We start from the raw sequence: 72,089 nt of genomic DNA, 5'->3' as shown, positions 1-72,089 counted from the left end.
CATACATTATTCTTTTAATCCTCAGAAGCTCTGAGAGTTTAACAAACTTCTCCAAGTTCACCAAGTTGACAAATGGTTGAGTTGGAATTCAAACCTAGGCTTTTTTAAGAAAAAAATTTTTAATATTTATTTATTTGGCTGCACCGGGTCTTTGTTGCAGGATTTTTTTTTTAAGTCACAGCATGAGGGATCTTTTAGCTGTAGCATGTAGGATCTAGTTCCCTGCTGCTACTGCTGCTGCTGCTGCTAAGTAGCCTCAGTCATGTCTGACTTTGTGCGACCCCAGAGTTGGCAGCCCACTGGGCTCCCCCGTCCCTGGGATTCTCCAGGCAAAAACACTGGAGTGGGTTGCCATTTCCTTCTCCAATGCATGAAAGTGAAAAGTGAAAGTGAAGTCTCTCAGTCGTGTCCGACTCCCAGTGACCTGATGGACTGCAGCCCACCAGGCTCCCCTGTCCACGGGATTTGCCAGGCAAGAGTACTGGAGTGGTGCCATTGCCTTTTCCCTGACCAGGCCTCAAACTCAGGCCCCCTGCATTGGGAGTGTGGAGTCTTAGCCACTGGACTACCAGTGTGTAATACCTGTGTGCATGCTCAGTCATGCCTGATTCTTTGTGACCTCATGAACTATAGCCCATCAGGCCCATCAGGTCCATGGGATTCTCTGAGCAAGAATTCTGAAGTGGGTTGCCATTTCCTCCTCCAGGGGATCTTCCCAACCCAGGGATTGAACCCGTGTCTCCTGTATCTCCTGCCTTGCAGGTGGATTCTTTATCATTGAGCTCCCATCGAAACCCCGCTGGACCACCAAAGAAGTCCCCAAATCCAGACTTTTAACAACACACATGGGGATCCCCCTTCCAGAGAAGATCCACCACCAGGAGAAGAGTCAAAGGGAAGAGCAGACAGAGATCTTTCACCCAGTGTCTTCACCCATCATCTCTCTTTGGTCCTCACCCCTAGAACAGGGACCCTGGGGCCTCTAGGACAGAGATCCTGAGTCCTGGGTCCTCTACTCACCACCAGGTGCCTTCTTCAGCTCCTCCTCCTCCACTCTCCTCTGGCTCCTGGGCGGAGCGAGCCTTAACCTCCAGTCTGCTCCCTGAGCCCCAGCCCAGCACCCTCTCTTCTCTTTCACATCCTCCCTCTAAAGCAAAAGCAGCCTCCAGCCCTCTCCCCACCCCCAGCAGAGCAAGAATAGCTCGAGGCTGGATAAGAGCTCTGAGTTCTGAGCCACAAGCCTCATTTCACTTTAACTCATCGTGTTCTTTCTTTCCAACGACCCGCATTCATCACTCTCTACAGCCTGCCCCGCAGCCCTCAGCAGTTCTCTTTGGATGGCTTCTTCTTGGGCATCTTCAGAGACGGACTTGCTTCCCAAGCCATCCTTAGAAGGCCCCTCCCAGCCAGCCCCTAGCCTTCGGATCACAGGGTTCATTACCGAGCTCGCTGCAACTCTCAACAACCAGACACCTGGTGGAGACGCATCTGTCCCCCGGGATGGCTGTAAAAGCAGCATGCTAATTTGGTGGTTGCTTCCTGATGCTTTTTCCAAGGCAGGGCTTGAACTGATGAAAGGGAGAGGAAATAATCTCCACCTTATGTCTTAAGAAAATAAATCCTTGCCCTAATAAAATCAGCAGTCCTGAAATAGGCAGGAAGGGAGATGGAAGGTCCTCCATTCCTAATTAAGTTTCCATCCTGACATGGGAGCTGAGTAGGATGGGGGATTGGAAAGGCATTAGGGCCCTAGCACTTGGAAGAAACAGTCTTACTTCGTTATAAGACGTTAGCATGAGCGGTCCCTCTGCTTTCTGTTTAAGTGATGTGCATATTCCCTTGCACAAGCATCTGAATTAGTTTGGACCTTTCTCTTAGGCCAAATGCCATTTCATTCTCCTTTTGATGACTGAGTGCTTAGTCTCTCAGTCGTGTCCAGCTCTTTGTGACCCCATGGACTGTAGCCCACCAGGCTCCTCTGTCCATGAGGTTTTTCAGGCAAGAGTACTGGAATACGTTGCCATTTCCTTCTCCAGGATATCTTCCTGACCCAGGGATTGAACATGTGTCTCCTGTGTTTCCTGCATTGCAGGCAGATTCCTTACCTGCTGAGCCACTGATGACTGAGGTTGCCTTATTTATTCCTCTAAATTATTTAGTCCAGTGTAACCCACCCATCTCCTGTGTATCACTCCTGAGTCAGCCCCTATTAATCCTCCATGAGGGGAAGTAGTGTGGGTGTCGGGGAGCGGTCTGAGGATGGGAAAGGGGGCAAGTCATTGAAGAAGTAGCAGCAAAGGAAGCCGAAGAAGCCTAGGGACTCTGATGCCATCAGAGCAGACAGGAAGAAGCATCTCCTGGCAGACAGCATCTCTGTCCTAAGGGTGCCAAGGCTAATGCAGTTTTCCTTTGAAGGATGTTTTACTGCTGCTAATGGACTGTTTCTTACTGAATCTTGTTTCCTGGTACATTTAAAGCAACCATGAAGGAGGAGAGCTCTCACAACCCACAGTTTACATTTCCTTCCTGGGGTGTTTGTTTTCTTCAGAGACACACTCTTCTGGGCACAAAAACCACATTCAGAAAAACAAATAGCATACATTAACAAATATATGTGGAATCTAGAAAAATGGTACAGGTGATCTTATTTGCAAAGCAAAAATAGAGACACAGACGTAGAGAACAAACGTATGGACAGCCAGGAGGTAACAGTGTGAAGGAGTAGGATGACTTGGGAGATTGGGATTGACATATATACACTATTCATGCATGCGTGCATGCTAAGTCGCTTCAGTTGTGTCTGACTCTGTGCAACCCTGTGGATTGTAGCCCACCAGGCTCCTCTGTCCATGGGTTTCCCAGGCAAGAATACCGAAGTGGGTTGCCATTTCCTTCTCCAGGGGAGCTTCCTGACCCAAGAATTGAACCTGTGTCTTCTGCATTGGCAGGTGGATTCTTGACCACTGAGCCACCAGGGAAGCCCCAATGTATGTATGTGAAAGTGAAGTCGCTCAGTCGTGTCCGTCTCTTTTGCGACCCCGTGGACTGTAGACCACCAGACTCCTCCGTCCATGGGATTCTCCAGGCAAGAATACTGGAGTGGGTTGCCATTGCATTCTCCAGGGGATCTTCCCAACCCAGGGATCAAACCCAGGTCTCCCATGTTGCAGGCAGACTCTCTAACCTCTGAGCCACCAGGGAAGCCCACATCTATGTATACACAGAGCTAATTTGCTATACAGTAGTGTATACTATAGCACAAACTAACACAACATTGTAAAACAATGAGACTCCAATAAAAATTCATGGGGGAAAACCCCACATTCAACCCTTACCTGCCCAAGGCACTGCTAGAGGCACTGATCTATCAACAATTTAGCTCTAAAACATTTGCCCATATAGTCAGATGGGGGAAAGACTGACCCAGCGTGCGGTGAACCATTTTCTTCTCATCCTAGGTTCACGACTGGACTACATTTCCCAGCTTCCCTTACAATTATGTGGATACAGCCATGTGACTGGGTTCGGCCCAGTGGAATGTGGATAAAAAGGATGTGGGTCACTTCCCAGGCTGGCCCATGGAACCACACAAACCTGAACACTCTCTTGCCTTCCAGTATCTGTCGACCAGATAAGGAGGATGCCAAGGACTGCAGGGTGGAGGGGTTGAGGGAGCCATAATGTAGAGGCTGGCTGAGTCCCTGAGTCACAAGGTGGAGGAGAGCTAAGCAGAACACCTGTGTGGCTGTTGTATGAGTAATTCATAAACTTTTATCGAGTTAAACTACTAGGTAAATGTTGGTTACCACAGTTAGCCTACTCTGGCTAACACAGGGCTTCGCTGGTGGCTCAGACAGTAAAGAGTCTGCCTGCAATGCAGGAGGTGTGGGTTCGATCCCTGGGTCCGGAAGATCCCCTGGAGAAGGAAATGGCTACCCACTCCAGTATTCTTGCCTGGAGAATTCCATTAACAGAGGGGCCTGAGGGGCTAATACATCCCCCATTCTAAAGATTATGCAATTGAATTACAGCTGAATTTCTGTGACTTGCTCACTGTCAGATGCTGTTCAGTGGCAGAGCTGGGATTCACAGGCAGATTTTCTGACTAACACTGGTGCTTTCACCCCATCCCACAGCTGCTCCATCATCGCTTCTGCTCCTGCTCTCAGAGAAACAACAAATCTGCTGAGACAAGCGATCATCTCCCACAGCTGCATTTACAGCTCATTGATGCTGTCCTAATTAGGACCTTAATGAAGATGGCCCCTTGGGGTGGGGGGAGGTGGGGAAGACACTGGAAGCAGGGAGGTAATCAGAGCCTCGTCCTGGACATAATATGGGAAGAGATTCTGCAGAGTCACCTTTGAGGACCTTGTGGCAGCCTTAGCAACAGCAGGCACCAGGGTTAACCCAGAGGGTGGGTTGTGCTCAATCCCTCATTCATGTCCAACTCTTTGCAGCCCCATGGACCGTAGCTTTCCAGGCTCCTCTGTCCATGTGATTTTCCATGCAAGGGTACTGGAGTGGGTTGCCATTTCCTTCTCCAGGCAATCTTCCCAATTTAGGGATCGAACCCACATCTAGTCTGTTTCCTGCATTGGCAGGCAAGTTCTTTACCACTAGCACCACCTGGGATGCCCCAGAAGGTAGGTTAAGAGGGTCCTAAAGGGCTGCACTGGGCTCATTTTAGAAACAGGTACAGTGTGTGTGGTCCCCAGGAGGAACCCAAGGAAGCCCCAAGCACACACAGAAGAATCCCTGGAATGTAGTGATACCCAGCCAGGACATCAGCACCACTGCTCCTCTGTTCAGAAACCCTTCAGTGGCTTACTCGTGGCTACAGCATGAAGTCCACACCTTAACTGCACCCAAGGTCCCCTGAGATCTGCCCGTTCTCACCTGTCCATCTCAGGCCCCCTCCTCAAGGACAACACAGGCAGAGCATGGAGAAGTACCTTATGCTCCAGCAATGTAGACGGTCTTAACTACCATCCCACCCAGGTCTTTGCAAACTCTGTTTGCTTTGCATGGACCCCCAGCCCCGTCCCACCCCCTTAAATCTCAGGCCAGCTGCCTTCTCTTTCTCCAGTCTGGGGGGATGCTCCTGTTTTGTGCTTCACAGCAGCCTTTGCACACCCACATGTCAGATTGTAGTAAATGGCTGAATAAGCAGAATCCTGACATAAATCCACTTGGCACAGTAGTAGGTAGAATAACGGCCCCTCCAGTGGTCTCCACATCCTGATGCCTGTAACCAGTCACTAAGATATGTTACTCAGCACAGTACAATTAAGGTGATCAATTGACCTTAAGACAAATAATCCTGGCGACTTCCCTGGTGTTCCAGTGGTTAAAAACCCACCTTCCAATGCAGGGGACACAAGTTTGATTCCTGGCCAGGGCACTAAGATCCCACATACTTCATAGCCAGAAAAACAAAACCTTAATCAGAAGCAGCATTGTAACAAATTCAATAGAGACTTTAAAAATGGTACACATCAAAATAAAAAATCTTCCAAAAAAAAAAAAAATCCCAGAAAGGAAAATCAGATAAGCAGAGACTTTCCAAACCGAGGGACCAAAGAAAAGAAAGAGATTGGTAGCAATGTTTCTTCAATAAATACATATCATTTATAGAGTCTGGAGGAAAGGTGTGTTTTAACAAAAGTGATTTGAAGTTATGTTTTTTGTTTATTTCAAAGGCTATAGTTTTCAATCCTGGTACACCCTGGAAACTCAGTTATGGTCCTCATCTGACCATTCACCAGTTGTGTGATCGTGAACTGGTATATTAATCTCTGAGAGACTTACTTTCTGCCTTTGTAGAGTGTGGGCATAATGCTTACGTGGTCAGGTTGTTTGGAGGATGATGAACAGCATTTGCACAGCCCCCAGAGCCCAGCACCTAGTAAGTGATCAATAAATGTCATCTCGGTTGAGGAGCATATTCCAAGGTGGGGGGCTCCTTTTGCTCTCAGCTGGGAGGTGAAAAGAAAGGCAATGCCAAAGAATGCTCAAACTACCTCACAATTGCACTCATCTCACATGCTATAATGCTCAAAATTCTCCAAGCCAGGCTTCAGCAATACGTGAACTGTGAACTTCCAGATGTTCAAGCTGGTTTTAGAAAAGGCAGAGGAACCAGAGATCAAATTGCCAACATCTGCTGGATCATCGAAAAAGCAAGAGAGTTCCAGAAAAACGTCTATTTCTGCTTTATTGACTATGCCAAAGCCTTTGACTGTGTGGATCACAATAAACTGTGGAAAATTCTGAAAGAGATGGGAATACCAGACCACCTGACCTGCCTCTTGAGAAATCTGTATGCAGGTCAGAAAGCAACAGTTAGAACTGGACATGGAACAACAGACTGGTTCCAAATAGGAAAAGGAGTACGTCAAGGCTGTATATTGTCACCCTGCTTATTTAACTTCTATGCAGAGTACATCATGAGAAACACTGGGCTGGAAGAAGCACAAGCTGGAATCAAGATTGCCAGGAGAAATATCAATAACCTCTGATATGCAGATGACACCACCCTTATGGCAGAAAGTAAAGAGGAATGAAAAAGCCTCTTGATGAAAGCGAGAGAGGAGAGTGAAAAAGTTGGCTTAAAGCTCAACATTCAGAAAATGAAGATCATGGCATCTGGTCCCATCACTTCATGGGAAATAGGTGAGGAAACAGTGGAAACAGTGTCAGACTTTATTTTTTGGGGCTCCAAAATCACTGCAGATGGTGATTGCAGCCATGAAATTAAAAGATGCTTACTCCTTGGAAGGAAAGTTATGACCAACCTAGACAGCATATTCAAAAGCAGAGACATTTGTCAACAAAGGTCCATCTAGTCAAAGCTATGGTTTTTCCAGTAGTCACGTATGGATGTGAGAGTTGGACTGTGAAGAAAGCTGAGAGCCGAAGAATTGATACTTTTGAACTGTGGTGTTGGAAAAGACTCTTGAGAGTCCCTTGGACTGCGAGGAAATCCAACCAGTCCATTCTAAAGGAGATCAGCCCTGGGTGTTCTTTGGAAGGAATGATGCTAAAGCTGAAACTCCAGTACTTTGGCCACCTCATGCGAAGAGTTGACTCATTGGAAAGGACCCTGATGCTGGGAGGGATTGGGGGCAGGAGGAAAAGGCGATGACAGAGGATGAGATGGCTGGATGGCATCACCAACTCAATGGACGTGAGTTTGAGTAAACTGCGGGAGTTGGTGATGGACAGGGAGGCCTGGCGTGCTGGGATTCATGGGGTCGAAAAGAGTCGGACACAACTGAGCGACTGAACTGAACTGAACTGGGAGGTGCTGACTCCATCATTACAGATCAGACTTAGTCCTGTGGGTCTATAGTCACTCGAGAACAGTCCTAGGAGAACACATACCTAGGAGAACAGAACTCTTTCTTTCTAACGCACCTGCCTCTGCCTTCTTCCTCTTGGAGCAGCAGCCCCGGTGCTGGCCTGGTTGACGGAGGAAGTGCTCTGTCCCACCTACAACTTGTGCCTGAAAGATTCGCCCACACCATCATCCCACAGAGTCACCTTCTAAAGCCTGTACTAGAAACGTCTGTCTTTCAGCAGATGTCTCCTCTATATTCAGAAATAATGAACTAGTGAAAAAGGCTGGATTTCTTTAAAGTATTAAATTTTAAAATTCAAGCTACACCTGTGTATAAAGTATGATCGTAATTTTAGAAAATGTATATCTTCAGACACACAGATTCAAAGAAAAAAGACAAGAAGGAAATAAGGAGAAATGTATAATCATTACCTGAAAGTGGTTGAATGATGTAGGCTTTTTTGTTTGTTTGTTTTTCTTTTATGTGTTTTGGAAATATTTACAATGAAAAATAAGACCTGAGTATTATTTATCCCTCGGAGAAGGCAATGGCAACCCACTCCAGTGTTCTTGCCTGGAGAATCCCAGGGACGGGTGAGTCTGGTGGGCTGCCGTCTATGGGGTCGCACAGAGTCAGACACGACTGAAGCAACTTAGAAGCAGCAGCAGCATTATTTATCCTTTTGCTTTTCTATGCATTCCTGAAGGAGAAGGCAGGATGGAGGATGTTTCTTTTCTTTTTCTTTTTTATATACATTCTTTTTCATCAATATTCTTTTCCACTATGGCTTACCCCAGGAGGTTGGAATATAGTTCCCTGTGCTATACGGTAGGACCCTGTCCGTCCATCCTGAATGCGATACTTTGCATCTGCTAATTACAAACCCCCAGTCCAGCCCTCTTCCTGCTCCCCTCCCCCTTGACAGCCAGGAGTCTGTTCTCTCTGTCTGCGAATCTGTTTCTGTTTCATAGATAGGTTTATTTGTGTCATATTTTAGATTCCACGTATAAGTGTTATCATATGGTATTTGTCTCTCCCTTTCTGACTTACTGCAGTGGGTTGCCATTTCCTCCTCCTGGGGATCTTCCCTACCCAGGGATCGAACCTGCATCTCCTGCATTGGCAGGCGGGTTCTTTGCCACTGAGCCACTGGGGAAGCCTTGTAAAAGGACTTTTAATACACTGTTTTCTTTTATTCCAGCTGTGGCTTCAGAGCTGATTTGCATTCCTAGTCTAGAAGTCATTTTTGATCACAAATATCAGGAGTGATGACAAAGTTGAAAGTCTTACTTATCAGAATAAGAGTCCCAGAGAACCCCTGATTGACTCCAAAGCTTCCCCCTTTTAAACTTGGGATGTTTGTCTCTCTTCGTGCTGCTATGTCACGGGAAAGCACTGCCAAATGGAGTTTTTCCATATTTGACTCAAAGCGGGTGGAGGGTTGAAGTTGATCCTTGTTATAACGTGGGTGCCAACAGTTGGCCAGGAATAGGCATTCACAGCCAGATTTTTGAATTCCTGTAACCAGGAGCCCATAATAAAAAAAAACTCCTACAAACCCCTACCTCTCTCTCTCTCTCTCTCTCTGAGGCCTCTGGCCAAGAAAAGCAGGAACCTCTGGAGCCAAAAGGATCCAAGGATGGAGTGGAGAGAGACGAGAGTCCTGGCAAAGAACTCGACTGGGTGCACTTATTCCAAGCATGTCTGAGACAAAGTCTCTCCATTGCTGGACCGGCCAGGCCACTCCCACCTCAGGCCCGGGCAAGCTGGACTTCAGAACGGTTGCTGTTTCTACCACATCGCACTCAGTTGGTGACCAGCCAGCTGGTCTATTTGCCCAAAGAGGCCCAACCCAACCACAGCCACCACCCCACGGAGAACTTGGCTGATTCTTTAAGAACCTCCCTTCCTTGCCTTCTGGATAGAACAGATCCTGGACTGTTTTTATTTTTTCAACACCCCTGCCCTCCCTCCAGACATAAGCGGTTCAGAAAAGCTCAAGATGGCCAGGGGTCTGCTGTGTTGGCCATTGGTCCCCACTTGGAAAGTACTTCTGATCAATATCAGTGGAACTACTTCTGCTAAGGCTTTGGATATAGCCCAGGACTCCTGAACCTCTCTCTCTCTTTCTCTCTCTCTCTGTCTCTCTATGTCTCTCTCTTTCTCTCTCTCCCTGAAAGAACTTGGCTACAGGGAGTTCTACAGGGTGAGGTAGAAGAAGACATGCCTCCCCTTTTTAAGGAGTTTTCTTATTAGACTTTTAAGAAATCTTCCCCAATCCCAAAAAGTTCAAGGGAGAAATTAAGTCTCATTTTGCTGTTGTTTGTTCACTAAGTCCTGTCCAGCTCATTGCAGCTTCATGGATTGCAGCACACCAGGTCCTCTGTCCTTGATTATCTCCCAGAGTTTTCGCAGATTCGTGTCCATTGAGCTGATGATGCCATCCAACCATCCCATCCTCTGTTGCCACTTTCTCAATCGTTCCCAGCATCAGGGTCTTTTCTAATGAGTCAGTTCCTCACATCAGGTGGCCAAAGTATTGGAGCTTCAACTTCAGCATCAGTCCTTCCAATGAATATTCTGGCTTGATTTCCTTTAGGATTTCCTTTAGGACTTTGCTCTCTTTGCAGTTCAGGGGACTTTGAAAAGTCTTCTCTAGCACCATAATTTGAAAGCATCAGTTTTTCGGTGCTCAGCCTTCTTTATGGACCAACTCTCACATCCATACGTGACTACTGGAAAAACCATAGTTTTGACTATAGGGACTTTTGTCAGCAAAATGATATCTCTGCTTTTTACCATGCTGTCTAGGTATGTCATAGCTTTCCTTCCAAGGAACAGGCATCTTTTAATTTCATGGCTGCAGTCACCGTCTGCAGTGATTCTGGAGCCCAAGAAAATAAAATCTGTCACTGCTTCCATTTTTCCCCCATCTATTTGCCATAAAGTCTTGAGTCTCATAGCCGGGGGTCTTACCCCTTTGCAGAGCTCTTCTCAGTCTCCTAAGGGCTGGGGTAGGATCCGAAGGGAAAAAAAAAAAAAACTCCTCTACAGAAAACAACCTGTCTGATTAAAGGTCTGTTGGGCAAAGTGTCCATGAGTAAAGACCCCCTCTTGCTCCCTCCAGACTGAACAGAAAGATGCACAAGGGCAAATTCACCACTGGTGAATTGAGCCAGTGCCTGCTCCTCTAGAACTGAGTTCATCCCAGAAGCAAAGGTCCTAAGATTTGAGGATGGAGATTGGGAAACCTCAGGCACAGTGAGAATCCCCTGCAGGGAATGGACCAGGAGCAGCTGCAGCCACACAGAGGCCCCCTTCTTCCAGCGCTTTCACACGTGCCTGCTTGGCCAATCCCCAGGCTTAGCTATCAGGGTTTTACTACCTGCCACTGCCAGAGCTCCCTGGGGGCTGTTCAGCACCGTGGGGGCTCCTGCAGCAGCTACTAGAGGCAAGACTAGTCCCTGGCCACCCTGCACCTTCCATCACCCCACAGGATCCACTGCCCTAGGACGTGCAGGTACCATTGATGCCCACACAGCCACATCCATCCCGCAGGTCCTCCATCACCCAAACTGGCTTTGCAGTGGCCATGCCTTTTGCCCCCAAGTCAATTCTTTTCTTCCCCCTCAGTCCATCCCCCCTGTTCCCTAAGCTATGCTGGACAATTCCCAGTGATGCAGTGTTCCAGTCCAGCAGAGTAAGGCAGGCTTGGCAGGTAGCCAGTCGCCAGAGCAGCAGCCCTCCCAGGACCAGCAACTGGTTACAGTTGTGGAAGATAAGCCATCATCAGGATGGCAGGACCCATGCTTAGAGTGGGCTTCCTTGGTGGCTAAGATGGTAAAGAATCTGCCTGCAATTCGGGAAACTTGGGTTCGATCTCTGGGTCAGGAAGATCCCCTGGAGAAGGGGATGGCTACCCACTCCAGTATTCTTGACTGGAGAATGCCACGGACAGAGGAGCCTGGCAGACTACAGTCCATGGGATCTCAAAGAGTTGGACATGACTAAGTGACTAACACTTATGGCTTAGAGTGTGGAGCATCCATCCTGAGGCATCGTCACAGAATCCATAACATCTCCCCTGCACCTTCTACCAGTCAGTGACAAAAAAACTCCAGCAGCCATTGAAGGCATCCCTCCATAAGGCTGGGGCTGGGACTTTTGGAAGAAAGGGGTTCCCCAAATTATGATTCTAGAGCTTTATGTAGAGTCCCCTTTTTTGCCACTCTCGTTGTAACCCATATTTCTAAATTTTCCACTTTCCCGCATGAATCAGAGGACACTGGGGAAGTATAAATACATTTGACTTTATTCAGCCTTCAGCAAAACTCTCCTGCCCTGGAGAGAAGCCCTGGAAGATTAAAAAGTCACAGGGAACCAATTGCTGAAGATGGCTACAATCGTGAGAACCGCTGTGCGCCCGTGGGAAGCCACCAGACACCATATCCAGGCTGCTCCCCGTGGGGCCACGGCTCCGCTGGCCACCCACAGCACAGGGACACAAGGACATGAGGAGAAAAGGCTTCTGGGAAAGTAGCTTTGTCAAAGGCATTTTGAAAAGTTTGGCAAACGTGTCACAACATGGCTAGACCTAGAGGACATGATGCCAGCTGAGATAAGCCAGACACAAAAAGACAAATACTGTATCGTCTCATTTATATGTAGAATCTGCTGCTGCTGTTAGGTCATCAGCCGTGTCCGACTCTCTGCGACCCCATGGACGGCAGCACACCAGGCTTCCCTGTCCATCACCAGCTTCCAGAGCTTGTTCAGACTCAAGTCCATCAAGTCGGTGATGCCATCCAACCACTTCAACCTCTGTCATAGAAGGTTAGTTAGTTTCAGATGTCATAGGTTAGTTTTCTAAAACTAACTAAATTTATAGAGGTAGAGAGTAGAATGGTGGGTGCCATGGGTCAGGGAAGGGGGACACAGGGAGAGGATGGTCAATGGGTATAAAGATGCAAGATGAGTGAGCTCTGGGGATCTCCTGTACAGTCTAGTGTCTATGGCCAATCATTCTGCATTTTTAAAAACTCTGGGGGGCATGTGGGATCTTAGTTCCTCCACGAGGGATTAAACCCAGTCCTAACTGCTGGACCACCAGTGAAGTACCAATAATTCTATATTTTACACTTAAAATGTTCCTGAGAGGATAACACTTATGGTGTGTGTGCTACTAATGATAATAATGGCCAAAGGAAACTTTAGGAGGTGATGGATATCTGTGCTCTTGATAGTAAGGAGGGGTTCCTGGCTGACACTTGTCCCCAGACTTGTTAAACTGTGTGCATTAAATGTGTACATATCAGTCACTCCTCAGTGAAGTGGCTTTTTAAAAAATGTGGCCAAAAAATTTGGTGAAAAAGAAAAAAGACAATTTATTAAGAGGAAATCCTGAGAAACGTGATTTGATTGACTATTTAATGGAAACCCTGGACAATAAATTAGGGGCAACCACCTGGCAGGCTCCAGCGCTGTTAAGGTATTATTCCCAATAGTTTATCAACAGGTGTTACCTTTAGGGTTCAGGAACAAAAATTAGAATTTGGGGGAATTTTCAGTAACACCCCAAATCTTAAGTTATTCTTTGTTAGTGCCTCAGTCATGTTAGTTGCTCTTTGCGACCCCATGGGCTGCAGCCCACCAGGTTCCTCTGTCCGCGGAATTCTCCAGACAAGAATACTGGAGTGGTTTGCCATCCCTTTCTCTGAGGGATCTTCCTGACCCGGGGATGGAACCTGGGTCTCCCGTACTGCAGGCAGATTCTTTACCATCTGTGCCACCAGGGAAGCCCAAGTTATTCTTTAATTATTTCTAAAATTAATTATATTATTTACTCATGGATATCTAAAAAATTGTATACAAAGAAATATTAATTTCAGTTGCATTTATGAAAACTATAGTCTATAGCAAATATTCAAACACTAGAAAACACCAGCAGGATGCCCTGGTGGTCCAGGGGTTGGAACTTCTCCTTCCAATGCAGGGGGTGCAGGTTTGATCCCTGATTGGGGAGCTAAGAGCCCACATGCCTCTGGCCAAAACACATAAAACAGAAGCAGTATTGTAACAAATTCAATGAAGACTTTAAAAATGGTCCAATATAAAAAAAATTCTTTAAAATAAACACCAGCAAACATCACGGTGTATTATAATGTAACATTCAGATCTCCCAGTGAGACATTAATAGTTAACAGCACCAGTCAGAATCATACATTGAAATTGCTCTTTTAAAAACATGTTTTGCTTCCAAAATTTATTATTTCTTGGAACGCCATTCATAAGATTTGTGGAAAGCATACAATGCACAAAATGTATTAATAAATTAATAAAATGTATTAGTTATTATTTTATTTGCAACAATCACTCACCGTTAGAGACAGGCAGGTCACAGACACACACTTACAACATGGCTATAGCTATATCTTAGAAGATCGACTGGTTAATCATCACTGCTCTTCTTCTGGGTGTTCCTGTCTGGTTTCCAAAACTATCACCCTTGACCCTGGACTCTGTGTGTCAGCGAATCCTGAACTCATGTTCCACTGCACTTCAGTGGATTCCTTCAGATCAGTAACATCTCTGTGTTACTTGCAAAGCTTTCATTCTTGAAGGAGAATAATAGAGTTTTTTCTTGTTTTCCTGACTTCTCCACTGGTTTTCCTCGAAATTTGAAATTTGGAAAAACACAGAAATTTCCCAAGCAATTCTTTCAAGTAAAGAATTCTCACATGCAGCTCAAAATAAGCTGCAGGTCTGGTGGGGATGGGCCATCAGCAAGGCCCTGGAAGGGAAGTAGGTAGCTTGATGGGGTGGGGGAGGAACTGGGACTTGGGGCTGCAGTCCAACCTCAGGACAAATCACCTGTGAAAACAGGAGCCCATAAGCCTGTCTTCTTCAATTTAGCCTTGGCTAGAAAACATATTGGCTTTCCTGGTGGCTCAGTGGTAAAGAATCTGCCTGCCAATGCAGGAGACCCAGGTTCAATCCCTGGGTCAGGAAGATCCTCTGAGAAGGAAATGGCAACCGACTCCAGTATTCTTGCCTGGAGAATCCCATGGACAGAGGAGCCTGGTGGGCTGTAGTTCATGGGGCCACATAGAGTCAGACACAACTTAGCGACTAAACAATAGAAAACACATTGGAAACAGCAGCCCCCAGCCTCATTTAGTAGCCAGTGAAGAAACTTTAATGAAGAAGACTGACAAGGTGCTTGGAAAAGACAAGTCCTGACTTAACTGTGATGACTTGTCAAAGAAAGAAGGAAAATATTAGGGAAATACTGACTTAACAGTTTATATCAATTAAAATGAAAACTACACCTATTTCTTCCTTGTCATAAAGCTGAGTTTCTGCCTAAGGCTCTTTGTTTGGAAGGCCAAACAACTTTCTGGTAATATTGAGAGATTTGATTTTTATAGTTTCGAGGACAGTAGACTTGAAATCCTGACACAGGTTTGCTCTTTGAAACTACACTTGTCAAAATGTTTGTGGCGGGGGGAGGGGGGGGACCGTGTTTGTTAAATTATAGCAACTTAAAGTCAAGAGAAGTTGATTTATTCACAAGTTCTAGTGATAATTTTTCACCAGAACGTTACTCAGTTCAGTTCAGTTGCTCAGTTGTATCTGACTCTTTGTGACCCCATGGACTGCAGCCCACCAGGCCTCCCTGTCCATCACCGACTCCCGGAGCTTACTCAAACTCATGTCCATTGAGTCGGTAATGCCATCTAACCATCTCATCCTCTGTCATCCCCTTCTCCTCCTGCCTTCAGTCTTTGCCAGGACGTTACTGGCCTAACTCTATTCCACTTAATCTTTATAAAAGGACTTTATGGGGCTTCCCTGGTGGTCTAATGGTTAAGAATCTGCCTTGCAATGCAGGGAACACCGGTTCAATCCCTGGGTCGGGAAGATCCCATATGTCACAGGGCAACGAAGCCTGTACACCACAGCTACTGAGCCTGCCCTCTGGAGACCACGAACTGCAAAAAGAGAAGCCTCTGCAACGAGAGGCATATGCACAGCAAGTAGAGAGCAAAGCCCACAGGCAGCAGGAGGACCCAGCACACCAAAGATAAATACACTTTTTTAAAGTAAAGGACTTTACAAATTTCCTTAAAATTAGGAAATTAGCTAAAAGCACATTTCCTATTGTAAAAATGGATTGCAAGGAAAATAAAGGGACTGTGGAGGAGATTAACTTTGGAACTGCTAGAATCTCAGTTTGTTATGACCCAGCCCTCGGCCCTTTATCTCAGATTTTGCACAGATGAGGAAGGTGCTTGTCCTAAAGACCACTGGGATGCTCAAGGCTGCTGTGGATGACACCTGGGGCCTGGAGAAAAGGGACCACCAGGCCCGGACACCTGACCACAGTCTCAGGCCCGTCTCTCTTTGGAAAGTGTCAGAATCCAAGAGCAGCAGGAGGTGCAAACAAGAGAGGCCTGTCCTGTCTCTTTAATCTCCTTTACTCTAGGGCAGTTCCTCAGTCGGTCTTTGTTTTTTATGACTGACGCACGAAGTATAAAGACCATTTATTTTGAAGAATGTCCCTCGGCTTGGGTTTAAGCGATATTCCCTCAAGATTATAGAATCAGGCTCTGTGTTTTGGGAAGAAGACCAAGGCCCTGATACTGCAAAAGACTGAGGGCAGGAGAAGAAGGGGGCAACAGAGAATGAAATGTTTGGATGGCACCATTAACTCAATGGGCATGAGTTTGAGCAAACTCTGGGAGTTAATGAAGGACAGGAAAGCTTGACCTAAAAGGCACATAACTTTAGAGGCTGAATTCCATGGACTGTATAGTCCATGGGGTTGCAAAGAGTTGGACACGACTGAGTTACTTTCACTTTCACTTTTTCCCCTTTTGCAGTGGAAATCACTATCCATTCAAAAACTGGTCCTCACTCTTTTTTATAGCTGCACCCCAGTGGGTGGACCACTCTCCAATGTTTGAGTATATGGGTTTTTTCCCCCAACATTTTGTGATTTCAATTAACACTGCAAGGAATTATTTTGTATGTAAATATTTTCTTGCTTTTGGAGCTATGAATTTCTAGAGGTGGAATTAGTGGCACAAATAGAAAATACACGTATAGTATTTTTAGATAATGCCAATGCTTCTTCACTCAGTCGTGTCCGACTCTTTGCGACCCCATGGACTGTAGCCTATCAGGCTCCTCTGTCCATGGGATTTTCCAGGCAAGAGTGCTGGAGTGGATTTCCATTTCCTTCTCCAGGGGATCTTCCCGACCCAGGAATCGAACCCGGGTCTCCTGCATTGCAGGCAGACACTTTACCGTCTGAGCCACCAGGGAAGCCTCCCCAAAAGCATTGTACCAGTTTTCATCCCTACCATCAAAACATGAGATTGCCTGCTTCTCCAGTCCCACTAACCAGAATGTGCCATTATACTTCAAAATTTTCACCATTAAGTGAAAAATGATTTCAGTACAGTTTTAAGTTGCATTGCCCTATGCGTGAGGTTAAACAGTTTTTCTTTTAAGAATATTGTGAATTTTGCCCATTTTTCTATTGGGCACATGCTTTAAAAAAAAAGAAAAAGATTGGCTATGAATTGCATTTTCCTTTCAAAGTGCTGGGCAGAAGCTAAAAGTTATACATTTGCTTAACATTTATCCTCTTCGTATTTCTCATCATAAAATCTCTAATTGCAGTAACATTTTAGTCCTCGATATGGGTACGGTCACTGAAAACACTTTATCAAGCTGTACATGTATGACTTGTACATTTCTAAAAAGTTACTTGAAAAACCCTGAGCTGACTTAATTCTGCGCTAAATTATCAGTGTCTCGTCTGCCTGATGCTTAAAGGAAGCCTGATGATTCCCAGAATCACACCCAAGTAACCCTGATGTGAAAAGATGAAAGGATGTCCTCAAAAGGCAAACCCAGCAACACAGCACACACACGTTCTGCTTCCTCTCCCACCCCGACGCCCACTCCTATCAGCTTCTAAGACCTCATGGAAGCTGACACCCCTAGACGGATCCGCCTAACTCACCACCTATAGGAAAGGATTTATCCAAAGGGCAGCAGGAAGGACCCACTGGTCTTAGTTATTTACCTACAATCCCTTCTTTGTGTCCCAATAAGTGATGCCCCTCTGTTTCAAGCCTCATTTCTCCATAATTTTCAGGGATAGTAGCAGGAAGCAGGTAATCAAGCCTATTAAATGTGATAAGCTCCTTAGAGAAAGACCCTTAAGGGCTTAGATTTTTTTCCACTATTTTCACGCACTGAGCAGAGTGGGACTGACTAGTTATATGTGTCCCCTCATACCCTCAGCCCCTGTGGCAGAGACAGGGTAATCCAAAGAAACCTGCTGTGGGGTGCGGGGCTGGCTGGATGGAGGGCTTTTTTAAAAAAAATTACTGGTCGATTTGCACCTTTCAGGACAGTCCTAGCTGAAATTACAGTAAACACACACACACACACTTTCTCTCCCCCTTCTCTGTTTTGAGCAGCATTGGGAGCTGTGGCAAGAACCCACGCTCTCTGAGCATCACTGGACCTCAGTCTGACCCCCAGTTTCGGACAGCATACTGGATTGTCCACACTTGCGTGGTGCAGGCCTGGAGAACAAGCGTATAGCCACCCCAGATGTCTTTCTTCATCTCCAGACATCGCTTGGTGACTCTGTTGATAACGGCTCTTCCCTGGATGGAAGGAGAAAGAATGAAATTACGAACACACCCTGGAAGAACATCCCTTCGCCTGCTCCCAGTCTGCCTGCCGTGCTCCGATACAAGTCCGAGGGCTCCCTCAGTCCTCGGCAAGTCATCCAGAGGAAACAGGAAGCCGAGCACAGAGTTAGATCACCCAGAACCTTCTCTCCTCCCCCTACAGCGAGCTAATCCCAGACCCGGGAGTGAACAGTGCTGGGCTGGTTCCTCTGTTCTCCTCCACCCCTCCTGATCTGGAAGCATCAGGTCAGCATGGCTGGCAAGGCAGCCTGCAGCCTGGAGAACCGCGGTCCTCTACTTGGTCTCCTTTCTACAACTTCACCACCGAGCTGATGAAAGTCATCCGGACCCTCCCTCCCACCAGCAAGGCGCTCTGGTGAGACAGGAGCAAAAGCCCCATTCAAGAATCTCAGCCTGTTTTCTCCACCTGCTTTCTCTGAGGGGCAGTTTCTGCCCCCTTGTTGTGGGGGCTTCACCAAGGTTTACTGCTGGAAACACTGAGGGCTTTAAAGTCAAAGAGTCTGGGTTGAACGCTTGCTCCGTTAACGGAGAGAGGGATGTGGGCAGATGACCATTCCAGGGTTAATACTGACTGAGCTCTGCCTGACATGGAAGACGTGCAACAGATCTTAGCTCGTCTCTGCCTTTCCCCATCCTCACGGGGCCGAGGGAGGGACGGCGTCCTACTCTGTGCCCCCTTGTGCCACCTTCATCACCCCTGACCTCTTTGCTCCTTACCTGCTCACCTTGACACTGAGGGTCATGCCATCTGTCCTGGCCCTGTCCCCCTTTCCTAGCTTTTCTACTCCCCACCCCACTCTCCACCGCTTTGCAGGAATCTGCCTCAGTGCCCGGGTGAAATAGTTCCCTATATCCTCAGAGTTCACAGCATCCAGGCAGATGTCTGGTGAGAAGTTCACCGCTCCCCATCCATGACCTACCCCTCCCCATTTCCTTGACACCAAGTAGAGCTGCTGCTGTTTAGTCGCTCAGTCATGTCTGACTCTTCGCAACCCTATGGACTATAGCCCGCTAGGCTCCTCTGTCCATAGGATTCTCCAGGCAAGAATACTGGAGTGGGTTGCTGCTCTCTACAATGCCAAGAGCTGACTCATTGAAAAAGACCCTTATGCTGGGAAAGATTGAGGGCAGGAGGAGAAGGGGACGGCAGAGGATAAGATGGTTGGATGGCATCACCAACTCAATGTATATGGGTTTGGGTGGACTCTGGCAGTTGGTGATGGACAGGGAGGTCTGGTGTGCTGCAGTTCATGGGGTCGCAAAGAGTCGGACATGACTGAGCTACTGAACTGAACTGAACTGAACTGAAAGTCCAAATCTCTGCTCCCTCTCTGACCCCCGCATCCCTGCCTCTCATCTCTTCCAACCACAGACTGCCCCCAATGACCCTGCTCCCCCAGTTTCACCTGACTCCTCCCTTGCCACCTGGGTCTCCCTCTGCCGGCCACCTCCACACCTCCCTGGATGTATCCATCCAGCATCGGTCATTCAGGGCTGCCCTCCTGTTCTTCAACTGCTTCCATCACTCCCATGGCTCCATTCTCTGGGCCCATTCCTGGACCACAGAGTGCTCCTGGAGAGGGTCCATTAACTGAGTAGCCTGTCCCCAGAAGTGCCTGGAGCAGCCTGGCCTCAGAGCTTGGCTGACTCCTGCAGGCTCCTTGCCCAGGCCTCCTCAGTACACTTTTACCCCTCAACCACCTTCACTAAATGCCTTTATTTGTTCCTTTGTCAAAAGACCTTGCTTCCAGCCAATCTATCCCTGCCCCAAGGGCCATGAGCAATCTCAGGGGTGGTCTCAGAGGACTGCCCTGTCTGTCTCTGCTGTCAGCCTCCCTGTGCTCGGAGCCCAGCCATCCCTGATGCTGAAGAAACACCCTTCCTGTCTAACATCCTTCTCTTATTTCTCCCTCTTGGCAGATTCCTTTCCTGCTGACTTTAAATATATCCAAATGTTCTAATATTCGAGAAGGGAAAAAAAGCTCCTAACTCTACCATCTTTTTCAACCAACATTCAGTATTTTTCTCCCTTTAAGAATCAAACTTCCCAAGCAATGAGGCAAAAACAATGGATATGATTCTGTGTTTGAATCCTGGATATGCTGTGTGACCTAGGGGATGTTGTTTGACTTCTTTGTGCTTTAGTTACTTCACAGATAAAGTTGAGCTATGGTAATACATCTCTTATAAGATTTGGATAAGGATTAAATTAGGTAGTGTTTATTCCAATGTTTGGTACTTAAATATATACTCAATAAATCTTGGTTATTACAATGTATAGGCTTCCCTGGAGGCTCAGTGTGTAAGAAACCATCTGCCAATGCAAGAGGTGTGGATTTGAACCCTGGATTGGGAAGATCGCTTAGAGAAGGAAATGGCAACCCACTCCAGTATTCTTGCCTGGGAAATTCCAAGGGCAGAGGAGCCTGACGGGCTACATTCCATGGGGGTCTCAAAAGAGTGGGACATGACTTTGTGACCAAACAACAACAAAAATCACCCTGATACAGACCATTATCTCTAATGAACTCAGACCAAAAAAAAGTCTTCAACAAAATACTTGAAAAACTGTGCACCTTCAGTTCAGTTCAGTTGCTCAGTTGTGTCCGACTCTTTGTGACTCCATGGATTGCAGCCCACCAGGCTTCCCTGTCCATCACCAACTTCCAGAGCTTGCTCAAACTCGTGTCCATCACATCGGTGATGCCATCATCCATCTCATCCTCCATGCTCCCCTTCTCCTCCTGCCTTCAATCTTTCAAAGCATCAGGGTCTTTTCCAATGAGTCAGCTCTTCACATCAGGTGGCCAAAGTATTGGAGCTTCAGCTTCATCATCATTCAGAATTTCCTTTAGGATGGCCTGGTTGGATCTCCTCGCAGTCCAAGGGACTCTCAAGAGTCTTCTCCAACACTACAGTTCAAAAGCATCAATTCTTCGTTGCTCAGCTTTCTTTATGGTCAACTCTCACATCCATACGTGACTACTGGAAAAACCATAGCTTTGACTATATGGACCTTTGTCGGCGAAGTAATGTCTCTGCTTTAGGTATATATGTATGTTTTCCTGGAGACAGTTCATAGCATTCCTCAAGGGGTTATTAGCTTTAAGACTTATTGTTAGATAAGTCCATGTCTCTTGAAATGTGAACCTAACACAGCACCAAGATGCTCAAAGATACTCTCACAGACAAAACATTGCCTACCCTCCTCCCTCAGGACATCCCATTCCTGCCAATGTGGCTTAAGAACGTAGCTTCAGCACATAGTAGATTCACACATAGGTTGTAGTCAGCCTCATCCCTCAAGCCACTGCCACATGACTCCTGCCAGATTCCCTCTACCCTGTTCTTAGTCAACTGATGATGATGTTAAATCAGAGCTTTTACATCAGTTCCTGTTGATTTTCAGCCCAATGCTCCAGACTCTCTGATGATCACAAAAGCTAATATTGTTGAACCCTTTATATGGGCCACACACCATGATAATTGCTTTACACACATCATCTCATTAAGTCATCTCCACAGGTTTGTAAAGTAGAAATTATAAATTATCATCAAGATGAAGAAACTGAGTCTCAAAAAAGGATAGGAGAATAGCTAAAGAAGACCGAATTAGGATTAGAAGGCAAACTCTGAATTGAGTTACAACAGATTCCAATATTTTTTACCTTGGCCACCCCACTTGGGTAAACACAGTCAGTATTTTATGCCCAGTGTTTCATGCTCAGACTAGAAAAATTTCTAGGCTTTTCCCTACACACTGCCACAAAATTAATCTTTCAAAAACACTACCAGATCAAATCTGAACTTCTCAGACTATATTGTTGTTTGTCCTTCTCATTGTTGCGACTACAGAATGAAATACATCAGGCTCCTCTGTCCTCCACTATCTCCCAGAGTTTGCTCAAATTCACATTCACTGAGTCAGTGATGCTATTTAACCATCTCATCCTCTGCTGCCCTCCTCTCTTAACCTCAATCTTTCTTAGCTTCAAGGTCTTTCCTGATGAGTCAGCTCTTTGTTTACATCAGGTGGCCAAAGTATTGAAGCTTCAGCTTCAGCATCAGTCTTTCCAATGAATATTCAGGGTTGATTTCCTTTAGGATTGACTGATTTGGTCTCCTTGCAGTCCAAGAGACTCTCAGGAGTCTTCTCCAGCATCACAATTCCAAAGTACCTATTCTTCAGCACTCAGCCTTCTTTATGGTCCAACTCTCAGACTATACATTAATATATTTATCTTAAAAAGAAACAAAAACATGTGACTCACTGGTTTAAAATCCCAATGTATGTTCAGTCTATCTTTGACTGCCTTGGAACATGGCTCTAAAGTGGGCTTCTCCCCTTTGCCAGGGTCTGTCAGACAGCGATCATCAGCGTCTCTCTGTGCAATCAGTGGTCCCACATAGAATTCCCCAGTTAGGTGATAGTAGACATTCTGCAAGAGAACAAAGGGATCTGCCATGGACCCTCAATCAGGGATGCCCTTGACCTCACAGAGGACATAAAGACTGCCTTGGGTCCCTTAGACACCCAGTCACCATGGAGGAATCCTTGAGCATTCCTGGGTAATCAGGAGTCTCCTCTGTTCTCTTCCCCATCCCCAGCTGATTCAAGAAAGAAGATCAGGCATGACAAAAAGACACTAGCCTGCTTCCTTCCACATGAGGGCTCCAATAGAATCATTTCCTACTGGATGAGGGAGCTTAACTGGGAAAACAGAAACAACACAACTCAACTTCAGAAGCTGTCATTATAAACCCCAGCTAAGGACTTGTTGTCAGAAAACCTTTCAAATGCTCAATCACTCCCTACCTTGCTCTGTGAACTTGGACAAATTGGTTGTTTTCGTGTCTCTGGTTTTTTGGGTTTTTTTTTTTATCAATGCTATCTACCCTGCAGACCTCAAAAGGTTCCCATGAGGGCAACATGCAAAGTAACATGAGAGCTGGAAAAAGTCCCCTGGGTGCGCCCTCCACGTGGTCCCCAATCTCTCCTACCCCATGGAGGGGCTTCCATTCAGCTTCTCTCTTCCCTAACCCTCTGTTTCCTTCTCTATGGAAGAAGCCACAGGGAGCATCACCTCTCCACCTTCCAAGGCACACAAGGGGCAGCAAGAGGATGGAAGGGGGCAGGGGAGGAGGAGGAAAGGAAGGGATTGGAGGTTGTTTTCAATGAAGGTATTACCATAGAGAGTGCAGTCTTTCTACGCACCCTTCCTGTACCTGAGATGGAATGACCTCTCAGGTGAGCTTGGAAGGGCTGAGTTACAAAGCACAAGTTTGGGCTTCTCCTTGACCGATTACCCAGGCTGCTCAGCTCCTGTCTCCACATCACCTAACACCAAGTCCAAACCTGCCAGGGGCTGAGCCACAACAGACTGACCAGGGGGCCGGAGCAGGACGATACCTGGGGACTGTATTGATGGCAGTAATGCATGATGGGGGTGTCGCCTGGGACAGCTCCCTGGTCCAGGCAGACGCGTTCATCCAACGTGTTTTTCATCTGAGGGAGCAAACCACAGAGGAACAAGGTTGGAAAGAGGCAGAGAAGGACATTCCCTGACCCTCCCAGGGCCCTGCACCTTTGCCAGTACTCCAAGAGTACCCAAAAGGGGCAAGGGTTTGAGATCCTGGCAGCCACTTTCTAAGCACTAGACAAATGCCGAAGTGAAACTCTGCTGTGATGCGCTTCCTGGGAATGAAGCAGGAAAGAGACAGAACAGGCTCCATCTTGAAAGCAGGACTCCATCTTGGGCCGGGCTGTGGACTTTGAGCTATATGTCCAGTACTTCCAGTACCTAGGGAAACGACATACCAACTGGAAAACCAGACCCCCCCGGATGGAAGAGACCCAGGGCTTGTACCTAGACTCCCCATTGCCTAAAAAAATACCCTAATTATCTGTGTAACCAAATAGAATCATAAATTCTATTATGCTTATTGGAGTATGACCACAGGCTTATTGATAATTGTCCACTGTTAGCTACCTAGGCTTAAGGCATACGGATCACGGATTAACTTTGATTGTATCTTTCTTTTCCTTTGTTCAGACTAGTTTCAGGGAATTTGGGGAGGGGGGTTTGGGCACGTACACTTAGGGTATATAAGGTTTTCACAAAAACTGCTCGGGGTCCTTGGCTAAGAGGAGACTCTGCCTTGGGCCCGCGGTGTAATAAACTGAACTCCACTATCTGCAATGTCCTTCTGAGTGAGTTTGTTTCCCAGAATACATGGCTACAACAGGAACATCCACTCCTCAGACCGTTATAGCACAGGTAAAGGAAGGGCTCTTACACCCGCATTGAGGGGGGTGAGGCCACACACCCTGGTGGACTGAGGAACTGTGAGGGTCAGGGCAAGGGCTGATGTTTACAAGCTAAGGAACCAGAGACAGAGGGAAGGAAAAGGAGACTGGAGAGTGAGAGAGGAAAGAAAACCAAGAGGGTTGGAAGAGAGAGTTGGGGGTAGGAAGAGAATGGGGGGGAATGGGTTTTGAAAACCCTTGTCCGGAAAGTCATGAGTCTCAGATCTCTTCATCTTTTACAGGCAAATGTTTAAAACCTGCAATGCAGTTTCCTAAAACGTACTCTTCCATAGGCCACAATGCTGCGGACTGGTTTCAGGAGAGGATAAACATTTTTCAGATACCAGTCAAAAGTTTTGCATTTCAGTTTCTTCCGGAGTGCCATTCTGGAAGAAATGTCTCCAAAATCGATTCCGGAGTTCTGCAAAGAAAACATGGAACATGGTTGCACTCTGTAACACCCTGGACTCCACCATGTGGGTGTGCTCAGATGTGTCTGACTCTGTGCAACCCCATGGACTGTCTCCTCTGTCTATGGGATTTCCCAGGCAAGAATACTGGAGTGGGTTGCCATTTCCTCCTCCAGGGAATCTTCCTGACCCAGGAATCGAACCTGTGTCTCCTGCATTGGCTGGCATGTTCTTTACCACTAAGGCATCAGGGAAACAGATAGTGCAGGAGGGAAGCAAGTATTTTCCTGATTCCCTGTAAGATAACCTTTATCATGTATAGTTTTCCAGGGAAATTGGAAGAAGCTTGACCCCTAGGAATTTCTGCTGGTCTCAGAGGCACTTTCAAGGTTTGCGTATCCAGGTTTATGTCTCATCAGTAGCAAGCTGATGCAGACTGCTCCTGTTTGAGATGATATGCACATCAATCAGGCACAAAATGGTTCTCATGATGGCCAGGAAAGGCTCCCAAAAGGAGCATGCTGGCCGCAAGACTGGGAGGTTAAAGGAGACGTCCTAGAAGTGGTGTCTGTGGGGAATCAAAGTGGAAGGATGCTTGAACCCAGAGCCGCAGCTCAGGGACAGAGACAGCATGTCATATCAGCCTCAGGGACTAAGGCCAACCATGTGACCTTAGCCAAGGAGGTTTTCCTTGTTCACGTGTGTCCAGTAGAATTACATGGCCTTCTACCACCATTCCTCACCCCACCGCTGTGTTCATTTCCTCTTAAGACAGTGAATCCTTGTCCACTCCTGCCCCACAAGGAATCCCCTGGTATAGATGATGGATGAAGAGCACAGAATCTAGAAGTTTCCTTGGTTTGAATCCTATCTCTGCTCTTAGGACCTTCTTACCTTAACCAACTTTTCCCCTTCCATTCTCTGTGTGGTGTGTCCGCTTCTTCATTGGTAAACTTAGAATAATAAAAAATAAACCTTATGCCAGAGCTACGTGATGATAGCCGTGCATGCCAGAAACTTAGTCCTGGGACACAAACGCGAATGCCATTGCCCTCACAGGGAGGACGTGACTTCAGGTCTTTAGGGCTGGAGTGGCCCTGTTGCAGAGAGAAGCCAATTCTGACTCCAGGCTGAAACTGCTTCTTTGACTTGCTTTCCCTTGCTCTTGTTATAATCACACCTAATGGGCTGCCTCAGAGAATCCTGCCACTCTGCCTGACTCTTAAAGTGCCTTTGTTGAGAAACCTGTCCACCTGTGGATGGCAGGAAGGAAGAAATTAACACACTCCTTGCCTAAGGCTTGCAGTCCTAGGAGATGTTTGTGAGATTAATGGCCTCTTTACTTTGTTTCCTCACCTTCCTCCCCTCCATCTCTGATCTATAAAAGAACAGGACATCCAGACGGCATAAGATGGCTATTTTGAGACATTCCTTTGCCATTTTCTGGTGAATAAAGTCATATTCCCTGCCTCAACACCTCATCTCTTGGATTCATTGGCCCATCGTGCAGTGAGCAGACTAAGCTTGGGCTCTTGTCCCTTCCCATTCCCACCAGGACCACCTCCCTTTCCTCCTCCTCCATCCTTCTCAGCTTCTGTCCCATCCAGGACGAACCTGGAGAGGTATGTTCCAGGCCATGTAGACCATGTCTTTGTACTCGTCCATCCAGATTTCAGCCACTCTCAGGGCGTTCCGCTTCAAGGGAATTCTCAGGTCTAAAGAGTAGGGCTTGTGGTGTCTCTCCAGGTGGGCGACTCGGGAGCAGGGCAAGACCTCAATCTTACCTCCACATTGCCACACCTGCAAGGGAAGGAAAAACAAAATCGCCCGGGCAAGCTGGACACACAGACGTAAGAGCACAGCCTGTTGACGGGGACACCACTCTTCAGAACCACTTTTTAAAGAGTGTAGGGACTTCCCCGGCAGTCCAGCGGTTAAGACTCCACGCTTCCACTGCAGGGGGTGAGGGTTTGATCCCTGGTCGGGGAACCAAGATCCCACATGCCTGGTAACCAAAAATCCAGAACATAAACCAGAAGCAATATTGTAAAAAGTTCAATAAAGACAAAAAATGGTCCACATTAAAAAAAAAAATTTTAACAGAATGTAAATTCAGTCCTTCTACCTGTCTCTATGAGCCTCCCAACCTATTCATTGAAAAAATAGTGCTCCTCTCCTGTCACTCAGAAGCTCCAGAAATCCCACCAGGTGTAGGCTCTGACCCACAGGAACCGTGAGATAATCAATGGATCTTGCTTTGAGCCACTAAGTTTGTGATAATTTTGTTACACTGCAATTGATAACTAATACAGGTAATTCTTGTCCAAGAGATACCCTGACTTATGATCTAGTCGTTAACATTCTTTCTTCTTATCCTGATGGAAACACACATACTTGTCAGTCCATACATTCTAATATGTGGCTTAAAATATTTAAAAATACTGTCTTTGTCCCAGTAGACGATAGAACTAGTAGATGTAGATTTACTACTTCATCCCTGTAGAAGATACATCTAATGATGAGTGTGTTCTCTTCATGGATGTCCAAGTGAGCTGCATTTTCTGGGAAATACTAGCTGGTCCAGTTACTATGCTTAGTCGCTCAGTCGTGTCCAGCTCTTGGTGACTCCATGGACTGCAGACCGCCAGGCACCTCTGTCCATGGGGATTCAGGCAAGAATACTGGAGTGGGTTGCCATGCCCTCCTCTAGGGGATCTTCCCGATCCAGCGATTGTGCACAGGTCTCCAGCATTGCAGGATTCTTTACTGTCTGAGCTTCCAGGGAAGCCCTTCCAGCAGCGGTTAGCAACCTACCGCACTCATGCCTGCAAATCCCTGAACATCTCAGGTCCAGTGGCTCAGTTAAAAAACCTTGGGAGGGGTTATCCTAGACCAACAGCTTTCAGATTTTTCTGTCTCAATTTATTCCCACTTGCCAGACGTCCCCACACACACCCACCCTCCACTCCCTCCCTCTTTCTCTGAAACACACGAAAAGAAACAGGAAGTTTCTGATTATAGTAGCTTACTTTGCATCACAAACCATCCTGACATTTTTCAGGAAGTTAGTCCTCACCACATAGGTATTATGATTATTCCTATTAAGGTAATGGGCCCACCCTTACCAGCTAAGAAATGACAAAGCCAGAAGGATTCTGTGATGCCCTGGCACAGTGCCAGGGATACACAAGGTGCTGAACCAGAGTGGGTGTACTTTCTCCCCCATCAGACCAAAACTCCATCTGTATTTATACACATCCAGGCGCTCCATCACTGCCGTGGCCTCTAGGTGTCAGAATAAAACATCACATGCAGCTCTGATGTTCTCCAAGGTCTGTTCCTAGAGAAATGTACATCCTAGCAAATGCTTAGAGGTTTGAAAGGGCAAATGGCCACACGCACAAACCACAGAAGCTGAATGCGGGTAAACTGTTTTATCAAGAAAGGGGAAGAATGACTCTTCAGAGGGTACGGCAACTCACTCTAGTATTCTTGCCTGGAGAATGCCATGGACAAAGGAGCCTGGGATGAGTGGAGGGGGTTGCCATGCTCTCCTCCAGGGGATCTTCCTGACCCAGGGATCAAATCTGCATCTCTTACATCTCCTGCTTTGGTAGGCAAGTTCTTTATCACTGAGCCACCTGAGAAGCTGTTCTCTTCATACCGATGAGAATACAGATGTGGCGTTGAGTGTATCAGAACAATGAGATGGAAGAGACTTGGCTCCCAACACCCTGCTGGTGGTAATTTAGTCACTAAGTCATGTCCAACTCATGTGACCCCATGGACTGTAGCTAGCCAGGCTCCTCTGTCCATAGGATTTCCCAGGCAAGAATACTGGAGCGGGTTGCCACTTCCTACTCCAGGGATCTTCCCAACCCAGGGATCAAACCCACGTCTCCTGCGTTGTAGGCGGTCTCCTGGGTTGTAGGTAGATTCTTTACCACTGGGCCACCAGGGAAGACTGGAACTGTCATCTGAATCCTGAACTGCTCATGTTCAAATTGTTACAGGAATTAATTTATATCTCATTTAAATCTCTGTTATTTTGGCCTCTGTCACAGAAATCAAACAAGGATTCTAATTCTCACACGTTTATAAATCATTTCAAGTTATTTATCACGTTTGACCTGCACTGTCATTCTAAGGAGAGAAATAAACTGAAGCTTCCCTGGTGGCTCATGGGAAAAGAATCGCCTGCAATGCAGGAGATGAGGGTTCGATCCCTGGGTCAGGAAGATTTCCTGGAGAAGAAAATGGCAACACATTCCAGGATTCTTGCCTGGGAAAATTCCATGGACAAAAGTTCCAGAAGGGCTACAGTCCACTCAAGTGTTCAGTTGCTACAGTCCATGGAGATGCAAAAGAGTTGGACCCGACTTAGGGACTAAACAACAAAACTGGGGAACAGATCATGAAAGAAAATGGACATGAACTCATGTCATCCTGTCAGCTGCTTGACTGTCCATAGGGGGACAGATTGGCTGCCCACACATCTTTATCCTCTGGTCTCTCTGCCCATTCCAGTTTCTGACTGGTCTTGCAGAGAACCACCCGCCCCAAAGTTGGTGTATGTCAGGAGATGTTTGGAAAATGCCTGAAGTCCTCAAGAAAATAGGGACACCATCTTTCCAGCAATATCTCCCAGACTATACAGACCTATACCAAGACGCTCCACTCTAGAAGTTCCACAACCTCTCCTTAGTGACCTGGAAACATGAGAATTTGTTCACCTCTTGAGCCAATGGCATCCATCCTTGTTCCAAGGTTCCAGAGGTCCTCTACCTTACCCTTCTGCTTTGTCCCATAATGAGAATGGAAACATACCTACCCTCAGGCTAAGTTCCACATTCTCTCCTCCATAGGTCAGCATCCCACCATCCAGAGAGCCAATTTCTTCCAAGAAGAGCCTGTTGGCAGCCAGGATGCCCATGATGGAAGGACTTCTGTGGAGCACATGGCAAGAGAGTCACTAACCCTGGACGCAGAATATCAGGATGAAGGTGACAGATAGGAAGCTCAGCAATGATGTAGCCTTTGAAACTCTCTCTACCAAAGCTTCTTCTTATCCTGAAGGCTTTCCCCAAACCCTCAGACTGAACTAAGTGCATGGAGCCTTCCTGTCTCAGATTATATTGAAATCCATCTTGGTATCCCTACTTCATAGCCTGATAAATGCTTAAAGGGGATGAAATGCTTTCTAAAACATTATACACTTTGCTTTATTTTGCTTAAAATTCCTTAAATAGCCAAAGTATCTGTGATTTCTTTTCTGGGATCAGCTCTTTTTTTAACCTTTCATTTTGTATTGGGGTATAGCCAATTAACAACGTTGTGATAGCTTCCCATGAACAGTAAAGGGACTCAGCCATACACAGACATGTACCCATTCTCCCCCAAACTCCGCTCCCATCCAGGCTTCCACATAACATCGAGCAGAGTTCCTTGTGCTCTACAGTAGGTCCTTATCGGTTAAGAGATCTGCTTCTTTTTTTTCTCTATACCCTGTCCTTCACCCCAACTCCTCTGCTCCTCTCACCCCACTCCTAAGACTACCACCAAGAACAAACAAAGCCCAGACCATTCATCCCTGACTTCCCCCAGACTAATCAAGTTTCCCGAGCTCATGCAGACTGACCTCACAGGAGCAGTGACATCGTGGAGATCAACCCAGGCTTTCGGCAGTGCATCATAGCGGCACCAGAGTTCCCAGTTAAACCCGTCAACTGCCAGTGCATATTTAATCAGTTCAAAGGTGTCAAAAAGAATGTTGTCAAACACAGGAGATACGATCACAGTGCGGTCTTCCTGAATCCGAGCCAAGATGGGCTCAGCCCTGCAAGAAGGGTGTGTAACAGACCCAGGTGGGATTTGAGGATAATAGTCAAAGTGAGCAGACAAAGCTGCTCCATCCCATCCCCTTGTCCTGACCCTGACCACCTTCTTCACTCAGGCCACACTGGCTAGTAGGCAGAACTCTCCAGAGTCCCGAGAATCTGCAGGTTTGAGAAATAGCTGGGGCTGCTGGCAGCTGACCCCAGTCAAGAGCACATTTGAAACTGGGGTACCCAAGTACCACCCCCAAGCCACTGTGAGAAGTGCTATCAGCATCTGCCTGAATTTGTCTTACTTCTTGAGTCTCCCTGCTTCCAAAATAACATCTCTTTACTATCTGATTCCCCACATACTTTGAATAACACAGCTCTTCATATCATGTAACTTCCTGGGAAAATCTTAAGAATTACCAAAAGGTAGTCTCTTCATGTATGGATGTGAGAGTTGGACCATAAAGAAAGCCGAGTGCTGAAGAATTGATGCTTTTGAACTGTGATGCTGGAGAAGACTTTTGAGAGTCCCTTGGACTGCAAGGAGATCAAACCAGGCAATCCTAAAGGAAATCAATTCTGAATACTCATTAGAAGGACTGATGCTGAAGCTGAAGCTCCAATACTTTGGCCACCTGATGTGAAGAACTGACTAACTGGAAAAGACCCTGATGCTGGGAAAGATTGAAGGCAGGAGTAGAAGGGTACAACAGAGGATGAGATGGTTGGATGGCATCACTGACTCCAATGGACATGAGTTTCAGCAAGCTCTGGAAGTTGGTGATGGACAGGAAAGCCTGGCATGCTGCAGTCCATGGGGTCACAAAGAGTTGGACATGACTGAGCGACTGAACTGAACTGAGTCTCTTCATTTTACAGATAAAGTAATTTGTTTGTTAGTTGCTAAGTTGTGTCTGACTCTTTTGCAACCCCATGGACTGTAACCTACAAGGCTCTTCTGTCCTTGGGGATCCAGGCAAGAATACTGGAGTGTATTGCCATCTCCTACTCCAGGATATCTTCCCAAGCCAGGGACCGAACCTGCATCTCCAGTATTGGCAGGCAGATTCTTCACTGCTGAGCCACCAGGGAAGCCCTAAGTTGTGACTCATTCAAAGTCACAAAATATCTGGCATAGTCAGGGTTTGTATTCAGTTGTCAATACTCCAAGCCTATTGTTTTTTCTCTAGACTACTTCCTGTAGGCAACCAAAGTCCTTGAATAGAAACATCCTGTTTTTGGAGCTTCCCTTTTCTTAAGTTCTGACTTTCCCTACTTCCACAATATCCCGTCTCTACTCATTGTATTTACAATTTCTCTTCTCTCCGCTTCCCCACGTGGAGCCCCTGGAGACTTACCACCCAACATTCACTTCAATGTGAGCATCCAAGATGGCAACCACATCAGCCGTGGCCGCCTCCCTGCCGGTGTTGCGAGCTGCAGCCAGACCTCTTCTATCCGTGTGCCGTACTATCTTCAGGAGTCCTGGATACTTCTGGTTGTAAAGCTTAATCTTCTCATCCAAGTCTGCCTTTAATTCTCCTGCCAACCAAAGGCACACCTATAGAAATTCTGAGTGCAATAATCAACACGGTGCAGAAATTTTATACTAGGATACCATAATGGTTGGACTACCTCCAGCATAGGGTGGGCAGTTCTACAGCCTTGACTGAGAAAAGAGTCTTTCCTCTACACCAGCTTCTCCTCTGCCTTCCATCCTCAGAATTAATGTTCCCATTCCTAATCTTTCTCTTGAGGTTAAACTATGTTAGCACAGTAAAACTGCTGTGTTGGGCACTGTTACAGGTACTTTAAGTGTATTGAGAAATTATTATAAGAATGAATGGGATCAGAGAACACCATAATTTGAAAAGACACATGCACTCCAATGTTCACTGAAGCACTATTTACAATAGCCAGAATGTGGAAGTGACCTAAACGTCCATCAACAGGAATGGATAAAGAAGATGTGGTACATATATACAATGGAATATTACTCAGTCATAAAAAAGAATGAAGTTCTGTCATTTGCAGAGACATGGATGGACTTAGAGACTATTACACAGAATGAAGTAAGTCAGAAAGAGAAAAATAAATATCATATTAACACATAATGTGGAATCTAGAAAAATGATATAGATGATCTTATTTGCAAAATAGAAATAGAGACACAGATAGAGAACAAACATGGACACCAAGGAGAGAAAATGTGGGTGAGATGGACTGGGAGACTGGGATTGACATATATGCACTATGACACTATATATAAAATGGATAACTAATGAGAACCTGGGATTTCCCTGGTGGCTCAGACAGTAAAGAATCTGCCTGCAATGCAGGAGACATGAGTTTGATCCCTGGGTCAGGGAACTCAGTGCTCTGAGGTGACTTACATTGGAATGAAATTCAAAAAAGAGGGGATATAGCTGATTTATGTTGCTGTACAGTAGAAACCAACACAACACTGTAGAGCAATTATACTCCAATAAAAGTTTTTTTTTTCAATGAATGGGACACACCTGACCTAACTAACGTAGGGTTGCTGTTGGACAGACATCGCAGATACAGCCTGGAACATCGTCTTCACCGCTAAACTCTCAAGATTTTACAGAGAGCACATAAACAACTGAAATTGTTTCATCTTCTTTTATATATTCCTATTTGACCTGCTGAGGCTCAACTGGGATGGAATGCCCAGATGAATCTACTTTTCAGCTTCTATCTAATGAGTTTATCCCCCAAATAAAGAAGGCTGAGTGTCAAAGAATTGATGCTTTTGAACAGTGGTGATGGAGAAGACTCTTGAGAGTCCCTTGGACTGCAAGGAGATCAAACCAGTCAACCCTAAAGGAAATCAGTCCTGAATATTTACTGGATGGACTGATGCTGAGGCTGAAGCTACAATATTTTGGGCACCTGATGTGAAGATCCAACTCATTGGAAAAGACTCTGATGCTAGGAAAGATTGAACACAGGAAGAGAAGGGGATGACAGAGGAAGAGATGGTTGGATGGCATCACCGACTCAATGGACAAAAGTTTGAGCAAGCTCCAGGAGATGGTGATGGACAGGGAAGCCTGGTGTGCTGCAGTCCATGGGGTCACAAAGAGTCAGACACAACTGAATGATTGAACAACAATCTCCAAAATATACAAACAAGATTCACTATTCCACACTGTTCACAGTTTCTTCTTCTCTCTCTCCTCTGTTTTAAAAAATATGTCTATGTATTCCTATCATTTTTGAAAAGCTTGGATTAAATCCGTTGACCTTTGAAATATTTAACTTGATGCAAATTAAGCTTCATATCTAGAAGGGACAAAGGAAGTGGGTACACCTCTCATGTCAATGTGTAGCATTTCAATCATACTACTATTGTTGGTGAGGACAAGGAGAATTACGCTAGCTAACATTTACTAGGGACAAGCCCTGGGCTGAGGACTCTACATGTGTTAATTCCCAAACAGCCCTGTGAGGAAGCACTATTATTTTACAGATGGCAACACTGGAGACATGAAGTAACTGAGAGACTCGCCACCACCTAAAGTCACATGAGTAGTAAGCTTCTCCTGTGGCTGATGTGGTAGAGACTTCCGATCATTTTCCTCAATTTAACACAAACGAAAAAGATTTTAACACAATACATAATTCAGTGCAGGCTCAAACTGGCTGCTGTTTCCATGGTTACTGAGAGAGAAGGTGATTGCTTGCCCTAATGACACCAGTCAAAGAATGACCAAAAGTTCCCTCTGCCATGCCCTCCCAAACAAATTATCCCCTTGGAAGACACAAATGGGTTCCTGACCCAAGTGAGCAGGTTGTGTTATACATAGGGTCTGGAACAGCCTAGAACTTTCTTTGGCTTCAAATACTTAATGAACATAAGGTATTTAGAATAAATGATGTTAACTGCTATTACTACCTCTTTAATTCTCACTCTAGTCCATGAGATCATGATTATTCTCAACATCCGTGCTTTGCAGATAAGGAAACTAGTGGAGAAGTAAGTCACTCAAGGGATAGAGCTTGTAAGGGAGGAACTGAGATTCCATAAAGTGAAGACTCAAGTGCACTGCCTTCCACTTCCCATGTCATCTCAGGGGGGACTGGACCAGGTTGGGGGAGAGGGCAGGGCCTGAGCAAGAGACCCAGCCACTGTGGAGAGTCTCAGCACCCAGAGCTCCCTTCTGTCCTGGCTTAAATACCCAGGAAGATTGGGGTTTCCTCCTAGGGGATGATTCTGAATCTCTTCCTGGTATCTGGGGTTTTCCTTTGGACCCGCCTCTCTTCCTGCGGTCTCCTTCATGGTGCATGGGCCCGACTGACTGCAGATTGACCACGTGATTGCAGCACATTGTGTGACCTCTCTCTCTTAGTTTCTTCTTCTGTGTGACCAAGAGGATCATCCCCTGTCTCGACTATGGGAAGATTAATGTGCCCAGCACAGTCAATAAACAGTCCCTCTCTTTTCCCTCCATGAGAAACCCAAATTTCTGTCCTCATGTGTGTGTGTGGGGGGGGGAGGGTGTGCATGCTCAGTCGTGTCTGACTCTTTGCAACCCTATGGACTGTTATCCCCCAGGATCCTCTGCCCATGGAATTTTCCAGGCAAGAATACTGGAGTGGGTTGCCATGCCCTCCTCCAGGGGAACTTCCTGACTCAGGGATTGAACCTGCACCTCCTACATCTCCTGCATGGGCATCTCCTGCATCTCCTGTGTGGGCAGGCAGATTCTTTACCACAGTGCCACCTGGGAAGCTAAGCTAAAACCCCTTTATCCTAGCACAATCCATATACGGTCATTTTTTATACTATTCCTTGATCAAGTTGCTCACCATTTGAGCTAAAATCATCCACTAAGATGATCTCCTTCAACAGTCGAGGCGGGGTCCGCTGGATGATGCTGGTGATGGCTCGCTGGATGACAGACAGAGCTTCATCCATGAATATGAGGATGACGCTGAGAGATGGGAGCTGTGAAGGATACTGCTTCCAATGGCACCTGTAAGAGACCTTTTATAATAACCATATCACTCTTTTAATTACTTAAACATTGTTCTCCGAAGTCCCCCTTCACTACATAGGATGTTATAATAATTCAATCAGTTCACCAGCTCTCAAACTCGTTAGGAAGGGAAACTGCCGGTTGCTTATCACAGTAGAAAGATTTTGCATTTGTTTGTCCAAAGTTCTCCTGTTGTGAGGATAAACTTCATTTCTTTTTGATTAATCATCAGTAGACATTTCCCCTTGAACAGTCAACCTGCCCCACAAAGAATTCCCGTTCCTTCCCCTGCCCCAAAGTAGCTTCTTTGCCAGCAGTCCTCTTTCTGCCTCCCTTTCCCCATGTTCTCAGACCTCCCATCATTTGGACACATGCCTCAACCTCACCACTATAGAGAAGTGGCAAACTGTCCCAAGAAGTGTGCTTGACACATGTTTTAAATGTCACAGCTTACATTTAGTAAATGCTTACCACATGTGAGGCACCGGCTTACTCTTTTTTAACGTCCTCATCAAGATATATTTCACACACAATAAAAGTCACCCATTTAAAACTGCACAATTCATTGTTTTTTAATAATATTCACAGAGTTGGGCAACCATCACCACCATCTAATTTTGGGACAGTTTCATCATGCTAGAAAGAAACCCCATATCCATTAGCAGTATTTCTTCATTTCTCCACAATCCCATTCCCCCTCAGCCATAGGCAATTATTAATCTACTTTTTATCTCTATAGAATTGCCCATTCTGGACTTTCTGTATAAATGGAAACATACAATATGTGGTCTTTTGTGTTCACCTAGAATAATGTTTTCAAAGTTCATCAATGTTGTACCACATGTCAGCACTTCATTTCTTTCTATTGTCAAATAATATTACATTGCATGGATATGTCACATATTTATCTGTTTGTCCCATATCGGACATTTAGCATGCTTCTACTTTTTGGCTGTTATAAATGCCACTATGAAAATTCTTGAATGAGTGTTTATGTTGGCATGTTTTTATTTTACTTGTACACACACCTAACCCTAGGTGAAAATCCTTGGAGAAGGATCCTTTTGAGAGTCCCTTGGACTGCAAGGAGATCAAATCAGTCAATTCTGAAGGAAATCAACCCTAAATATTCATTGGAAGGACTGATGCTGAAGCTGAAGCTCCCAATACTTTGGCCATCTGATGTGAAGAGCTGACTCATTAGAGAAGAACATGATGATGCTGGGAAAGACTGAAGGCAGGAGGAGAAGGGGACGACAGAGGATGAGATGGTTGGATGGCATCACTGACTCAATGGATGAGTTTGAGCAAGCTCCAGGAGTTGGTGAAGGACAGGGAAGCCTGGCAAGCTGCAGTCTATGGGGTCGCAAAGAGTTGGACGAGACTGAGTGACTGAAGTGAACAGAACTGAAGAGTGAAAGTGTTAAGTCAAGTGGTAACTCTATATTTAACAATTTGATGAACTACTATACTGTTTTCTAAAGTGGCTGCACCATTTTACATTCCCACCAATAATAAATGATGCCTTCAATTTTTCTCCACGTTCTGGACAATATTTGCATTATCTGTCATTGGGATGATAGCCTTCCAAGAGTATGAAGTATTGTCTTACCATTGCTTTGATTTCCATTTCCCTAATAACCAACGGTGTGAACATAACTAATGGGGTGAACTCAGACATGACTCAGTGACTAGCACTTTCAATTTTCACTTCATGGCTGATTCACTTTGCCTAGAGCAGAAACTAGCACAACATTTTAAAGCAACTGTACTCCAATAAAAAAATTTTTTTAAAGAATTAGAACACATTTCCTCTGATTACAGAACTGTCAAAAAAACAAATTCTCGGAAGGCAAAAAGGAACATTATAAGGCTTTGAGAAATCAGGAAACAGAACATAAAAGTAAAACATAAATAAACACAAGTTGGAAAAAAAATTAAAAAGAGGAATTTCATAGTCTAAGCTTTTCTCCCCAAATCAGTTCCTCCTTTTTCTTGCCACTCCAACATTGATGAAATGCAGAGTAATCGAGATTGACTCTGGAGACACATCAAGGGACTCCAAAAGGCCATGCAGGGAATTTCAAATAACACTGAAAAGCATACAGAAGTCTGCAAGAAGGATCTCTCCTTTCTCCTTGTTTCCTAGCACCTGACTGTCATGTGTGGACCAGTTCTGTCCAGTAGAATTTCCTACTGTCATATAGATGTTCTGAACATGCTGTTCACTGTGAGCTACTCTAGCCACGTGTGGCTAGTAAGCATTATAACAAGGCTATGTAAACTAAAAAAAACCTGCTTTTTAATATAATCCAATTTTAATTAATTTAAATAGCCACATGTGACTGGTGCTACCATATTGGATAGTGCAGTAAAATATACTAAAAAATATTCATTGGTTGGTTAACAGCTGGAGGAATTAATCTTTAGCAAATACTTCCAGTATAGAATTACAATTGCCCCTCACTTAGTGGGCTTCCCAGGTGGTAAAGAATCCACCAGTCAAACAGGAGAGGCAGGGGATGTGGGTTTAATCCCTGGGTCAGAAAGATCCCCTGGAGGAGGAAATGACAACCTACTCCAGTATTCTTGCCTGGAGAATCCCATGGACAGAGGGGCCTGGCAGGCTGCAGTCCATGGGGTCACAGAGAGGCAGATACAGCTCTGCACACCCACATGCGCTCACTCACCCTTAGCAACAGGAGGGTACAAAGGGAGAAATATATAAGGTGAGCAATTTCTAGATGTTAGAGCTATAAGTGTGTGCAAAGTCACTTAAGTCATGTCTGACTCTTTGCGACCCTATGGACTATAGCCCACCAGGCTCCTCTGTCTATAAAATTCTCCAGGAAAGAATACTGGAGTGGGTTGCCATGCCCTTCTCCAGGGGACCTTCCTGACCTAGGGATCAAGCCCATGTCTCTTATGTCTCCTGCACTGGCAGGCAGGTTCTTTACCACTAGCGCCACAGCCAGATCCCACATGTTAGAACTAGAAAGATAAGGTGTATGCAAATCACAACTTTGCCAGAAACTGCTGTTGTGGAAAGCAAATAAACTGATATGTACCCGTGCAACAATTGCCAAACATCTTTTTATTGATACATTGGGGTTTCCTGAGGCAAGTTAGGTGGGCAGCAAGGCCAGATTCCTGGGTGTGTGACTTGTGCAAGCACACAGGTCCTGACACTTGTGAATTAACTCGATAATTTGCTGTCACCATCTTGAAATATTTTTTAGTAATTTTTAAATAACAAGCCCCACGTTCTCATTTTGTACCGGGCCCTGCAAGTTTTGTAACTAAACTGGTCATGGCATTTTTCTGAACTCCCTATTAAAGATTAACTATTGAAGACCTGCCTTTCCATGAGTTTGTTTGTTGGAACTTAATATGTACTTAGGGCTTCCCAGGTGACTCAGTGGTACAGAATCTGCCTGCCAATGCATGAGACACAGGAGATATGGGTTTGATCCTAGATCAGGAAGATCCCCTGGAAGAGGAAATGGCAACCCACTCCAGTATTCTTGCCTGGAGAATCCTATGGACAGAGGAGCTTGGCCGGCTACAGTCCATGGACTTGAAAAGAGTTGGACACGAAAGAAGCAACTGAGCATGCAGGATCTACTTAAAACTCAATAAAGTTTATTGATTCCCCTGAATGGCCTTTCTCTGGTCTCTGAAAGTTAAAGGGAGGATGTGACCACTTGGAGAATGCCAGGGCTGGCATGTTTCTGGTATCAGACAACCATCCGAAAAACTGGGGAAACCAGTAGTGACCACCACTTTGCTTCTTGCTGGTGGGCTGCCGTCTATGGGTTCGCACAGAGTCAGACATGACTGAAGTGACTTAGCAGCAGCAGCAGTAGCAGACACAGAAGGTCCGTCCTCATATTATCTTATAATTTATGTGATGGTTCTGAATCACTAAATTACTTCTTCCTCAGAGACAATCCAAGGAGGACTTTCTTGGTGGTCCAGTGGATAGAAATCCATCTGCCAATGCAGGGGACACAGGTCTGATCCCTGATGGGGGAAGATTCTATATGCCCCAGAGCAATTAAGCCCATGTGCCACACCTACTGAGCCCGTGCTCTACAGCCTGTGCTCTGCAACAAGAGAAGCTATCGCAATGAGAAACCCACGCACCTCAACAAAGAATAGTCCCAGCTTGTCACAACTAGAGAAAGCCCTCATGCAGCAGTGAGGACCCAGCACAGTCAAAAATAAATAGTAAATAAAACAAAATTTTAAAAGTCCAGGGAGTGGTCTTCCTGTAGTTCGCCAAGTGTGGTGGTTTCCAGGATGCCTTAGTTCTGGAATCCATCCATCAGAGCCACATGGATTTTTTTTTTTTTATGGTCAGCAGGAAGGAAGAGCACTCATTTGATTTGTAAGCAGCAGACATGACTCATGTTATTCAAGTATAGAAGGGTACTTGAATCAGACATAGTCTGCATCCACACTAATACTTTCTAACAAGCAGTTTCATGACTTAATCTCTCTAGAATTCAACCTTAATGCTCCAAAATGCGTCAGTTACCCACTGATCTCAGCATATTATCCACACACCTAAAGACTTAAATGATGAAATTGAGGCAGGTTCCAAGGAAAGTAGGAGAAATGCAGAGATGCACACCCAGACACACCTTAGTCCAAATACCGAAAGCCAAAGGTAAAATATTGACAGTAGTCAGAGAAAAATGACTCACCACATACAAGGAGACCCTCAACAATATTAAGAGTTGACATCTCATCAAATACAATAAAAATAGAAGGTAATGGGACAACATACTGAAATTGTCCAAAGAAAAAAGACTGTCAACAAAGCACCTTACATCTTTCAAATGTGAAGAGGAAATAAAAGCAAGTAAACCTTGAGAGAATTTGTTGGAAGTAGTCTACCAACAAATTCTCTCAAGGTTTACTTGCTTTTATTTCCTCTTTAAGGCAATGGCACCCCACTCCAGTACTTTCGCCTGGAAAATCCCATGGACGGAGGAGCCTGGTAGGCTGCAGTCCATGGGGTCGCTAAGAGTCGGACACGACTGAGCGACTTCACTTTCACTTTTCCCTTTGATGCATTGGAGAAGGAAATGGCAACCCACTCCAGTGTTCTTGCCTGGAGAATCCCAGGGACGGGAGAGCCTGGTGGGCTGCCGTCTACGGGGTCGCACAGAGTCGGACACGACTGAAGCGACTTAGCAGCAGCAGCAGACTACTTTAAAAGAAATACAAGGTTTTTTTTATACTTGTTTTTTTATTATTTTAACATTTTTTAACTTTTTATTTTACATTGGAGTATAGTTGATTAACAATGTTGTGATAACTTCAGGTATACAGTAAAGTGATTCAGTTATCTCTTATTTTTCAAATTACTTTCCCATTTAGATTGTTACATGATATTGAGCAGAATTCCCTGTGCTCTACAGTAGGTCCTTGCTGGTTACCTATGTTAAATATAGTAGCGCATACATGTTAAGACCAAACTTCCTAACTATCTCTTCCTCTTTCCTTCCCATCTGGTAACCCTAAGTTCATTCTCTAAGTCTGCGGGTCTTTTTAGGCTAAAAGCAAATGATTTGGGGCCATAATGCAAATACACACACATACACACACAGGCAAAAACAAAGAGCACCAGTAAAGGTAACTGTGTAATCATAAAAGACAGTATATTTCTTCTCTTAACTAATTTTAAAAGCAATTGTATTTTTTAAAGTGTATGTAATTGTATTATTGGGACTATATCATATAGCAATTTAATATACTTGACAAAACAGCACAAAAGAAATGGATGGGAGCAAAACTGTATTGAAGTGAGGAAATAACACCAGATGGTAAATTGAATCTACAGGAGTTAAGTGCAGAGAATCAGACATGGTAAATAAGATAAATATAACACACTGTAAATTTATACTTCCTCTCCTTTTTTCTCATCTTCTTTAATAGACATAAAATTATGTAATGTAATTATAATAGTATATTTTGGAGTTTGTACCATACAATTTGAAATATGTATGCAAATAATAGAAAAAAAGGAGGAAGAGAGAATAGAGCTATAAATATAATCTTCCTATATCTCACTCAAATAAGTCTAAATAGACTCTGATAAGTTAAGATGCATGTGACAAGCCCTAGAACAACCATTAAGAAAACAACTATAAAATATACTGAAAAATTATTTGAAGAATTATACTGTTACATTACAAAATAGCCACTTAATGTTAAAAACAAGCAGTAATGGAGGAACAGAGGGAAAACATGAAAGACATTATAAAGCAAAAATAGAATGCCAGAGGTAAATCCGACTATGTCAATAAAACAATGATTGTAGGTGAATTAAGCAATCCAATCAAAAGGTAAATATTGTCCAATTGCATTTTTTAAAAAAAGGTCCAACTGTATGTTATCTTTAGGAAACATTTTAGATCAAAAGATACAAGTAGGTTGAAAGTAAAGGATATATCAGCAAGCAGCAACCATAAAAAGTTAAAGAGGTTATACTAATATCAGACAAAATAGATGGTAAAATAAAGACATTGCTAGTTATAAAGGGAGAGACTTTGTAACCATAAAAGGATATAACCATCAGGAAGATATGCCAATTTTAAACATATATTCCCAGCAACAGAGTGCTGAAATGCACGAAACAAAACCTGACAGACTGAAGGGAGTAACAGACCAATCAGCAACAACCCCTGGCCATTTCAATACCCTACTTTCAAGGAGAGTGGAAAGGAGAGTGTTAGTCACTCAGTCGTGGCCAACGCTTTTCAAGCCCATGAACTGCAGCCTGCCAGGCTCCTCTGTCCATGCGATTCTCCAGGCAAGAATACTGGACTGGGTTGCCATTTGCTTCTCCAGGGGATCTTCCAGACCCAGGGATCAGACCCAGGTCTCCAGCATTGCAGGCAGATTCTTTATTGTCTGAGCCACCAGGGAAGCCCCATACAACAACTAAACACAAGATAAACAAGGAGGGCTTTCCTGGTAGTCCAGTGGTTAGGAATCCACCTTGCAATGCAAGGGACACCAGTTCAATCCCTATTCCAGGAAGACCTCACATGCCTCGGAGCAATGAAGTACATGCCGCAACTACTGAAACCAGCACTTGAGAACCCATAAGCTGAAACTATTGAACCGACATGCTGCAACTGCTGAAGCCCATGTGCCTGGAGCCTGTGCTCCACAACGAGGGAAGCCACCGCAACGAGAATCCTGAACACGAGGAAGAGCAGACCCCGCTCACTGCAACTAGAGAAAGCCTGTGTGCGAAAACAAAGACCCACCACAGCCAAAAAAAAATAAAATAAAAAAATGTCTTTAAAAAAAAAGGACAAACGAGGAAATGTAAGGCTTAAACAGCATTGCAACCAACGAGAGAGACCTAGTGGCGTCCGTAAGAACAGTCCACACAACAATAGCAGGTTGCTTTCAACTGTGCATGCAACATTCTCCAGGAGAGGCTGTGTGCTAGAGCATAAAATAACCCTCAATAAATTTTAAAAGAATAAATTCATAAGAAGTGTGATTCTCTGATCAAGCAAAGTGGCACGAGAGATGAAAACAGAAAGATATTAGAAATTCACAAATAGGTGGAAATTAAAGAACACATTCTTAAATAGTCATTGGGTCAAAGAAAAATGTTACAAGGAAAATTAGGAAATAGGAAATACTATAAACAACTATCCACCCACAAATTTAAAAACTTAGGTGAAATTGGCAAATTCCTATTAAAAAACACTTGCAACTCAATAATGAAAAGACAAATGCCTTCCTAAAAGTAGAAAGTGTCTAAATGGACATTTCTCCAAAGAAAATATACAAATGGCCTGTATACACATGAAAAATGTTCAGCATAATTAGACAACAGGGAAATTTAAATCAAAACTACAATTGTATACCACTTGGCTTCCCTTGTGGCGCAGCTGGTAAAGAATCCGCCTGCAATGCAGGAGACCTGGGTTTGATTCCTGGGTTGGGAAAATCCCCTGGAAAAGGGCAAGGCAGGAAGCAACAGTTAGAACTGGACACGGAACAGCAGACTGGTTCCAAATAGGAAAAGGAGTACGTCAAGGCTGTATATTGTCACCCTGCTTATTTAATTTATATGCAGAGTACATCATGAGAAACGCTGGACTGGAAGAAACACAAGCTGGAATCAAGATTGCCGGGAGAAATATGAATAACCTCAGATATGCAGATGACACCACCCTTATGGCAGAAAGTGAAGAGGAACTAAAAAGCCTCTTGATGAAAGTGAAAGTGGAGAGTGAAAAAGTTGGCTTAAAGCTCAACATTCAGAAAACGAATATCATCGCATCCAGTCCCATCACTTCATGGGAAATAGATGGAGAAACAGTGGAAACAGTGTCAGACTTTATTTTTGGCGGCTCCAAAATCACTGCAGATGGTGACTGCAGCCATGAAATTAAAAGACGCTTACTCCTTGGAAGGAAAGTTATGACCAACCTAGATAGCATATTCAAAAGCAGAGATATTACTTTGCCAACAAAGGTCCGTCTAGTCAAGGCTATGGTTTTTCCTGTGGTCATGTATGGATGTGAGAGTTGGACTGTGAAGAAAGCTGAGTGCTGAAGAATTGATGCTTTTGAACTGTGGTGTTGGAGAAGACTCTTGAGAGTCCCTTGGACTGCAAGGAGATCCAACCAGTCCATTCTGAAGGAGATCGGTCCTGGGTGTTCTTTGGAAGGAATGATGCTAAAGCTGAAACTCCAGTACTTTGGCCACCTCATGCGAAGAGTTGACTCTTTGGAAAAGACCCTGATGCTGGGAGGGATTGGGGGCAGGAGGAGAAGGGGACAACAGAGGATGAGATGGCTGGATGGCATCACTGACTTGATGGACATGAGTCTGGGTGAACTCTGGGAGTTGGTGATGGACAAGGAGGCCTGGTATGCTGCGATTCATGGGGTCGCAAAGAGTCGGACATGACTGAGCGACTGAACTGAACTGAACTGAACCCACTCCAGTATTCTGGCCTAGAGAATTCCATGGACTATAAAGTCCATGGGGTCGCAAAGAGTCAGACACAACTGAGTGACTTGTGCTTTGCGCTTTCACACTCACTAGGATGGCTATGATCAAAAACAAAACCAAACCTTGATAAGTATGTTAAAAAAAATCAAAACTCTCATATGCTGCTAGAGGGAATAGAAAATGATGCAGCCACTTTGGAAAACAGTCTGGCAGTTCCTTGGAAGTTTAAATATAGAGTCATCATATGGTCCAGCAATTCTACTCCTAGGGTATAATCAAGAAAAATGAAGACATATGTCCACACAAGAACTTGTACATAAATGTTCAAACCAGCATTATTCATAGTAGTCAAAAAGCGGAAGTAATCCAAATGTCCATCAGCTGGTAAACAGATAAAGAAGAGGTGGTATACAACTGGAGAATGAAATTTTATTTTACCATAAAAGGAACAAAAGTGACAAATAAAGTAGTGATGAATGCTATAACATGAATGACACTTGAAAACATTATGCTACATACAGAAGACTCCATGTTATACGATTCCATTTATACAAAATGTCCAGAAGAGGCAAGTCCATGGGGACAAAAAGCAGATTAGTGGTTTCCTAAGGATGAGGAAGTTGTAGGCAAATGGGGAGAGCCTGTTAGGATGGGTAGGTTTTCTTTCGGAAGAGGTGAAAATGTTTTGAAATTGATAATGGTGATGAATAAACTAAAAATCATTAAATCATACACTTTAGTAAATTGTATGGTATGTGAATTTATCTTCAAAAACTGTTATTTTTACAACTTATTAAGGAGGTAGAAAAAACTTACTAAGGAGAGGCAGAATGAGAAAAAAAATAGGAAGGGAAAACAGAAGGAGAGAGGAAAGTTTCTTTAAGTTAAAGTTAATAAGACCCTGGTGGTCCCGTGGCTAAGACTCTGTGCATCTAATGCGGGGCCCCGGGTTTGATCCCTGGTCAGGGAACCAGTTCCCACATGTTGCAACTAAAGGTCCTGCATGCCGCAAGGAAAACTCGGCAGAGCCAAATAAATAAATATTTGTTTAAATAAATAAAGACGGGTCCAAGCAGAGACTTGGAGAGAAACATCAGGGAGACGAGTAGCACTGTTAACTTCCTTCAACTTGCCCAAGTTGTTTCTGTCTCTCAGCCTTGGTTTCTTCATCTGTAAAATTATGAGTTAGACCCATCCTATCAGAATTCTCAAGGATCTGTGTGTCTCTGATACCTCTGCTCAGCTCTGCAAATACTTAAATCAGTCAGTTATCTTTCCAGAGCTGCCATTATAAAATGGATTAAAGTCGAGAATTCTGCTCTGTCAGTCTTCCAGAACTTTCTACACCCTGACCCACTTCCTCATGAATTTCTCACTCTCCCACCCTTCTTTTCAACCCTTGACTTCTGCTGCTCTCAAAATGCTAGTCACTCAGTTGCATCCTACTCTTTGCGACCCCCATGGACAGTAACCCACCAGGCTCCTCTGTCCATGGAATTCTCCAGGCAAGAATAGTGGAGTGGATAGCCATTCCCTTTACCAGGGGATCTTCCCGACCCACGGATTGAACCTGGGTCTCCTTCATCACAGGCAGATTCTTTACCATCTAAGCCACTTTTTCCCAAAGCTTGTCTTCAAGCTACATTGAGGTCCCTAGGAAGCCTGCCTTGGTCCATCTTACCTGGAATCTCGAGTGTCCGGGAGGGTACGATCCAGGGGCAACCGATCACTGAGGTACACATTATAGCCAAACTTCTGGAAGAGGTCCTCAGCCTCTTTCTGCTGAGCCTCAGAAAGGTCCCTACCCCACTTCTTGAAAAGTTCTGAGTCTGGGAAGAGAACCTTGTGGGGATTTTCCTTGAAGAAGCCACCCTCCTTGGCGTGAGCTCTATCTGGAAAAGGATGCTTTTCGTCTTTCACCATTGCCAGCGTGCCAATCCCATCTTCTGATTGTTTTGTAGCCAGCTTCATAGTTTGTTCTGCAAATGAAGGGCAGGGGAGAAAGCACCTCAGCCAGTTGTTAGCTACCCGGGCGTTACTTTCTCATCCACATTTCCTTGAAATGTTTTTCTTCCCAGATTTTTAGGAGGGTGCAACAGAACAAGTGTGCAAGAAGTTGTAGATATTGGCAAGAGAAGACCTGGAGAGATGGTATCGTTATGGAGAAGTTGAATGAGCTTGCTCCAGGGTCCTGAGGTTGTGGTCAGGGCTAGATAGCGTGCGTTTGTCATTTTCAAGGGGAGCAGTTCGGGATGATGACAAAGCCCAGAGCACACTGTGAAAGTGTGAAGCAGGAGGCAGGTAAAGGACTTTACAGAGGGGGAGGCCGAGGGGTTGGATCGGTTAACCACAGGGTGCTGCAGGGGCCCAGGTGACAGCAGGACTCGGGTCAGATGGAGACTGTGAATGGATGGCTGTGGCAAGCCCTGTAAGGAGGGAGAGAGTGTGTTGAGATCGGCAGGGAAGTGTCAGCTGAGGAAAGAGGACAGTCGTTACAACAGTCTTCTGACTCCTTCCTTCAATGGAACCAGAAGGATGTTTGGAATCACCCTAGATGGTGGAATACAAAGAGCCCGAGATCATCCTCTCTCTCTTCTCGAGCACACCAACATCACTACCATCCATAGAGCAACCATGGGTGACAAAGACCAGAAAAGATCTTCCACAGCTAAAGTCATCAAAAAACTGGACAGACCTCCCTGGTGGTCCAGGGAACCTGGATTCGATCTGTGGTCAGGAAACTAGATCCCACGTGCTGCAACTAAGACCCAGCGCACCCAAAGAAAGAAATTGGAGGACCCTGAACTGGAGAATGATTATATTGCAGAGGTTCTCCTCCAGGAGTGAGAGTTCTGAACTGCATGTAGGGTTTCCCAGCCCAGGGGTCCCGCACCAGGAATATGAGCCCCCACAGCATTTGGCTTTGAAGACCAGAAAGGCTTAATTTTGAAGTCCCAAAGGGCTGGGGGAAATAGAGATTTCACTTTTAAAGGACACACACACAAAATCTCATGCACACCAGGACCCAGAGCAAAAGCAGTCATTTAACAGGAGCCTGGGCAGACCTACCCATTGGTCTTAGAGAGTTTCCTGGGGGTGGGGGTGCTGTCACTTTGGGGACAGAGACACTGGCAGGAGCCATACTTGGGAACTTTCGATTGAATGAAAGCTAGAGTTGACTGATTAGTATTTCCCAAGTCCTACATTGATTATGATACTCCTCAGCATTCAGCCCCAAAATGTTAATCAAGGTGATAGGGACAGAGTAAAGGGACCAAAGAAGGTGATTAAATGGTTAATCCCACTAGCGGGGTGTAAGTAGAAAAAAAATATGGGAGACCTCTGTAAGTTAATGGTCACTTAAGAAAGCAGGTTTGCTTAACCACAGAAGCAAGCAGGCTTTCTTAGCCACAAACCCAAGCAAAAGAAGCATGAGACATGCCCCCAAATAATAAAACAGGGGTGGCATGAGCCCCACATCCTGCCCAGTGAGCTCAGCAAGTTAATGATCCTTAGGACATGCTCTCTCCACACATCGAAACCACAGTTTATGGAAAGGTGACATTTCAAAGTGAAAGACGCTTACTGTGCTGAGGCCTGGAATAATTTTCCCATAGTGCCATGGCAGTCCTGGCTTGACCATGGAGGGCCAAGAAGACTCCCCTACCCAACCTGGAGAAGGGGCTGATGATGGAAGCATGACATCTACTCAAGAATGAGGAAGAAGGTCTTCTCCCCCTCCCCACTTTTCCTTTGATTGTAAAACTGTAGCCCACTAAGTTCTTGCGGAAGCACCCTCTGGCCTGCCCACTTTAAGCCTCTCAAGCATCCTATTCTAATCAGTTCAGCTCAGTTCATTTCATTTGCTCAGTCGTGTCCAACTCTTTGGGACCCCATGGACTGTAGCATGCCAGGCTTCCCAGAGCTTCCTCAAACTCGTGTCGATCAAGTCAATGATGCCATCCAACCATCTCATCCTCGGTCACCCTCTTCTCCTCCTGCCTTCAATCTTTCCCAGCATCAGGGTCTTTTCCAATGAGTCAATTCTTCACATCAGGTGGCCAAAGTATTGGAGCTTCTTCAGCATCAGTCCTTCCAATGAATATTCAGGGTTGATTTCCTTTAGGATCGACTGGCTTGATCTCCTTGCAGCGACTCTCAATTCTATTCGAATAAAGGGACTCTCAATTCGTATTCTAATAAATTCCTTATCTATCACTTTGCCTCTCTCAGGCAGAATTTTTTCTGCTTTAAGACATAAAGCACCAAAGCTCTTCAAAGCCCCCCAAAATACCCACCCAGTGGCTTCAATTCAAAGGCACTCCACCAGAGGGACTTGCTTAAGTTCCCACCAATCCTCCCTTTGTTGTTTTTCAGTCACTTTAGTTGTGTCTGACTCTTTTCGGCCCCATGGACTATAGCCCACCAGGCTCCTCTGTCCATGAAATTTCCCAGGCAAGAATGCTGGAGTGGGTTGCCATTTCCTACTCCAGGGGATATTCCCGACCCAGGGATCAAACCTGCGTCTCCTGCACTGGCTGGCAGTTATTTATCTCCTAGTCACAGGGAAGCCCCAGTCCTCCCTTACACACACTAAACTCCAACCAAATTGATGGGATCACCTCTAGCTCATGTAGTACCATTCTGCAAGTTAGAAGAGAGAATTCCTTTTTCAGATGATTGCAACCCTGGCATACCAGCTTCAGAAGAGGACGGTCCCATTGTGTGAACCCCTCTGGGCAGAGGCAGCCCCACACCACAGAGTATGGTTTGGTGTGCAAAACGTGGGCAGAATTTCAGCTAGGTGCCCAGCCCCTAAGAGGGATGCAGGGAAACCTTACAAGTGGGGGGAGGGTATTTTTGGAAGATGACCTAAACCTGGCCTGTGAATGAGGAGAGTCAATCACAGAAGTGCCTATGAGATGGAAAGAGGATGGTCAAAGCAAACCCGGAAAGAAAAATAAATGGAGGGTATTTCAGAGAAGACTCCTGGGGACTAGCTCTCATATTTGCTCAGGCAGAAAATAAAAATGGGAGTGAGATTTTCACAGTATTCCAAATCAAATCATATTTTGATTCAAACTCTTCTATGCTAAGCACGGGGATCACAGGATGGCCTTGGATTCCTTGGGCCTTTAAACTCCCTTATACTCCTCTTTGGAGATTCCCTGGTGGCTCAGATGGTACAGAGTCTGCCTGCAATGCAGGAGACCTGGGTTCGGTCCCTGGGTCTAGAAGATCTCCTAGAGAGGGAAGTGGCAGCCCACTCCAGTATTCTTGCCTGGAGGATCTGGTGGACAGAGGAGCCTGGCAAGCTATAGTCCACAGGGTGGCCAAGAGTCGCACATGACTGAGCAACCAACATTTTCACTTTTCACACTCCGCTCTGGGGGTTATCTGATCTTCCGCTCTCATTCATTGCTGTCAGTGGGAAATTTTGACGATGGAAGCACAGAACCCAGTGGGTTGGAGACTGTGTTACTAGACCACCCACGTGACTTACACTAAAACTCTCCAAGACCCAAAGGGGACACACCCAAGTGTGTCACTCTGATCGGGCCTTTTAAGAACCCCCAGGGAAGTTCCAGAAAATTGGTTTAGAGTTATTAAGCCCTCCCACAATAAGGATATGATTATCATTATGTGTTTGCTTTGGCTCTTCACAGACTTCATAATTTGCTCAGGTGTCCTCACTGTCATGATTTTCTTCAGTCTTTTCGGAGGTAAAGAGCAACCAGAAGGAGGGTCATTGAACCAGCTTTCCATTTCAGCAAGCCCTTCCGGAAAGAAAAGCATTTGTGATCTGGAAATGGGGTCCAGAAAACATTTTGAAATTCATCTCAGCGGGTAGGGAGTCCCTGACACCCCGTCATTTCGGAGTGAATAGAACGTGTAGAGCACAGAGAACAACAAGCCAAGGAGGAACCGGTTGTGCAAAGAAAGAGATGGAAATAAACCTGACGGCTCTGGATGGCTTCTCGGGGCACATTGTGTCCCAGCCGGAGGAAAGATTAGCCAGGCTCTTGGCAGAACTCCTGCTATTTTAAGGCCTGAGGAGGCTGACACAGGATGGGTGAGCCAGAGAGCTGGTGTGGTCTTCGTGCTCAGCCAAGGAGTGACGGTGATGGCCAAGGTACACAGACATCCTGTGGTGAAATTGCCCTGGGAATGTTTGCACAGTCAGTGTGCAAACCAGCCAAGGGCTCTCAAAGCCAGGGCCTCAGGAGCTGACGATCTTCTCTGTTGTCTCTAACTCTTTCCCCTGGATCACCCTTCTCTTCATCCGTGGCTGCCCATCCCTTCAGTCCAGGCTCAGAGTCTTCTGTTCTCTCCTTCCTACACTCAGTCATTCACTCATCTATTTAATTTCTCGGTGCCAGGCCCAGGGTATAGAGTGGTAAAGCACATCACATAGACACTCATCAACTGAACCGTCCCCTAAGAAACCTTCCCTGGTGGCTCAGACAGTAAAGAATCTGCCTGCAATGCAGGAGACCCAGGTTCAATCCCTAAGTTGGGAAGATCCCTTGAAGAAGGAAATGGCAACCCACTCCAGTATTCTTGCCTGGAGAATCCCATGGACAGAGAGGAGCCTTGTGGGCTACAGTCTATGGGGTTGCAAAGAGTCGGACACGACTGAGTGACTAACACTTTCACTTTATGAAAACTGCCTTCCAGAAATCTGAACCACAATAACATAAGAGTCTGGTGATGGGGGATGGAAACCATGCTTCATGCCTCCTTCTCTCTCCCCTCATCTATTTTCCCTTTTTTCCTCCGTATCAATTCTTCCACCCTCCGCCCTGGACATTTTCACTCTGGGCTCCTTTTCTGTGCTCATCTCTTTTCTCCTCTCCTGTCCCCTCTCAATATCTCCCCTTCTCTGATTTCCACCCTTCCTTTTCCTCTTCCTGTCTGACCTTCCACCTATCCCTCTGTCTCACCCTGAACCCTGACAAGGCTTAGTTCTTGTTTTTTAAAAAACACTCCCTAGGCTTTCCTGGTGGCCCAGTGGTTAAGAATCTTCCTGCCAATGCAGGGGGACATGGGTTTGATCCCTTGTCCAGGATGATTCCACATGGACTGGAGCAACTAAGCCCATGCGTGCACCACAACTACTGAGGCTGTGCTCTAGAGCCCAGGCACTGCAACTACGGAGCCCATGGGCTGAAACTACTGAAGCCTGGGTGTCCTAGACCCCGTGCTCTGCAACAAGAGAAGCCACTGCAATGAAAAGCCTGTGCACTGCACCTGGAGAGTAGCCCCCACTCTCCGCAACTAGAGGAAGACTGACTGCAACAACAAAGACCCAGTGCAGCCAAAATAACTACAATTAGTAAATAAACATAATTATTTTTTTAAAAAGACACTCCCCAAGGCTATTATGTTAAGTGAAATAAGTCAGACAGAAAAAGACAAGTACTGTATGACATCACATACACGTGGAATCTAAAAAAAATATATACAATAGACTAGTGAATATAACAAAAGAGAAAAGAGAAATAGACTCACAGATATAGAGAACACACTGCTGCTGCTGCTAAATCGCTTTAGTTGTGTCCGACTCTGTGCGACCCCATAGACGGCAGCCCCCTGGCTCCCCCGTCCCTGGGATTCTCCAGGCAAGAACACTGGAGTGGGTTGCCATTTCCTTCTCCAATGCATGAAAGTGAAAAGTGAAAGTGAAGTCGATCATGTCCGACTCTTAGCGACCCCATGGACTGCAGCCCACCAGGCTTCTCCATCCATGGGATTTTCCAGGCAAGAGTACTGGAGTGGGGTGCCATTGACTAGTGGTTGCCAGTGTTTGCCAGCAACACAGGAGTAGGGCAAGGGGAGGCACAGATTGTTACTGGATGTAACGTAGGCTCATGTATGTACTGTACAATATGGGGAATATAGCCAATATTTTATAATAAATGTAAATGAAAAATAACCTTTAAAATTCTATAAAAATTTTAAAAATTAAAAAGAGGAAATTTCCTGATGGTCCAGAGGCTAAGACTCTGCACTCCCAATACAGGAGGCCGGGGTTTGATCCCTAGTCTGGAAACTAGATTCCACATGCCATGACTAAAAGGTATCACATGGCACAACTGAAGGCCCTGCATGCTGCGATGTAGATCAGAGATGCTACATACCGCAACTGGGACGTAATGCAGCCAAAGAATTAAATAATCTTTTTTGTTTTTTAATTAAACAGAAAAAAAAGACACTCCCCACCACCCAGGCTCCACGGGCACACAGCCACACATCTGAACAGTCAATTCTCTGCTCTCACATTCCAGACCCCTCTCCCCCAGGGCATGAGCACGAGATTCTTATCATGCGGGAAGCCCATGAGTCCTGCCTTCACTGGAAGCGGACGCCAAGATACAAGAAATTCACAGGAGGTAGAGTTTCATGGTGAGTTTCAAAAACAAACCCCAGAATTCCTGGGAAGAGGTTAAAATGTGCTGGACCCTGAGGGCATCATCTTAAGTGAAAAAAGCCAAAGACAAATATTATTGGGTCTCACTTATGTGTGGAATTGAATAAGAATGGGGGGAAATGAGTTCATAGATGCAAAGAACAGGGACTTCCCTGGCAGTCCCGTGGCTAAGACTCCACACTCCCAATGCAAGGGGCCCTGGTTTGATCCTTAGGGAGCTAGATTTCACATAGTGCAACTAAGAGGTTTGCGTGCTGCAACTAAAAAAAGATTCTCAAAGATCTCATATGCCATAAGCAAGATGAGGTGCAGTCAAATATATATATATATATTTTAAAGATACAGGGAACAGATTAGTGGTTGCTAGAGGCAGGGTGGGGGGGGGTGAGCAAAGTGTGTAAAGACGGGCAAAAGCTACACACTCCCAGTTATAAAATAAATAAATCCTGGATATATAATGTATAGTGTGGCAACTATAGTCAATAATGCTGTATTGTATGTTTAAAAGCTGGTGACAGAGTAAATCTCAGAAGTCCTCCTCCCAAGGAAAAAATGTAGAACTATGTGAGACAGCAAATGTTAATCAGATTTATTTTGTGATCATTTCGCAAAATACACAAATATTGAACCCTTATGTTCTACACATGAAATTAATGTAATCTTATGACTTATTTGGAAAGGACCCTGATGTTGGGAAAGATTGAAGGCTGGAGGAGAAGGGGATGACCGAAGATGAGATGGTTGGATGGCATCACTGACTCCATGAATATGAGTTTGAGTAAACTCTGGGAGCTGGTGATGGACAGGGAGGCCTGGCGTGCTGCAGTCCATGGGGTCTCAAACAGTCGGACACGACTGAGTGACTGGACTGAACTGAACTATGCGTCAGTTGGGCTTCCCAGGTGGTGCTAGTGGTAAAGAATCTGCCTGCCAAGGCAGGAGACTCAGAAGAAACAGGTGCTATCCCTGGGTTGGCAAGATCCCCTGGAGGAGGGCATGGCACCCCAATCTAGTCTTCTAGCCTGGAGAATTCCATGGACAGAGGAGCCTGGAGGGATACAGTCCATGGGGGTGGCACAGAGTCAGACACGACTAAGCAACTAAGCAGCAGCAGCGTATGCCAACTGTAAGTCGATTTAAAAAAGAGGTTGACATGTAGGGCACATCAGCCAGGGGGCTCTTTCTGCACAGACTTCACCAGGGTGTGTGTGCCCGCCCTGAGGTACACACACACACACACACAGCCTGTTCCCTCCATCAGCTGCTGGCTCTGATTCCCACTAATTCTCCCTCCTTTTCCCCTCCACTCCTCTTTATTCTGTGCCCCTAAGCACATACTCACAGGCACACACACTGTCCCCTCCATGTCAGTGCCGTCGACTTACTCAGATGCTGCAAATTCGCCTCTAGTCGAGAGAGTCTGTCCATCACTGTCCAGTTAAGTTCAGACGGAGCAAAATGCAGCTTATTCTGGCGATCCCCCAGGATCAACTCCTGTATAATCCTCTTGGTGTAAAATATCAGGAGGAGATTGAGCGCAAAGACCAGCAGCAGCCCAATGCTAAGGACTCCGAGGACGCTTCTCCTGGGCATGTTATTCTGTCCCTGGCTCTGCTGCTTCCTGGGGGCTGAGGGTAGTGTCACTGCCCAGGCAAGCTGAGGAACACAATGAGCTGAGCCCTGACGGTGCTGGCTGCACAGAGGATACCCTGCCTGCTGAGCCAGATGTTCTCTGAGTAGGAAAGCCGTACCGGGCTGCCTGGTTCTCCCCGGGCAGCGCCAGGCATGCGGAATGTGTCATGGCAGCCGCCCAAGGATGGGCAAGTCACCTGGGCACACCTTATGCAGAAGTCAGGTTACTGCTTGCTCCTGGAGCCAGCGGAGGCTCTTCTCTCTTGGTTCTGTTTGATTTCATTTTGGTTCTGAATGTTTCTTCTCTCTGGTAGGAGCCCTTAGAAGACTCTCCGAAAGGGTGTGTGAGGTCTGGACCTGTGAGTATAGCAGAGAAGAAACAGTAGGAGGGAAGAAGCCACTGAGTGAGAAGTCTCTGGACCACGTGCTTTTTGAGAGCAAGGATGGTGTCTGAGAGGTCTTTTTTGCCGGTGGCTCAGTGGTAAGGAACCCTCTTGCCATTGCCAGAGACACAGGACATGCAGGTTCGATCCCTGGGTCAGGAAGATCCCCTGGAGGAGGAAATGGCAACCCACTCCAGTATTCTTGCCTGGAGAATCACATGGACAAAGGAGCCTAGAGGGATACAGTCCATGGGGTCACAAAGAGTTGGACACGACTGAGTGACTGAGCTCGCTTGCACATAGAGTCTTGAAAATTATAGGCCTGTAACATTTGTCAGTTCCGTAAAACTTCCTGCGAGTTCTACCTAGAAGCAGATGAGTGAGCTGGAGGGGGCCCACTGGGGTAAGCCCCAGGGCTCAGACTTGCTTCATTAGTCACTGCCCAGCTCTGCACACTGAGGTGCTAGCCTCCGCTCACCCTCAGCTTCCGGTAACTCTTCTGCCCCACACCTTGCACCCACTATATGCTTTGGACAAATCGCCTGATTATCGTCATCACAGGCTAACATTTAAAATAGTTCCCCAGGGCTTCCCTGGTGGTCCAGTGGTTAAGAATCCACCTGTGAATGCAGGGGACACAGGTTCAATCCCCGGTCAGGGGCAATCCCACAAGCTTCAGAGCAACTAAGCCCGTGTGCCACAACTACTCTTGAGCCTGCTCTCTAGAACCCACGAGCCTCAACTACTGAAATCCGAGTGCCCTAGAGTCTGTGCTCCCCAACCAGAGAAGCCACTGGAATGAGAAGCCCCCGCTGGCCATAACTAGAGAAAGCCCGCATGCAGCAATGAAGACCCAGCAGAGAAAAAAATAAAATAAATAAATATTTTAAAAATAATAATAGTAAAATAGTTACCCAGAGCCCCAAAGTTCAAAGTTCTCAATTAAGGGTTGAATCGCTTCATAATATCATCCACTCTGTCCCAGGTCCCCAGACACAGCACATGCTGATGAGAGCTGAGGCAGACATGTGGATTAAAGCAAAGACATACAGTTTTAGGAAACACAGGTGGAAAGAAAAAGAACCAAATGAAAAGTAATCAGTTCTTTTGTTTTCATCAGTTTTTCCCTTGTGTTCACATGCAAATTAGAGTCAAAAGAAATTTAAAATGGCTGATTGCTTCCGTTTCTGATGCAAAGTAGAATGGACCCACTTGTCTCTATTCCTCTCCATTCAGTTCAGTTCAGTTTCTCAGTCATATCCGACTCTTTGCGACCCCATGAACTGCAGCACACCAGGCCTCCCTGTCCATCACCAACTCCCGGAGCTCACTCAGACTCACATCCATCAAGTCAGTGACGCCATCCAGCCATCTCATCCTCTGTCGTTCCCTTCTCCTCCTACCCCCAATCCCTCCCAGCATCAGAGTCTTTTCCAATGAGTCAACTCTTCACATGAAGTAGCCAAAGTACTGGAGTTTCAGCTTTAGCATCATTCCTTCCAAAGAACACCCAGGACTGATCTCCTTTAGAATGGACTGGTTGGATCTCCTTGCAGTCCAAGGGACTCTCAAGAGTCTTCTCCAACACCACAGTTCAAAAGCATCAATTCTTCAGCGCTCAGCTTTCTTCACAGTCCAACTCTCACATCCATACATGACCACTGTAAAAACCATAGCCTTGACTAGACGGACCTTTGTTGGCAAAGTAATATCTCTGCTTTTGAATATGCTATCTAGGTTGGTCATAGCGTCTTTTAATTTCATGGCTGCTATCACCATCTTTTTTGGACCCCAAAAAAATAAACTCTGCCACTGTTTCCCCATCTATTTCCCATGAAGTGATGGGACCATGATCTTCTTTTTCTGAATGTTGAGCTTTAAGCCAACTTTTTCACTCTCCTCTTTCACTTTCATCAAGAGGCTTTTGAGTTCCTCTTCACTTTCTGCCATAAGGGTGGTGTCATCTGCATATCTGAGGTTATTGATATTTCTCCTAGCAATCTTGATTCCAGCTTGGGCTTCTTCCAGCCCAGCATTTCTCATGATGTACTCTGCATATAAGTTAAATAAGCAGGGTGACAATATACAGCCTTGACGTCCTCCTTTTCCTATTTGGAACCAGTCCTCTTCATTAAGAACAACCAAAAGCTCTGGCCACTGTACATTAGACTCTAAAAGGTGAAGAGAATAGAGCAGACCAGTTAGAGATCTTGAGACCTGAGGAAAAACTCAGCAGTGAGTTCCCTGGGTTCACTTTTCAGCTGAGAGGTCTTAGACTGAACACTGAGAAGTTGCCAACCTGTCCATGTTAACAGGCAAAGGCTATAAAAGCACCGAGAAATGCCTGCTGTCTATACACAAAGGAGCAGTCTAGCAAGACAGAAAACCTTCAAATAATAACTGCCCTACTCCAGGGATTTCTCTGATGGTCCAGTGGCTAAGACTCTGCACTTCCAGTGCAGGGGGCCCAGGTTCAATTCTTGGTCAGGGAACTAGACCCCATAGGATGTGCAACTCAAGATCCCACGTGCTGCAACTAAGACCCAGTGTAGCCAAGTAAGCAAATTTTTTTAAAAAACCGAAACAACAACAACAAAAAAACTGCCCTTCTCCAGCCAAACATCCCTGAAAACCCATTGCATCAGGACCAGTCATCAATAAAGACCACATGGGAAGCCTTCACTTCTACCCCTCTTCTCCAGCTGTGACAAGGGGCGCCTTCTATCCCCCTTCACGATGGTGTTGGAGAGCCATAACTTTTGTCCTTGTTCCCTGTGGTGTCCGTAAGAACAGCATTGAAGTGTCCCTCCCTCTCTCAGCCAGTGTGGTGTCAGCAGAGAACTCAAGGGGAAACTGAGCTTCCTCCCTCCCCCAGGTGTCAATGGAGGCCAAGTGGGAAGCCTAGACTTTCACCCCTACCTATCATAAAGAAGTGGCATCTCCCTTTGCCCACCAGAGCAGTGTCAGAAAGTCCTGCTAAAACAGAAAATTTAAACAAGATACAGAATCTCATGATATAATACCAAAATGTCCAGGATGCAATAAAAAAAAAAATTATGTGCCATACCAAGAACCAGGAAAATCTCAACTTGAATGAGAAAAGGCAATCAACAGACATTAACAGCAGTAGGACACAGATGTTGAAACTGTTTTATAAGGGTTTTAAAGCAGCCGTTAGAAAAGTACTTTGACAAGCAGTTAACAAACGTGCTTGAAAGAAACAAAAAAAAATAGTAAGTCTCAGCAAAGAAGTAGAAAATCTCAGGAAAGAAATAGAAGACATAAAGGAGAACCAGATGGAAATTTTTTAACTGGAAAGTAAAATAAATAACAATTTTAAATGGTTTCTATTTGTCTGTTAGTTGCTCAGTCGTGTTCAACTCTTTGTAAACCCATGAACTGTAGCCCGCCAGGCTTCTCTGTCCATGGAATTCTCCAGGCAAGTATACTGGAGTGCATTGTCATTCCCTTCAATTACAGTGTCTTAAATCCTCCTGGGGAAAAAAATGGTGATTCAATCATTAATAATGTCTGTCTTTTATTTCCCTCGCATACAACCTCCAGCCAGACAGCAAACATTTCAGAACGGGTTTCTTTTGTCGATCATAAATGCTGACTTCTTAGAAGGAAATTCCAGCCCCCTTCCATACTTCATTACTAAAATTTCTGCTCATTCTATGATCATTAAAGGAGAGTATGTCCTCAATAGGTTAAACTGTACCCTTTCTTAACCAGTTACAAATATCTGCGTAATTTCAGAGGATTCATTCATTTGACAGGGAATAGGGTTGATGACAGTGGCTAAGAAAAAGCTGATTTGTGGCTTGTGAGCATGTGTTGGAAGGAAAGAGAAAATAAATATCTTGTAAGCACCTTCTATGGACCAGCCAATGGTAGGCGCTGGATGCATGTGATCTCATCTGGTCTCCATAATCACCCTGTGATGGGAGGACTATTATTCCATATCCCAGATAAGGAAACAAAATCAGAAGGTCAGGTTGTATTTGTTTCAGTTTTTTAATCATACTTTTTTATGCTATGGGGCTTCCCTTGTGGGTCAGCTGGTAAGGAATCCGCCTGCAATGTAGGAGACCTGGGTTCCATCCCTGGGTTGGGAAGATCCCCTGGAGAAGGGAAAGGCTACCCACTGCAGTATTCTGGCCTGGAGAATTCCATGGACTGTTACAGTCTATGGGGTTGCAAAGAGTCAGACATGACTGAGCATCTATCACTTTCACTTTTTTATGCTGTAGTTTTGGGGATTAGTACAGATAAACTGCAGAGTTTTTCTTTTGCACAGATATCCATGTTCTAATGTCCTTCCTGACCTCCTGGACTGGTTGCCTATATATTTGTCATTATGGTAATGTGTATGTATGATGCAGAAACAAGAGTTCCAAGGCAAGAGTTTTTGACTTCAGCTGCTTAGCCAGAAGTGGGACTATAAGATCGTAAGATCCCTCCCTTCCCGCCACCCTGCTCACCAAAATCATAAGGTGAGCATAATTGTAGAGTAAGAAATTCACTTTAAAGATGGTCTTTCCCATCAATAATCAAGAGGCTTAGACAAGTTTTTCCACCAGAACAACAGAGGACAGAGAATCACACTGCAGAATTAGCACTGTAAAATCTAATGCATTTGTACATAATTAGGAAGAGCCAACGGTGTAGTCAATACAATTGATAAACACTTAACTTTGAGAAATAGCAGAGCAACAGGATTCCTTGCAATTAATTCATCCGTTCTGAGTGCTTATCATAGAATAGAGTTGGGCCAAGGGAAAAAAAAATAGCCTGAAAAATGGACCAGTATAGGTTGCAGAACAAAGCAACACAAGAAGGGAGGATCTGTACTCACAACCAAAACATGTCTGGCTTTTTTTCTTTGTTTTTTTTTTATCACACGTGGTTGTGAGAGTCAGCAGAGACCTAGCAAGAAAGTCTTGGCCATTATCATCAGAACTAGAGTAGATGTAAGTTTTATGTAGCCCAGACTTGTCCTTGTAATTCACTTTCATAAACCTTTAAACTCAGTTCTTCAAATGTTATCTGATGGATGATATTTGAAGCACTATCTTAGTTACCAGCTGCCACCTGCCAGCAACAGCTCGGCTTCTGTTTCATTTAGGCATTCTAGTGAGACTTTAAATAATTCAAGGTGAAACTATCCATTTGGAAAAAAAAATGGAAGAAGCACTTAGGAAAAGATATTTAGGAATTTCATACAAGTGCTGGGTAGTTTGTTGGGTTTGAGAAAGTGGTATCTCTACCTTACATTGAATTTACTGAAGATTCAGCTGAAAACAAGGGCTTCCCAGGTGGTTCAATGGTAAAGCATCCACCTGCCAATGCAGGAGACAAAGACATGTGTGTTTGATCCCTGAGTCAGGAAGATTCCCTGGAATAGGAAATGGCGACCCACTCCAGTATTCTTGCCTGGAAAATTCCATGGATAGAGAAGTCTGGTGGGCTGCAGTCCATAGGGTCACAAAGAGTCAGACCCAGCTGAGCACACACATGCAGTTGAAAACATATAAGAAAACACCATGATGCTTTAAAAAAAAAAAATTCTGGAATCAATGTCTGCTTCCAGCTTTGATGAAGTATTTGGAATCAGATTGTCCCTCTTGACAAGACTATAAAACTGAACAAAATATTTGAGACACTGGTTTTCAGGCAGTAGGCAACAGTGAACTGTGATCCCTCAGAGAACGGAAACATGAGAGGAGGCCTACATTTACCCCCATCTCCCAATCTGGACACAATTTTGCAACCATGGGGGCAGGATGGTAAGCCCCAAGCAGAATCAGAGAGCAGAGTTTGGGAGTTACTAAAGCATCTTTAAATTTCAAGGTAAGGAACCAAACAGTTCAAGAAGCTACATAGAAAGAGGGAGATTTCTGAGGAGTCCCTCCAGATTCCCAGACAAGGGAATGAGCCCAGGGAGAAACTCCACAAGGTCTAGTTAGGAAACTGCTCCAGCCGTGAGGCATAACAAAAATACTAGAGATCACACAGCCTTGGTAGATACAGGAATTCTGGTTGAGTCACAAAGGAGACATCTTAGTAGAAACACCCCGAGTATTCTGCTAAGACAGTAGGAAAACCACTGCTTACATGTAACAACCATGCCCAAGGATATAGGATGCTCTAATCCCATCACTTCATGGCAAATAGATGGGAAAACAGTGGAAACAGTGGCTGACTTTATTTTGGGGGGCTCCAAAATCACTGCAGATGGTGATTGCAGCCATGAAATTAAAAGAGGCTTACTCCTTGGAAGGAAAGTTATGACCAACCTAGACAGCATATTCAAAAGCAGAGACATAACTTTGTCAACAAAGGTCTCTCTAGTCAAGGCTATGGTTTTTCCAGTAGTCATGTATAGATATGAGAGTTGGACTGTAAAGAAAGCTGAGTGCCGAAGAATTGACGCTTTTGAACTGTGGTGTTGGAGAAGACTCTTCAGAGTCCCTTGGACTGCAAGGAGATTCAACCAGTCCAACCTAAAGAAGATCAGTCCTGGGTGTTCATTGGAAGGACTGATGTTGAAGCTGAAACTTCAATACTTTGGCCACCTGATGCAAAGAGCTGACTCATTTGAAAAGACCCTGATGCTGGGAAAGATTGAGGGCAGGAGGAGAAGGGGATGACAGAGGATGAGATGGTTGGATGGCATCACCGACTCAATGGACATGAGTTTGGGTAAACTCCGGGAGTTGGTGATGGACAGGGAGGCCTGGCATGCTGTGATTCATGGGGTCACAAAGCTTCAGACACGACTGAGTGACTGAACTGAACTGAACTGAACTGAAAACCCACTATGCTGCTGCTGCTGCTGCTGCTGCTGCTAAGTCACTTCAGTCGTGTCCTACTCTGTGTGACCCCAGAGACAGCAGCCCACCAGGCTCCCCTGTCCCTGGGATTCTCCAGGCAAGAACACTGGAGTGGGTTGCCATTTCCTTCTCCAATGCATGAAAGTGAAAGTGAAAAGTGAAAGTGAAGTCACTCAGTCATGTCCGACTCCTAGAGATCCCATGGACTGCAGCCTACCAGGCTCCTCCGTCCATGGGATTTTCCAGGCAAGAGTACTGAAGTGGGTTGCCATTGCTTTCTCCAGAAAACCCACTATCAGTTCAGTTCAGTTCAGTTCAGTCACTCAGTCGTGTCCGACTCTTTGCGACCCCATGAATCCCAGCACGCCAGGCCTCCCTGTCCATCACCAACTCCCGGAGTCCACTCAGACTCATGTCCATCAAGTCAGTGATGCCATCCAGCCATCTCATCCTCTGTCGTCCCCTTCTCCTCCTGTCCCCAATCCCTCCCAGCATCAGAATCTTTTCTAATGAGTCAACTCTTCACATGAGGTGGCCAAAGTACTGGAGTTTCAGCTTTAGCATCATTCCTTCCAAAGAAATCCCAGGGCTGATCTCCTTCAGAATGGACTGGTTGGACCTCCTTGCAGTCCAAGGGACTCTCAAGAGTCTTCTCCAACACCACAGTTCAAAAGCATCAATTCTTCAGCGCTCAGCTTTCTTCACAGTCCAACTCTCACATCCATACATGACTACTAGAAAAACCATAGCCTTGACTAGACGAACCTTTGTTGGCAAAGTAATGTCTCTGCTTTTTAATATGCTATCTAGGTTGGTCATAACAGAGACCAAAACAAGTCTCAACAGTATCAAGGTAAGTTTCCAGTATATTGACAGCCAGAACAAAACTCAACATTCTTTAAAGGAAAACAACACAAACAAGATGCTTTAACAGAGTTCATTCACAAAGTCAAGGATACAATTGCAGATTACTGGACATATGGAGAAGAAGAAAAAATTAAAACACAAGTCAATAGAAACCGACAGAAGAAGACTCAGATGTGGTCATTCAAACACTAGGACTTAAAAATGGCTATTATAAAAATGTCCAGGAACTTAAAGAAAGAGATGGGCATATGAATGAAGAGATGGTGAACTCTCAATGAAAAAAAGCAGAAACTCTAAAAAGGAACCAAATGAGAATTCTAGAATTGAAATTTATAAGTATCTGAAATTAAAAATTTACCAGGTGGACTTAATAGCAGACTGGCAACTTCAGACAAAAAAGATCATAAATTTCCAGACCTATAAATAGAAATTATCCAATGTGAAGGAAAAAAAAGATTAAAAATGATTTTTAAATCATTTTCTTGAGCTGCGGTCTCTTCTTCCTTGTTTCATTTCCTTTCATGCATCTCTTTGGCTTGTCTCTCTTTCCTTAGAATATCCAGCTCAGCAGAGAGCTTTCTGGTCTACTGGAGACCGCTTGTTAGAACATCTTGGCATCATTCTCCTCCACATTTGTAGGTTTTTCTTCCTTCTTTAATTGCCCCTTTCAATCTTTCACTGCGTATTCCATGTATTATTTTCCTGCCTGAATGATATGCGGGGCCCTTGCCTTATTCTCCTGATCCAGCTGTTGTTGCTTGTTGTTTAGTCACTAAGTCATGTCCAAACTCTTTGCGACCCCATGGACTGTAGCCCACCAGGCTCCTCTGTCCATGGGATTCTCCAGGTAAGAATACTGGAATGGGTTGCCAGTTCCTTCTCCAGGGGATCTTCCCCACTCAGGGATCAAACTAGGGTCTACCACACTGAAGGCTTTTCTCATTTGGATTTGTTCTTCATTTAAGGTTTGGATGGCTTTATCACTATCTAGGAGGGCCTGTTTTGTGAAATTAGTCAAGGCCTCTACTTTAATTGTAATATCTGTTGTCCCTATAGAAGGTACAAATAAGGCAGCAATATACTCATAAATTCTCCAAGCCAGGCTTCAGCAATATGTGAACCGTGAACTTCCAGATGTTCAAGCTGGTTTTAGAAAAGGCAGAGGAACCAGAGATCAAATTGCCAACATCCGCTGAATCATTGAAAAAGCAAGAGAGTTCCAGAAAACATCTATTTCTGCTTTATTGACTATGCCAAAGCCTTTGACTATGTGGATCACAATAAACTGTGGAAAATTCTGAAAGAGATGGGAATACCAGACCACCTGATCTGCCTCTTGAGAAATTTGTATGCAGGTCAGGAAGCAACAGTTAGAACTGGACATGGAACAACAGACTGGTTCCAGATAGGAAAAGGAGTACATCAAGGCTGTATATTGTCACCCTGCTTATTTAACTTCTATGCAGAGTACATGATGAGAAACGCTGGACTGGAAGAAACACAAGCTGGAATCAAGATTGCTGGGAGAAATATCAATAACCTCAGATGTGCAGATGACACCAGCCTTATAGCAGAAAGTGAAGAGGAACTAAAAAGCCTCTTGATGAAAGTGAAAGTGGAGAGTGGAAAAGTTGGCTTAAAGCTCAACATTCAGAATACGAAGATCATGGCATCCGGTCCCATCATTTCATGGGAAATAGATGGGGAAACAGTGGAAACAGTGTCAGACTTTATTTTGGGGGGCTCCAAAATCACTGCAGATGATGACTACAGCCATGAAATTAAAAGACGCTTACTCCTTGGAAGGAAAGTTATGACCAACCTAGATAGCATATTCAAAAGCAGAGACATTACTTTGCCAACAAAAGTCCATCTAGTGAAGGCTATGGTTTTTCCAGTGGTCATGTATGGATGTGAGAGTTGGACTGTGAAGAAAGCTGAGCGCCGAAGAAGTGATGCTTTTGAACTGTGGTGTTGGAGAAGACTCTTGAGAGTCCCTTGGACTGCAAGGAGATCCAACCAGTCCATTCTGAAGGAGATCAGCCCTGGGATTTCTTTGGAAGGAATGATGCTAAAGCTGAAACTCCAATACTTTGGCCACCTCATGTGAAGAGTTGACTCATTGGAAAAGATTCTGATGCTGGGAGGGATTGGGGACAGGAGGAGAAGGGGACGACAGAGGAAGAGATGGCTGGATGGCATCACTGACTCGATGGACATGAGTCTGGGTGAACTCCGGGAGTTGGTGATGGACAGGGAGGCCTGGCGTGCTGCGATTCATAGGGTCACAAAGAGTTGGACACGACTGAGCAACTGAACTGAACTGATACTCATACCATTGAAACATAGACTTATCCACCTAGCATGTAAATAAGGTAGATTTACCAGGGCTTGTTGTGGGTTAGGCTTTATGGTGCCATGGGCAAAAGTGAATCCCAGTGTGCATTGGCCTACCCAGCCAATTGGTAACCAAGGCCAAAGGTTAGGCCCACAAAACCATTGGGTTCCATTGAGTGCCACCCAGCGGATTCCAGGGTTATATTTCCAATCAGAGCCTGGCCAATGGATGGACTGGTTGGGGTGGTATGTGACCTCAAATGTTCGTTTACATTGTTCAGGGGATAGGTACCCCCTATATTTTAGTTCTTTTGGGTCTAATGCATGGTCACCAAACCCTACTGTTTGTTCTTTTTGTTCCCAGAATACGGTGGTGGGAGTAATTAATTGATCCTTTTCTGGGGTCATCCAGAACTATTCATCCCAGACTTGGTAAAATTGTTCAACATACCTAGAGGCCTGTCCTCCCTTGCTGGTCAGGGAGATTTTTTCCTTTTTGTTCTTTAAATATGAGTTATAGGCTTTTGTTACTTCTGTGAAACTGGTGTTTACATCAAATGTCACCCAATGATCCACGTCTATTGACTGTAGGTCTGGCTTACACCAAGAGAGCAAGGAGAGATTATGATTGACAAGAGAAAGGAAAGTCTCTTTTTGTCATTCCAGAAAAGAGCAGAGTGGTTTAAAATCTTGTTGGTGGAGCGGTGACACCCACCAAGGAAGTCCATCCGTCACAGAGAGAGGCATAGCCCCACATACCCAGTAGCTGGAGGTGTTGTGGAAGTCCGAGTAGGAATGTGCCCATGAGATGAAAACATTGTCCTCAATGGAAATGGAAGTTAAATTCAAAATCACGTTGATGAGGCCAAGCAGCAGGAGTTGATTATGTGGCTTCATCCTGAAGGGGTCATCCAGGATCTTCTTTTCCTTCTTCTTCTTAAGGATGATCTTAGTCTCTCGAGGGTCAGTGGGGTCCCTCTGCTCAGTCCACCCAGCATTTTCTGGGTCTGCGTGGTATGTTCTCTTCATCCTCATGTGGTGGATCCAGGGAGTGATACCTGCAACTTTAACTGCCATAGGGGTGGTTAGAACAACAGAGCATGGACCCTTCCAACGTGGGGCCAAGGAGTCATGTTTCCACTGCTCGACCCGCACCTGATCCCCGGGCACAAATTCATGAATCTGTTCCCCAAGGGGGAGCAGCACCCTTTCTTGTACAAAGTTAGTTACCTGATTTATTACCTTACCCAGTTGTTCCATCTGCTGCAAAATCTCATCTCCCCTTACCTGAGGCAAATTTGTTGACACCTGTTTTATTATGGGAGGGGGCCTCCCATACACAGTTTCATATGGAGAATAGCCATGGGGCTGTGGGGTCATCCTGAGTCTGAGCAGAGCCATCGGAAACAAGTCCCCCCCCCCCAAAGTCAGTCTCTATGATCCAGTTGGAGAATGGCTCTTTTAAGTGTCCAGTTGGTTCCCAGAACTCTGGGGCCTATATGCTACATGTAATTTCCACTTGATGTTTAAAGTTTTGCTTATTTGTTGTACTAAATCAGCTATGAAAGCCAGGCCATTGTCTGATCCAATGCTGGTGGAGATCCAAATCTGGGAACTATCTCCCTAAGCAGACACCAGGCTACTTCTGATGCTCTTTCAGTCCAGGTAGGAAAAGCTTCTAACCATCCCGAGAACATACATACCATGACCAGCAGGCAACGGTAGTGTCGGTGAGGTTTCATTTCAGTGAAGTCTTCCAGGTGTTCAAATGGCAGCGTGCCTTTTAGCTGAATCCCTGGAGGTTTCTGTCTGTGCCAAGAGGCAGCATTGACCTATGAGCAGGCAGTGCAGTTCTGAGATTCTGTCCTGCATAGGGAAGAGAGGTGGGCAACCAAGAAATATTTTTGAATTAGCTCTTCCAGTTTATCATGGCCTAGGTGGGTCGCTTGGCGTGTTTGGCTTATCAGAGTGGGTGCCAGCTCCTCCAGTACCAATAATTTGACACTTGGCAATTCCCACCATCCCTTTTTAGTCTTGACGGCTCCTTCTGCTTTGGCTAGTTGGTTTTGGGCTTCAGTGTATTTTGGAGACTCCAGCCTTAGCTCAGGCATCTCTGCCAGTACGAGAGCTTTCATAGGGGCTTCACTTGTCAAGCCCAAGCCCTCGGCTGCTTGTTTAGTGGTCTTATCTGCCAGGCTGTTTCCCCGATCCCGGGTCGGGGGGTATCCTCTTTTTGATGTCCTTGGCAGTGTATGACTACAACACTTTTTGGTTCCCAGGCAGCATCTAACAGGGTCTTAATTTCTTCCTTATTTTTAATATCTTTTTCATTAGCTGTCAAAAGGCCTCTCTCCTTATACAGAGCCCTGTAGTGTGGCAAAAGCATACCTGGAGTCTGTGTAAGTGTTTGTCTTCTATTTTGACAGCTGGAGAGCCTGGATTAGAGCACATGAATCGGCCAGTTGAGCGGACCAGTGTGATGGCAGAGAGCTAGCCTCAACAATGGTTTCTTCCATGACTACTGCATATCCCAACAGTCCTTGTTCTTGCTTCACCAGGCTGGTGCCATTGGTGTACAGGACCAAATCTGGGTCTGGGATTGGCTGGTCTCTCAAGTCAGGTCTATGGGCATATTTCCTTGCAATCATGTGAGGGCCCACCTTCTCCCACAGGAAGGAGAGTGGCCGGATTCAGGGCCTGACAAGGCTCAGTAGTAACATAGGGGTTCTCACATAATAGTCCCTGGTATTGAGTAATCCAGGATGTTGACAGCCATTTATGGGGCTGTCCCCTTAGGAGAGTGTTGACCTTATCCAGGACTTCTACGATCAAATCGTGGCCCACAGTCAGCTTGGTTGCCTCCCGGACCAGGAAGGCAACTGCAGCGACTGCCCATAACCATCCTGGACACCCATTGGCAACACTGTCCAGCCGTTTCGGGAGATAAGCCATGGGTCCGCCCCATGTCCCCAAAGTCTGGGACAGCACTCCCATAGCCACCTTGGCCTTTTCAGTCATGTAAAGAATAAACAGCTTAGCAAGTTCTGGCAGGGCCAAAGCAGGTGCTGACGTAATTGTACTGGGTTTGAGTTCTATTAGCATTGAGACTTGTTTTGCAAGCCTGGGGGCCGGGGTGGGGGGGGGGGTTGTCTTCTGCCCAGACCTCAGGGAATTGTTGAGTTAACTCTCTTGACTGTTTAGCCTGCCCGGTTTCCCTTCCAGGAGATAGTGCAACCTCCATTCATCTTGAGGGGTTACCGAGAGGAAGAGTAAATAGGTTGTTGAGACCACTCGAAGAGTAGGTCTTTCGTTGGGGGGAAAGGTCACTTGTGCCCCCAATTTAGACAGCAAGTCTCTTCCCAACAAAGGCACTGGGCATTCAGGCATGTATAAAAATTCATGAGTCACTTGGTGTCCCCCCATCTGACATTTTTGGGGTAGGCTTAAGACACAAAAGCTGCATTTATCACCATCTGAGACCCAGCAGCCTCTAGATCTATTGGCATATAAAGTCTACAGGCCTCAAACAGTCTTTCATGGAACTCAGAGAGTGATTCCTTTCATGCACTGGAGAAGGAAATGGCAACCCACTCCAGTGTTCTTGCCTGGAGAATCCCAGGGACGGGGGAGCCTGGCTGCCATCTATGGGGTCACACAGAGTTGGACATGACTGAAGTGACTTAGCAGCAGCAGCAGCAGAGAGTGATTCGCTTTCCCTTTGAATCACTTGGGAGGGTTTTGAGATACTCATAGCTTTTCGGGCCCCCTCTTGAGACCTTGTAAAATAGCCACCTGATATCTCTCCAGGTGGCCCCTCTCTTCTGTGTTATAGTCCCAGCTGGGCCTCTCATCGGGGGTGGCTAATTCTGCCCAGCCCTGTGGGTTTGCGGTACCCCAAGGTGCCATTTCTCTTAACCATTTTCCGGCCTCAGTTAGGATCCTGTGTCTTTCCTCAGTGCTGAAAAGGGAGACTAGTAGTTGGATTATGTCATCCCATGTAGGGCAGTAGGTTCAAAAAATAGTCTCCATTAGCCTAATCATGGCTTGTGGCTCCCCCGAGTACTGTGGAGCGTGTCTCTGCCAGTTTAACATATCCGTAGAGGAAAATGGCTGGTAATAATAGGCTACAGGGGGCGGATGGCAGTGCCCCATGCGTCCTGAACTGGCGGCTGTTGTAGCTCTCTGAGGGGCATCTGTAGTGGGGTTCTTTCCCCCTGTTCCTTGGCAGAGCACAGCTTCTAATTCCTGTGTTTTCTCCCCTCTTCCCATCAGTACTCACCAGGAGCGGTGGATACAATCTAGGAGGTCCAGCTGAGGTGGAATTCTGGGGGCATTGACCAGAGGTCTCCATCGCTGGGATCGGAGGCTGCCGAAACGATCTCCGGGAGGGCTAGTGGAAGAGCAGTGGCTGCTGCAGGAACTTCACCTGGCCCTGGATCGGGCATTAAGGCAGCCCCCCTGTCCTGGTGGAGCACTGGGAGGCAGGCACGTCATTATCCAGTATGGGGGAGGGGTCAGGTCATCCCCGTCCAAATCCTGCAGAATTTCCTTTTTTATCATCAGTCAATTTTTGTGCCATTAATATTTTTCCCCTTCCCTTCTGGATATAGAACCTTATCCAAGTAAGAGGGTCTTGAGCTAACCCTAGCCATGAGTCAACATATGGGTATTGATCCGGGTGTCCTGGCTCGCCTGTGACTACTGTATAGACTGGTTCCACTATTTTTAAGTTCATGGTGTTCTCTGGTGGCCATCCTACTCCCATAGGGGGCCATTCGACCTCACAGAGTATGTGGAGGTGGTTGGGCTTCATCTTCACCCCATAGTCTCCTCCTAATCCCTTCTTTACATTTTTAATCATGCACTCCAATACAGCTGCCTTAGATTAACTTCCTCCCATCTTGCTTACCTTCTCGGACCTTCGTCTACTTTTCCTTTTCGTTCTGTCTACAAAGTTCTCAGTACTCTATGTACTTCTGATATTTCTACTCAATGAAACACTTAAATTGCCATTCTGCCTCCTTCCTAATTGGGGTGAGAAGAGCCTTACCTGCCAGATCCCAGAGGGAGAAGGGGGATCGGCATGTCTTCACCTGCTGGTCAGCACAGCCAAACCAGAACACCACGTGGTCCAAGACTCTTTCTCCCTTAACTTATAAAGTCCGTTCTGCCTTGGTAGGCTTGATCAGGCACAGATGAAAACACAGATGGGTTAACTATCCCACATCCCAGGCCATCTCCGGAAAAGCCAATTTGTACTCACTTACATATCCCCCCTCTTTCCAGCCTGACAATTCCGAGGGGGTCAAGAATTTCACAGCAGACGGGACACTTCCTTGGAGAGGACAGAATACGAGCACACAAAGACCAAGTTTCTTCTAAAAATCCCCTGGCGATTGCATGGTAATAATTTTCCCCAAGATGGCATGGACACCACCTCCTGAATGACATTCACAAATTTCCTTCCTAAGCCCTAACAAGCTCATCAACCTGTGTACCAAGCAATCACTGCCACCTGCCTATTCCAGGCTCTTGAGAGTCCGTGCCCCTTCTAGTCCCTCCCAGGGGGGTGATCAGGGGCCCTCTTCCACCCTGCCGGGTGGGTTCCTCCTCACCTGAGCGCTCAGTTCCCCTGCTGCCATCCACTACCTGCAAACATGAAAAGTCTGGCGTTGAGAAGCAGAATCCTTCCAGAAGGGCGAGCAGCCTCCCCACCTCTACAAGATTCAAGCCGCAAGGCCTCAGAGTCCCAAATGGGACTTGTCTCCTCAAAGTGAGGAGTTTCCCAGCCCGTGCACCAAATGTTGTAGCCACGTGTTCTGGGAAACAAACTCACTCAGAAGGACAATGCAGATAGTGGAGTGCAGTTTATTACACCGTGGGCCCAAGGCAGAGTCTCCTCTTAGCCAAGGACCCCGACCAGTTTTTGTGAAAACCTTATATACCCTAAGTTTACATGCTCAAACCTATCTACCCAAATTCTCTGAAACTAGTCTGAACAAAGGAAAAGAAAGAAACAAAGTTAACCTGTGATTCGTATGCCTTAAGCCTAGGTAGTTAACAGTGGACAATTATCAATAGGCCTGTGGTCATACCCCAATAAGCATAACAGAATTTATTATTCTATTTGTTTATACAGATAATTAGGATTTTTTTTAGGTGACAGACAGTCTAGGTACGAGCACTGGGGCTCTTCCATGGCGGGGCTGGTTTGATTTTCCAGTTTGTATGTCGTTTCCATGGATACAGGGCATATAGCTCAAAGTCCACAGTCCAGCCGAAGATGGAGTCCTGCTTTCAAGATGGAACCTGTCTGTCTGTTTCCTCCTTCAGAAGGACTTCACAGGTTTGTGGTGGTGGTGGTGGTGGTGGTGGTGGTGTGCGTGACCTCCTGTGTGATGGAATGAGTGGACATTGTTATTGAAACCAGGCAGGACCCTCCGGTGCCTTCCGCAGGACCAAAGCCCCTCTGGGTCCTGTTTCTTGTTTGTGGAAAAAGGCTTCAGTCTCCTAAGCCTTCTGAGTTCCAGAGAGCGGTCTCGAGCAGTTACTGATTAGGGAAGTGAGGGGACACAGAAACAAAGGAAAAGCAGTGAATCAACAGAAGTAATGAGAGCCTAAAGGATAAAACAGAGCCCTAGTGCCTTCCCAAGGGATGTACATAGCCACGTGACACCTATCTTTGAGTTGCCCTGAGACTGCTGCCCCCCACCCAGGTGGAAGATGCTGACTACATGTGGACCACCAGCACGGTGACCCCAGATTGGTTGGGACCAGATGTCTGATGATTAAGATTCTCAAAACGTCACCTTGTCAACTCTCCAGCAACCAACCAGAAGACCGCAAGCTGCAAGGCTCACCCAAAATAATGCCTTTTAAAACCCTTCACTGAGGACTTCCCTGGTGGTCCAGTGGTTAAGACTCTGCACTCCAAAGGCAGGGGCATGAGTTTGATCCCTGGTCGGAGAACTAAGATCCC

General features: G+C 45.6%; 1 protein-coding gene and 1 non-coding gene across 2 annotated transcripts; one reads left to right on the top strand and one right to left on the bottom strand.

Moving 5' to 3' along the window:
• Positions 1–17,887: 17,887 nt before the first annotated feature.
• On the bottom strand, positions 17,888–66,187 carry GALNT8 (polypeptide N-acetylgalactosaminyltransferase 8). The gene is made up of 12 exons (XM_055582521.1): positions 65,870–66,187; positions 54,441–54,768; positions 46,306–46,603; positions 35,458–35,624; positions 31,980–32,163; positions 30,435–30,632; positions 29,628–29,742; positions 26,411–26,596; positions 24,670–24,807; positions 23,490–23,585; positions 22,351–22,518; positions 17,888–18,031 (listed from the first exon to the last, which is right to left on the bottom strand). The coding sequence occupies exons 1-12, from the start codon at positions 66,185–66,187 to the stop codon at positions 17,888–17,890; spliced, it is 2,340 nt and encodes a 779-aa protein (XP_055438496.1).
• Positions 57,490–57,562, top strand: TRNAG-UCC (transfer RNA glycine (anticodon UCC)). The gene has a single exon. It is a non-coding gene; the product is annotated as a tRNA-Gly (tRNA).
• Positions 66,188–72,089: the final 5,902 nt, after the last annotated feature.

Source organism: Bubalus kerabau, chromosome 1 (assembly GCF_029407905.1).
Source record: "Bubalus kerabau isolate K-KA32 ecotype Philippines breed swamp buffalo chromosome 1, PCC_UOA_SB_1v2, whole genome shotgun sequence".
NCBI lineage: Eukaryota > Metazoa > Chordata > Mammalia > Artiodactyla > Bovidae > Bubalus > Bubalus kerabau.
Note: the sequence above shows the minus strand (reverse complement) of the source record. Positions and strands in the feature narration are given on the sequence as shown.

Excerpts from the sequence above, each read along its gene's own strand:
- GALNT8 (XM_055582521.1), bottom strand. The coding sequence starts at position 66,187 with ATGGCAGTTAAAGTTGCAGGTATCACTCCCTGGATCCACCACATGAGG. Across the intron at positions 54,769-65,869 it reads ACAACACCTCCAGCTACTGG|GCAGGGTATCCTCTGTGCAG; the intron begins GTATGTGGGGCT and ends CTGGCTCAGCAG. Across the intron at positions 26,597-29,627 it reads ATGTGGAACTTAGCCTGAGG|GTGTGGCAATGTGGAGGTAA; the intron begins GTAGGTATGTTT and ends CTTCCCTTGCAG.